The 68967-nt window shown below is 38.5% G+C and overlaps 10 protein-coding genes and 2 long non-coding RNA genes across 16 annotated transcripts in view; 5 read left to right on the plus strand and 7 right to left on the minus strand.

Moving 5' to 3' along the window:
* Nucleotides 1–13655: 13655 nt before the first annotated feature.
* LOC110228268 (receptor-like protein 12) lies at nt 13656–15107 on the minus strand. The gene has a single exon (XM_021025047.1). It carries the CDS (start codon nt 15105–15107, stop codon nt 13656–13658), a length of 1452 nt encoding a protein of 483 aa, XP_020880706.1.
* LOC110228636 lies at nt 14696–16669 on the plus strand. The gene is given in 1 exon segment (XM_021026502.1): nt 14696–16669. A coding segment is annotated over 1 exon segment (276 nt). The 5' UTR covers nt 14696–15459; the 3' UTR covers nt 15736–16669.
* A 1124-nt stretch (nt 16670–17793) lies between these two features.
* Nucleotides 17794–21465, minus strand: LOC9313093 (uridine kinase-like protein 2, chloroplastic). The gene is made up of 14 exons (XM_002876979.2): nt 21122–21465; nt 20761–20852; nt 20607–20676; nt 20394–20512; nt 20132–20228; nt 19921–20000; nt 19461–19655; nt 19288–19371; nt 19143–19203; nt 18857–18917; nt 18561–18654; nt 18396–18468; nt 18240–18322; nt 17794–18155 (listed from the first exon to the last, which is right to left on the minus strand). The coding sequence occupies exons 1-14, from the start codon at nt 21315–21317 to the stop codon at nt 18009–18011; spliced, it is 1452 nt and encodes a 483-aa protein (XP_002877025.1). The 5' UTR covers nt 21318–21465; the 3' UTR covers nt 17794–18008.
* A 599-nt stretch (nt 21466–22064) lies between these two features.
* On the minus strand, nt 22065–23025 carry LOC9313094 (mavicyanin). Its single transcript, XM_021023985.1, has 2 exons — nt 22649–23025; nt 22065–22571 (listed from the first exon to the last, which is right to left on the minus strand). The coding sequence occupies exons 1-2, from the start codon at nt 22812–22814 to the stop codon at nt 22222–22224; spliced, it is 516 nt and encodes a 171-aa protein (XP_020879644.1). The 5' UTR covers nt 22815–23025; the 3' UTR covers nt 22065–22221.
* Nucleotides 23026–37355: 14330 nt separating this feature from the next.
* On the plus strand, nt 37356–37857 carry LOC110228269 (uncharacterized protein At4g04775-like). The gene is made up of 2 exons (XM_021025048.1): nt 37356–37478; nt 37549–37857. The coding sequence occupies exons 1-2, from the start codon at nt 37356–37358 to the stop codon at nt 37855–37857; spliced, it is 432 nt and encodes a 143-aa protein (XP_020880707.1).
* A 3971-nt stretch (nt 37858–41828) lies between these two features.
* Nucleotides 41829–42537, plus strand: LOC110228613. Its single transcript, XR_002332082.1, has 2 exons — nt 41829–42139; nt 42222–42537. It is a non-coding gene; the product is annotated as an uncharacterized LOC110228613 (long non-coding RNA).
* Nucleotides 42538–44420: 1883 nt separating this feature from the next.
* On the minus strand, nt 44421–46750 carry LOC9313095 (uncharacterized protein At3g27210). Of its 2 annotated transcripts, XM_002876981.2 has the most exons (4): nt 46372–46750; nt 46143–46253; nt 45175–45255; nt 44421–45067 (listed from the first exon to the last, which is right to left on the minus strand). In XM_002876981.2, exons 1-4 carry the CDS (start codon nt 46505–46507, stop codon nt 44670–44672), a joined length of 726 nt encoding a protein of 241 aa, XP_002877027.1. In that variant the 5' UTR covers nt 46508–46750; the 3' UTR covers nt 44421–44669. The 2 variants fall into 2 exon arrangements, with proteins under 2 accessions (XP_002877027.1, XP_020881988.1); XM_021026329.1 differs by lacking the exon at nt 46143–46253 and having other exon boundaries at nt 46372–46633.
* Nucleotides 46751–50222: 3472 nt separating this feature from the next.
* Nucleotides 50223–52464, minus strand: LOC9311431 (kelch repeat-containing protein At3g27220). The gene is made up of 7 exons (XM_002876982.2): nt 52092–52464; nt 51773–51958; nt 51455–51684; nt 51203–51370; nt 51012–51117; nt 50655–50861; nt 50223–50576 (listed from the first exon to the last, which is right to left on the minus strand). The coding sequence occupies exons 1-7, from the start codon at nt 52302–52304 to the stop codon at nt 50412–50414; spliced, it is 1275 nt and encodes a 424-aa protein (XP_002877028.1). The 5' UTR covers nt 52305–52464; the 3' UTR covers nt 50223–50411.
* A 5525-nt stretch (nt 52465–57989) lies between these two features.
* On the minus strand, nt 57990–60174 carry LOC9311432. Of its 4 annotated transcripts, XR_002332169.1 has the most exons (5): nt 60019–60170; nt 59601–59681; nt 58634–59278; nt 58412–58500; nt 57990–58073 (listed from the first exon to the last, which is right to left on the minus strand). It is a non-coding gene; the product is annotated as an uncharacterized LOC9311432 (long non-coding RNA). The 4 variants fall into 4 exon arrangements; XR_002332167.1 differs by lacking the exon at nt 57990–58073 and having other exon boundaries at nt 58188–58500; XR_002332168.1 differs by lacking the exon at nt 57990–58073 and having other exon boundaries at nt 58188–59270; nt 60019–60174.
* A 3477-nt stretch (nt 60175–63651) lies between these two features.
* LOC9313100 (monoglyceride lipase) lies at nt 63652–64280 on the plus strand. The gene is made up of 3 exons (XM_002875318.2): nt 63652–63749; nt 63837–63875; nt 64011–64280. Exons 1-3 carry the CDS (start codon nt 63652–63654, stop codon nt 64132–64134), a joined length of 261 nt encoding a protein of 86 aa, XP_002875364.1. The 3' UTR covers nt 64135–64280.
* Nucleotides 64281–64704: 424 nt separating this feature from the next.
* Nucleotides 64705–66519, plus strand: LOC9311433. Its single transcript, XM_002875319.2, has 2 exons — nt 64705–64784; nt 64928–66519. The coding sequence occupies exon 2, from the start codon at nt 65023–65025 to the stop codon at nt 66253–66255; it is 1233 nt and encodes a 410-aa protein (XP_002875365.1). The 5' UTR covers nt 64705–64784; nt 64928–65022; the 3' UTR covers nt 66256–66519.
* A 96-nt stretch (nt 66520–66615) lies between these two features.
* The window catches only part of LOC9311434 (cytochrome c1 1, heme protein, mitochondrial), a 2821-nt gene continuing 469 nt past the window's right edge, over nt 66616–68967 (minus strand). Inside the window, exons 3-8 of the mRNA XM_021024664.1 lie at nt 68402–68613; nt 67931–68210; nt 67770–67841; nt 67571–67687; nt 67397–67462; nt 66616–67062 (exon numbers count right to left, since the gene is read on the minus strand). Coding sequence (XP_020880323.1) covers nt 66946–67062; nt 67397–67462; nt 67571–67687; nt 67770–67841; nt 67931–68210; nt 68402–68613 — 864 coding nt within the window. The 3' untranslated portion in view covers nt 66616–66945. The remainder of the gene's footprint in view (nt 67063–67396; nt 67463–67570; nt 67688–67769; nt 67842–67930; nt 68211–68401; nt 68614–68967) is intronic.

Below are 68967 nucleotides of genomic sequence, written 5' to 3' on the forward strand. Positions count from 1 at the left end.
AGAAGAGGGACAAGTCGTCCCGTGATGACTCGTCTCCGCGAAGGGAGAAATCAAGGGCCCGGACTGACCGTTCACCTCGATCATCCCCTCCTACTGAACCAATGGGTCCTCCCCGACCTGTTGACATGTCTTCTTCTTCCCAGCCCGTCAGCGAAAAGACTGCTCGGAGTGCATCCCCTAAAAGTGGAGATTCTGAATCTCGAGATGCTTCCTCGAGGTTGAAGCCTGCTCTTGTCCCTCAAGTCAAATCGCTTTCAGGTTTGGTGACTTACACATACTTAAACTTTTTGTCTCTATTAAAATTCCAATTTTTACAATTCTTCCTTCTTCGCAGCTATGGAGAAAGAAGGCAGCGTCTTCCGATGCTTCAAGACCCGATCGGGTTCGATCTTGCCAGACTTCGACAAATGGCGCCCTGCGATTCGTGAACGCTATTTGCTTCACGCGCATCACTCATCTCGGGTTAGTTCCGTTTTTTTTTTTTTTTTTTTTTTTGCATTGCTATTCTGCGAACTGACTCGCCATCCCGGGTTCATGTATAATGCCAGGCTCATAGCGAATTTAACGACATGATCGAACACTACGAAGGGTTGGTCATTGGACGGGAGAAGGAGATTGATATGTGGAAGAAGAAATTCTCAGCTCTTGAGGCTGAACTCAATTCTTCTGCTGGCTCCAAGCACGATCTGGAGGATAAGGTCGATAGGTTGACATCTGAGCTGGCGCAGGTAAAGGGGGAGCTGCAAGACTACTACGACCGGAATTACAAACTCCAGGACGAACTTTCTGGTGTTCAGGGTAGACTTCATGAATCCGAATCAACCGCCGATACCCTGAACAACCAACTTATCGAGCTTGACGCGAAGTACAAGGCGCTAGCCAAGTTGCGTGATTCTGAGTTGGCAAGGTCGGCATCGAAGGCCAGAAAGGAGGTTAAGGGACGCGGGATGGAATTGATCCAAGGGGCCATTCGCTTCATGCAAACCGAGAAAGCTAGGTCGGACTTGGAGTCAGACATCAAGGAGCACGAAAGCAACCTGATTCTGCTGGACCAAATCCATGAAGCAGATTTCTCCGAGGAGCAAGAAAGGACCGAGCTGTCGACTAACCTTTCTGAAAAACGGAGTCGCTTGGCAGCTCTTCCCACTTCGACCTTCAACCCGCTTGACTTCGAGGAATTCTTTACTGAATCACCTCCTATAAGTGAATCGGGTTTAGACTGGGCAGGTAACGCTTGGCTCCTGAGGCTTTACCTTTTCTTACCTTGTACCTTTGATTGACTGGAATTATTATTTCTAGGTTCAAGTGAGACGGAAGACGTTGTCCCGCCCGTAGCTCCTATGGTACCGGAGGTCACTCCGGAGATAGGTTGTACCGCGGAGGGTGGTCAGGGAGCTTCATCTGATCAAGCACCAGTCAAGGAGGTGAATGAAACTTTGGTTGCTGAGCCAGAGTCCGAGGTGGAGATCACTCCGTAGTGGCTGTGTCCACTTTAAATTGGGGATTGTCCCTTTAATTTTAAGACTTAATTTCAAACTTATCTTTGGCCTAAGGAGGCTTTATTGTTTCTTTTGAACAAGATGTTTGCCTGAGGAGGCTTTTAAACCTTTCTAGGTTGCGACCCAAGGGGGTTTGGTTAAAATTATATGCGGGTTTGCAAAGTCCGCTTTTAACCTTTTGTGGCCTTGTGGCTATGCTTTTGAGCTTTTTAGGCTGATCAGACCTTTCTCTTTAGAATGCGAGAACTGAGCTCGGCTTAAAGCAAGTTCCCCACTTCGGGTTTAGTCAACTCGATAAATTTGTTGGGCTTGGGCCATAGAAACTTTTGTAGTTAATGCGACGGTTGCGTTTTCCCTTCTTATAAGTAAGGAAAACGGCTCGTCTTTAATGCAAAAAGTGCTTTTTCTCGATTTCCAAAAATGGTTTAAACCACTCGGACACACTATCATTATTGGGTTTATGGTTCCAAGACAAACCCTAAATCATTATAAATAAAGGCTTACCTACTTCTAAGCTTTATTTACACATGACTTTAGAATCTTACTTGAGGAATATTTCGAGAATGGAAAACGGAGGAGTAGCCCCCATCGACCCCGGCAGCCCACTTTTCTTATCTGGCGACGGATTTGAACCGGCCGGCGTTCTCTTTCCTCACGCCGTCTTTCACTTCCCTTCAAAGGAGAAGAAAGAGGCTTGCGACTTCATTGACAAGGTAAATATTTAAAGTTTTTGACTTAAAAACATTTTGCTTCATCTTATTCACTCATCTTTATGCTAGGTCGCCGACAAGCACCGTCGCTTGTGTGAAGAGAGGCAGCGGCTGGGTCTCAAAAGGCAGACGCTCGAGGCTCGTATCGCTCGGGTGGAAAGGAAGATACGGGCCTTGGAGAGTGATCCCTTTCAATGGGAGTGGCGGAACTTTGACTCCGTTGCTGAGATCCCGAAGATGCTTCGGATGTATCTCCGCGCTAGAGGAGTCCCGGGTCCCGTGAACGCCCCTGTCTGCGCCGTTCCATCCGACAGTGAAGAGGAAGAGGACCTGGAAGAGGAGGCCAGCAACTGCCGGAAACGCGTTCGGGATCGTTCCGAAGTGGATGCCAAGAACAAGGCGTCCACTTCGAAGACTAAACCGGCGATGAAGGAGCCTGTTCCTGAGCCTCTCCCATAAATGTTCTTTAACTTCTTCACTTCTTTTTTTTTTTAAACTCGTAATGGGCTTCGGCCCCTTTTTATTTATGGAAATATTTGCAACTTTCCTTTCTTTCCAAATATTCTTGGAGATACGCCTTTTAATGCAGGATCCGTTCGAGGGCATAAATCTCTTCCGCGAATCACTCCATTCCTTGGATAGAATCCGCAACTTGCTAAGGATATGGGGTTCCTATAAATTCTAGGTTCAATTTCCCTTTACTCCTCACCACTCTTTTTATTTTAGCAGGTATGGAGTTCAATCTTCGCTGTTCAGAATCTATGCCCGACTTCTCCAGAATCGGAATGATGAGCAAGGATGTTCCAAATGAGCCAAACAGGCAGCCTCCTCCACTTCGCGGCTTCTTGGATCTCAGATCCGAGCCCCATGTGCCTTGATCAGGGATCTCCCAATCAGAGACCAAGGAACAGCGACGGCGTTCATAGAGACACTCGAGCTTCAACACCGGAAGCTTATGTCGGAAAAGAGGAGACTTCGGAAAAGGATTAACCGGATGCAACGCAGGCTTACAACGGTGTCAAGAGATCTTCACATCCTTGAATCTCACCCCGGAGAGTGGATTGAGCATGGAATTTCAGACTTTGCTCGAATTCCAGACTGTATGATGCCAATCCTCGATCTTGCTGGTCAAGGAGTTGAAGTGTTCTGTTCGTCAACAAGATTTCCATAGTCCGAAGTGTACGATGAGGGACGTTCCGTCTTCTAAATAATGCTCTATTTCCAATTCCTTGTATGTTCGCTTAGCCGAACCTTCTATTTGCTTCACTTGTTCGTACAGTCGAACTTTTCTCCTTTAATAAAGAAATAAAACAAATTTTATTAATAGCTGAACTCGTTTTCGAGCTGCCTACGTACCCATCTCGGGATCAAGCCACACCGTAGTTCATGTACATAAACAATGCATGTAGCTTTAAACATAAAATTTCTTTAGGTTGATCACATTCCAAGGTCGCTTGACTGGATTGTCTTCTAAGTCTTTCAACCTATAAACACCGTTCCGAACCACTTCGGTAATAATGTAAGGTCCTTCCCAATTAATACCGAGTTTACCGGCACCTTCTTCTTTTCTATTGTCAAAGACGCGCCTTAATACATAATCTCCCACGAAGAACGGCCTACTTTTAACCTTAGAATTGTAATACCGGGCTGCTGCCTGTTGGTAATTCTGGATCCGAATTAGAGCTTGATCACGCCTTTCATTTATGGTATCCAGTGAATCATTAAGCATTGCTGAATTTTCTTCCTCATTTAACGGTGCTTCTGTTCGACGAAGTCCGGGCACATTGAGTTCAGCTGGTACTACCGCCTCCATGCCATAAACCAAAGAGAATGGAGTTTCTCCTGTAGGTCGCCTAGGGGTTGTACGATAGGCCCACAGGACGGGTTGGAGTTCTTCATACCATCCTCCCTTTAGATGGCTTAAGCGTTTCTTGAGATTGCTTAATATTGTCTTGTTCGCGGCTTCGGCTTGACCGTTTCCTTGCGGATATCGTGGAGTAGAATAACTAACTTTGATTCCCCAGTCCGCACAAAAGGCATCAAACTCGTGTGAAATGAATTGCGGTCCATTATCAGTGACTATTTCGTATGGAACTCCATGTCGACATATAATGTTTTTCCAAATAAAGGTCTGCACCGCCGAATCCTTGATACCGACATACGCCTCAGCTTCAATCCATTTTGAAAAGTAGTCCGTAAGGACTAAAAGGTACTGTACACCTCGAGTTGATTTGTGCAATGGCCCAATGATGTCCATTGACCACCTCATAAACGGGTATGGGGCGGAAATGGAGGAGAATAATTCTGACGGTTGATGGATCAATGGTGCATGGAGTTGGCAGCGCTTGCATCTTTGGGCGAACTTAACACAATCTGTGATCATAGTGGGCCAAAAATACCCCATTTTTTTAACTTTAAAAGCCATAGCTCTTCCTGATGAATGACTCCCGCATAATCCTTCATGCACCTCGCTCATGACGATTTCAACTTCGGGCCCAAAAATGCATAATAGGTAAGGGTCACTGACACCTCGTCTATATAACGCATCCTTTGACAGACAAAATTTTGCGCTAACGACTTTCATTTTCCTGGCCTGCCATTTATTCTTTGGGAGCTCCCCTGTCCTGATGTAGTGCTTTATTGGCTCCCTCCAGTCAGCCCCCCAGTCTTTAGCCGGAATTTGGTCAACCTTGTGAAATACTCGTGGCTCTGGTTCGGGATGTTCATTTGGTTCAAGAATGTCCTCCTCGAATAACGGTTCGGTTTCTAATATTGTCTCCGGAACCACTTCTTCAGCTAAGACAACGGGTTCCTTGTTAGATGCATCTGATCCCCTTGACTTCCTCCGTTTGTTGGGTGGTGGTTCGATCTCTGGTTCGCCATGGTCACGTGCTGCTGCTCGAGACCTTGTAACGACGAGGGTTTCCTTGCTGTCTTGAATGCTTCGCTCCGAGATGCATTCTACTGGAATAACTCTCTTTAACTCAGGATCTGATGTTGACGCCAATGCGGCAAGTGCATCTGCAGTTGTATTCTCTCCCCGAGGTATGCGGATTAACTCAAATTTTGAGAAATTTTTGGATAGATCCTTCACCACTTCGAGGTACGCTTCCATTCTTGAATCTTTGGCCTCATAGTCTCTATTAAATTGGTTAACTACTAATTGCGAATCGCAATAAGCCAATATTTCCTTAGCTCCAACTCCTTGTGCTAGTCGAAGTCCGGCAATAAGGGCTTCGTATTCTGCTTCGTTGTTGGAGGCATTGAATAACAATCGGAATGATTGTTCTAGAATTTCTGATGTTGGAGATTCCAACCTAACTCCCACTCCGGATCCTTGCTTTGTTGAAGACCCATCTACGTGTAACTTCCAAGTTTGGTTCTCAGCTCTATCGTTCCAGGTATTGGTAGTTCGGTTAAGAAATCTGCTAAGACCTGAGCCTTCATACTGATTCGGCTTTTGAACTCTATGTCGTACTCGCTTAATTCCACCGCCCATTTCGCCAAACGTCCGGATTGACTTGGACTATGAAGTATTGTTCTGAGTGGTTGGTTAGTTAATACTTCAACCGGATGGGACTGAAAATATGGACGCAGCTTCCGAGCCGAAGTTACCACCGCGAGTGCAAGCTTTTCCATCATTGTGTATCTGGTTTCTGGATCCGTCATTGACTTGCTCACGTAGTAAATTGGCTTCTGCTCCCCACGGTCTTCCCGAACCAAGACTCCACTAACCGCGTGGTTTGAAACTGATACGTACAAGTATAGTTTTTCATCCACTTCCGGTTTGGAGAGTATAGGTGGAGTGGTTAAGTATGCCTTAAGCTGCCCAAAAGCTTCTTCACACTTCTCATCCCAAAGGAATCCTTTGTTCCCTTTTAGAATTTGGTAGAAAGGCAACGACTTATCTGTTGATCTCGAGATAAAACGACTCAAAGCCGCAATCCGCCCAGTCAACCGTTGTACTTCTTTGAAGTTTCTTGGAGATGGCATGTTTAGAAAGGCGTTAATTTGATTTGGATTGGCTTCAATCCCTCTTTCTGTCACGATATAGCCAAGAAATTCTCCGGATGGGACTCCAAATGTGCACTTCGCCGGGTTCAGCTTCATTTGATATTTATTAAGAATATCAAAACAGTCTTCCAAATGTTTAACATGATCTTCTTTCTTTAACGATTTAACCAACATATCATCTATGTAGACTTCCATAGTCTTTCCGAGGTGATTGTGAAACATTTTGTTCACCAACCGTTGGTAAGTTGATCCTGCATTTTTCAAACCAAAAGGCATTACCTTGTAACAATAGATACCTCTATCAGTAATGAATGACGTCTTTTCTTGATCTTCGGGGTTCATCATTATCTGATTGTAACCTGAGAAGGCGTCCATGAATGTTAACAGCTCATTTCCAGCGGTGGACTCTACAAGTCGATCTATATGCGGGAGCGGGAAACTATCTTTGGGACATGCTTTATTCAGGTCTGTAAAATCGATGCAAACCCTATCTTTCCCGTTCTTTTTCTTGACAACGACCGTGTTTGCTACCCACTCCGGATATTGCACTTCTCTTATGGACCCTATCTTCAAAAGTTTATCCACTTCGTCATTTACTATTTTTGCCCGCTCCACTCCAAGCTTTCTTCTTTTTTGTTTCACCGGTTTGAAGCTTGGATCCACGTTTAGTTCATGACAAATTATACTCGGATTTATGCCAGGCATGTCCGCTGCTGACCACGCAAATGATGCTTTGTTTTTCCTTAAGAGTTCGATCAAAGCTTCTTTTATTTGGCCAGTCAAAGTTGCTCCAATTCGAATTTTCCGATCTGGTTTGTCTTCTTCCAATACCACTTCTACTACCATATCCTCTTTTTCCTGCCCACTAGGAAATTTTTGCCTTAATCCTTCTTTTGCGGGCTTTGTTAATTGCTATTGGATCTTCAAACGGTGGCTAGCTAAGTAACACGTCCGTGAAGCTTCTTGATCTCCCCGAATTGTTTCCACCCCATTTGATGTTGGAAATTTGATACATTGATGGTATGTAGAGGGGACTGCTTTCATCCGATAAATCCAGGGAGTCCCAAGGATGATGTTGTAAGCTGCGGGCTTATCGAAGACAACGAAGTCCACGATCTTCGATACCTTCTTGGCAAGGACCGGTAGCTTGATTGTTCCGAGAGACATGGCTGACTCGCTTGTGAACGCAACTAACGGAGATGGGGGTCCTACTATGTCTCCTCGGCTGATTCCCATTTTTTCTAGAGTACTTAAAAAGATCAAGTCGACCGAACTGCCTGTATCTATAAGGATCCTTGATACTTCGAAGTTAGCGACATCAAGAGTAATGACTAGAGCATCATCATGCGGTCTTTCGAGATGCCGCATTTCTTCTTCGTTAAATGATATTGAGGCACCTTGAAAATCAATTTCTTCGCTCAAGCTTGCTTTGAGTAAGACATTTCGCCTATGCTTTTTGATGGAACTTATTGAATCTCCGCAAAATCTGGAACCTCCTAGAATCACATTGATCTTACCCTTCGAACTCCTTGGTTCTTCCTCGTTGGATAACCTTGGTCTTTTGGAATCTTGATCTTTGGAGTTTTCCTTTGCTTCGTGGTATTCCTTCACAAAATCTTTTATATCGAATTTAGAAAGATCGCCACTAGCCCAAAGCTCTGCGAGGTGCTTTTTAAGAACGCTGCAATCCTTGGTTAAATGTCCGGTCACTTTATGAATGTCACAATATAGACTTTCATCACGGACCCAAGTGTTTGATCTTCCTTTCCCTTGGAATTGCTTTCCGACGGTATTGTTGAAGGGTTGCGACCCAAATTTCCTTGGTCCTTTGCTCTCCCTAGGCTCGAACTTCTTGGTAGGGACGGTGATTGCCGGCTTTTCTTGCTTATTTCTTTTGGCAAAACTTTCTTTTTCGTCATCTACCTCCATCCAATTGTTTGCACGGAAGAGTGCATCCTGAATCGTATCTGGTTTATGAAGTATTAAGTCTTCTTTAAACCTTGAATCATGTCGCAATCCTTTTCGTAGGGCAGATAAAGTTGATTGCTGCGAGATTCTTGGGAGTTTTGACAGTACTCCTTTGAATTTGGTGATGAAAACTCGAAGTGACTCATTAGATCCTTGCGATAAGTTCCAAAGATCGGCATCTGAAACGCTTTTATCCATAAGGATAGAGTATTGCTTTAAGAATACGGCTGATAGTTCGTCGAAATTACTGATCGAACCCGGCTCTAATTGGGTGAACCACATTAGAGCTTGGCCACATAGATTCTCCGAAAACAGCTTGCAGTAGCCTGCGTCCTCATCAGCTTCATCCAATTCGACTCTTCCAGCAGCGATCAGAAAAGCTGCGAGATAGCTTTTTGGATCCTCCAATCCGCTGTAAGGATCCAATTTGAGTTTCCGGGAATCTTTGATCCTCAAACTCGCAATTCGCGAGATGAAAGGTGTTCGCCTAGCTTCTTCAATGACTCGATTGATGTCTGGCTCTGAACTTGTAGCTTGATGAAATTTTGATTTCATTTCTTTTAATTCCTGGCTAACCTTCCTCATGGTCTCGAACTGGTCGAGGTTCTCCTGCTCGTACTGAGCTGCAAGTTGTTCTTCATCTCCAAGCTGCGTCTCTTCTTCCAACGTCTGAGCTGCATTATTAGTAGCACCGGGAGTTGTTTGTCCGCTGGTTTCATTTCGTGCAGCGGAACTTGGCGAGTTGAATATCCCTCTTCGGATTCCCACCGGGTTTCCTGCACTTAAAGAGCGAACACGAGTTTGTATAGTATTGACGTTTTGACTAAGAGATACCTGGGATGTTTGCAACGTATCGACGGCCTTTTCCACATCCGAGAACTTTTGTGATATGTCCGACATGGTTTGCTGCATAGCTTTGAGGGTTTCGGCCAATGATGTCTCAGCAGCGTCTCCTCCGGACATTGTTGCTTATCTCAGAAGTGTGATAAAGAAAAAATCTGACCACTCAAGAATCTCTATCCCCACAGACGGCGCCAAAATGTGGATGTCGGATTCACACACTCAAGTATTTTATTAAGTAGGAAAGACTATTCTTGAGGGACAAAAATGAATATGTATAAACTTATAATTTGATACGAAAATTGCTATAGTATTTCTCTCTTGAGAGGAAGATCCCCTTTACATGGCCATTGGCCTTTATATTTATACATAGAGAAACGACATTAAAATGAATAATTAAGTACAATTATTTCTTCTTAAATGTGTCCGTTTTGATTCTTCGACTTTAATGCTCAACGTTTGAATTTGAGTTGACTCTGATCTTCATGGGCCTCGCCTCTTTTGGCCCAAGTGTCCTTGAACCGACTTACCCGTATCTTCTACACCGAACTCGTGTCACAGTGCAGTCACTTCGGATTCTCGAAATGGTGACAACCACTTCGACCGTCCCTTCGGCTCACGGGTCCAATGGGCTTCATCCTTTATGGGCCATTATCTTGATTACGTGGCAATCTTTGGTTGGTCTCGTACTTCTGGTGCGGGATCCGACACCAACAAAGGCCCTGACAAATTCTTCCTGCTCTATCCCCTCCCGCATGTGTCTCAAACAGAGCCAACACATCAATGTTTTTTTTTTCAGCATATAGCGAATTGCTCTCCTGAAATTAGGTTTGTTCGCCCCCCGGCAGTTCCACAATAAACAATCCATTAAAAAATGTTGGTATCTTCTCCAAACTGCCGGGGCAACTCGTTATGCCCTCTCCGATCTTCCTCCATCTGCTGCATTTTTCTGCAGCTCGCCATCATTCATCTCCATACTAGTCTCTGAAGTCCGGTGAAGCTGTTCAGTGTCTTGCGTGTCCAAAGCCAAACCCCTCTCCATCGGCTGAACCGCACGATCACTGAAAACCACTCCTCTTTGTCTTCCTGGACTCACTGTTTCAACCCGTAATCTTTTTCCATTAGCAATTAAAACTTCTTCTCCTTTTCTTGGGCCAAAAACCAGCCCACGTGAAGGTTTCGTCACAACCCATTGCTTTTGTGTTGGCCCATTAGCATCTGTTCCCTTAGGCCCACCTCCTCTCCTAGCCTTAGGGACATAACGACCCACGTTTTTATTTGTTTTCTCTGTTGGCAAATTAACATTTCCCTCCTTAACTTGCAGGATACGCCCTTCCATATACGATCGAGCCAGGACACTTTCATTCTCCTTATTCGGTCCACTAGACATGGCAACTTCCCTTAAATCACGAGATACCGAATTATCTTCCAACCTTCCAAATCTGTTTGATATCTCCAATTCCCGATTTCCCGTGATTTCCCGGAGATTTCTCCCTACATTCCCGTTAGATGTCCCTGCCGCAAACACCATATTGTTCACCGGTGGTTCCTGCCGTCTTCCTCCTCTTCTGACCACCGTGAACCCATCATCTTGACTTGCTTGTACCGCAATTTCCTTTCCTTTACTCGATTGTGCTGGGACCAAATCTCTATCCACAACAGCCTTGGGACACCCATGAACTAGATGACCATACATTCCACATTGAGAACATATTTTCAGTAGTCCCTCATAAGCAACATAGTACCTTTCTCCATTAATTAACACTGACCCCTTAAGAGGCTTCGCTAGATTCACCTCCACGCACACTCTAGCAAAACGAGCTCTTTCAAAGTTCAACGTCGTTAAATCCACCTTTAGAGGTTTTCCCAACCCTCGTGCAATGCCCATTAAGATCGACTTATGATAGTAATTCACCGGGATATTCGTTAAACGCACCCACACCGGCGTTGTAACAATGTCGTCCCATAACGGATCAAAAGACGATGACCAATCTTGCACCATTAAGTAATTCCCAAAAATTCTCCACGGACCTCCTGTCAATGCAAACATGTACTCTTCCTCCAACTCAAACCGAATCATGTAGAACTGGCGAGGTAAGTCCATAACATACATAGCTCCTGTTGGCTTCCACAACTCCCGCAGCTTTCGGCTCAACACCGAAATCGGAACCTGACTTCCCAACACTTTCACCACCATACACCGTTTCCATAGCCCATTCATCGCCTCTATGACCTCTGCACCGATTGTTATCACCGGCTCCCCATCCTCTCCATTAGGAAACTCCAACTGAAGCCTCGATCTCACAAACTCATCATCCAAAACACTCTCCGGCGTCGGCATACCACCCCCCAAACCTCCCCTGGCTTTCGCTACCCATGACTGGACACCATCAGGCGGATCCCCCGGAGGTCGAACCCTTTCCCCGATATCCATCATGGTAGCATCCTGCACTCCTGTCGCCGTCGTCTCCAAATCGCCCTCGCTCTCCATTCCAAAGGTATATTATTATGACGCTATTTATTAAGTTTCCTCCATGAATATGTTGCACATACTTTTAAGATTTTTCTTTCTTCTTAGGTAAACTCTCTATATTGCTTTAGGAAGAAGAATTAACTAGTATATATATTGAATGACGACTTAATATTTGCTATATTTTTACAAAAGGAAGTTTAACAATAACAGAGAGGTTTTCCTAAAATATGTTACTCTTTTGAAAGGTAAATGTAGTTAATTTCCAAACAAAACAAAAAAATGTTTTTTTTTTTACCTACTTTATAACTAGAAGAGAGTTATTTACATTTAACTCTGGAAGAGAGCCTTCCATATCTTGATTGCCATTTAAGTTAATTGTATATATAGTAGAAAATCAAAAGAAGACTGCTTGGAAATTTACCAATCAAGTTGAGAGAGGATAGGTTTGAGATATTTTGGGGAAACAAGACCTAGGTAAAGTTCCTCTAGATTTGTCAAATTCTGGACAAGTTTGCTAAGAAATGACTTTTGGGCTGATAAAGAATTAGAATAAAGATCAAGAGACACTAGCTAGCTTGGTTAGATGAAGAAGCTCTGTTGGAATTATACCCGATAACCAAGAATCAGAAAGATTGAGTCGTGATAACGCCATGAGTTTCTTGAATTGATTTGGTATCATAGAAGGCTCGAAATCGTTGTTAGCAAGATTGAGGAGTACACGAAGCTCTTATAGCTGAAAAAGGCTACTATTGGAATTGAGTTTGCCATGGAAGCAGCTGAAACGAAGGTCTAGCTCGATCACTTTGCCGGACTTGGCATCGCACACATGATACCGTCCCATGAACAACAATCACTACTCTTTGCCCATGATTTCGTTTTCGGTTAAGAAATACTAGAAAAAAAATCAGTATCAAGATTCTGAATCGTAAACTCGCTCTCGAATTCAAGAAGGGCATCTCTTTGGTCGGGGCGGCATAAGTGCCGTGTAGGAGAAGCAAACTATGATAATGAAGTAAGAAAAGGAAACAGATTGAACGAAGAAGAAATTGAAAATATGAGAGTGCAAAGTTTTCTAAGTAATGAAAAATCTATTGATGTAATATAGTGTTGTGGATCTCTCTCTAGTCTCTTTGCGTTATGTAATATATATTCACATACACACCTTAAACTCAATAAACGTTTTCCATGACATTAGCTGCATGAACCGTACAATTCATTTGAACCGAAATAATTGATTTTTTTCATTGATTTGAACAAAGCCTTTTTTTAAAAAAATGTTTTATTGTCCAAAATTACCATCAAAATGGCAAAATTAATCCTACAAATTGTAGGTAGGATTACTAAACATAAATTTTGGTTGTATTTTTGAAATTACATCTTAAATATCATATTTTGTTAAGTAAAACTTGTTTTGTGGTGTATATAGGTTTTATAGTCTTTTTTTTTTTTTTTGTGTTTTTGAGAAAATATAGGTTTCATAGTTCAAAAATATATGCACTTTGTAAACCAGAAGTCTGATTTTTGGACACTATAGTGTCAGTAATTATAGTATATGGATGCAGAATTACTGATCTTAAAATTGGAGGGATCCAAGACGATTTTCGCATTATAACACAATAGACACTAGTCTAGTCAAGATCTAATAATTGAGATGTGAAACGAAAAGGAGATGGAACCGTGTATGAAATCAATTAGACCCGACCCAGATTGACCCGTCCCGATCCTTTACCCGGTTGAGATTTACATATCCTTTTGGGCTTTGAGGGTTGAATCCTCTAGTCGACTATTCGCTATACGTTGATCACAAATATACTAAAGTGTCTAATAAAAAATAGATTAATTGAAAAACACATTCGTTAATTCATAATTGATCTCCATTACACTAACATTGTAATTTGGTTTTGAAATCAATAAATTTACTCAAAAAAATATTAATGCATCGATATTGAAAAAAAGAATTGCATATATAGAGAATAAATCTCTCTTATTAGTCTTCCTTGTTCCTTAGTTTGTTTTGTGTTAGCTTCTTCTCAAACTGTAAATCAAAAGAGAAAGGTAAATTAGTTACAAGATACAAGTTGCAACAATATTTTCATATCTATGCTTCAATTGTTGATTAAATACCTCACAATTTGAAATGACCTAACGTGATCATCGACGTCCGGTCACGAACCATTGAGGGTTTTGTGTAATGACAATGTGTCCAATTGTCAATCCAAAGATGACTCCAGGTGCTAACGCTATGGCAGCTGCAATCCAACTTATTACTTCTTCTTCTTCCTCTGATTCTTGCTCTTGTGGTTGCTCCATGTCAACGTTTCCACAACTTTTACTAAGAGGAAGACCACATAGTCCAAAGTTTTCTTCAAAAGACCAAGCATCTTGTGTTTGAAACTGTGCGCGTTGTGGTATTGGACCGACGAGCTGGTTGTGTGAAACCGTAATGTTAGATAGGCTAGTGAGGTCTCCGAGAGTAGGTGGGATATGACCTGAGAGCTTGTTATGTGATAAGTCTAGTGACTCAAGTTGAGTAAGATTCGCCAAAGATGAAGGGATGTTACCAGTGAAACCGTTACTTGACATATTAAGCACTATAAGATCCTTGAGCATACCAATGGATTGAGGGATCTTTCCTCGGAGTTTGTTTCCCGAAAAATCGATGGCTGTTGGGAGTGTAAAAATCCGTAGTTTCATCTCTAGTCCTTTACTCATCGAGTCGTAGTAATAACCTCCACCATATCCAATGTAGTCAAATCCTGAAAAATCTTTACGTGTTGTCATGTTCCAATCAGCAAAGTAGTATGATGGCAAGTTCCCGGTGAAGTGATTGTTGGCTATGTCAATGATTTGCAGCTTGGGGAACCCAAAAGTATGATGAAGATTGTATAAGAGTCCGTTGAATTTGTTGTTGCGGAGTACAAGTACTTGTAGCTTAGGCAAAGAATTCAACCAGAATGGAAAAGAGCCATTGATTTCGTTACTTCCCACGTTGAAAACTTCCAAGCTAGAGCAGCTTTTCAAAGACCTTGGAAGTGTTCCCACCAATTTGTTGTGGCTGACGTCAAGTGAAATTAACTTGGTAGCATTGGTAAATATTTCTGGAACGTTTCCACTGAGTTGATTATTGCGGAGGTTAAGCACTGAGAGATAGTTATTCAGTTTCTTTAAACACCGAGGTATTGAGCCGGTGAAGTTGTTGTTCGATAAATCAAGGACTTGTAGAGAGCTTAGCTGACAAATTGATCGCGGGATCTTTCCCGTGAAGTTGTTTTGGGAGACGAGCAGGGCTTCCATATAGACTGGTCGGATAACTAACGGTCCTTGGAACGCATTTAAACTCAAATCTAACAAAATAATCTTCGGTCTTGGGAAATCATTTGAGAATCTTTCGAGACCAGTAAAAGAGTTGGTGGAAAGATTAAGTATCATCAACTGTGGTAGTTTCCATACCCATTGCGGCACTTGACCTTTGATTTTGTTGTTGGAGAGGTCTAAGTCAGAAATATGTTGTAGGTTTCTTACGAACTCTGGAAACTCTGTGATACCACAGCCTGACAAGAGCAACTGGTTCATGCGTGATGGTAGCTTGGAAACTGAACCCATCTTTGTTGTTGAGACGTGCACCCCGGATAGATGCAATGAAGATAGGAGACTAAGATGTGAGAATATGATACTTAAATCAACAGTATTGGTGGTGTTCAAATAGCTTAGGTCCAGATCTATGAGCCCCTTGAGTTGCAAGAAGATACTAAAGTCGACTGTCATCCCCGCGTTAAAATGGGAAAGATCAAGCTGGTAGAGATTGACTAATCTTGAAATGGATTTTGGGATTGACCCTCTGAAATGGTTATGGCTGAGTGATAACCTTTCTAGTTTAGACGGTGAAGAGCTATTCCCAAATTCAAGAATATCGTTGAGTTGATTATTTTTCAAAACAATAGAAGTCAAAGAAGGAATGTTGAAGAGAGAAGATGGAAGAGTTCCATTGAAAGTGTTGTCACTCGCATCAAAAGTCTCCAAGTTAGAGAGTAAACTCATATTTGGAGGGAGTGAACCTTTGAAATGATTGTCAGCGAGTGATAAATCTGTCAACTTTGTAAGATTGAGTAGTGAAAGAGGAAAGTTACCACTAAGCATATTAGAACCAACGCGTAAAGTGGTTAGTTGCTCAAGATTGACAAACGAAGACGGAATTTGGCCATCAAATCTATTTGAAGAAAGGTCAAGGTAGGTGAGATTGAAAAGGTTTCCAAAGGAAGAAGGGATCGGACCACTAAAATAATTATCTGAAAGGTCGAGAACGGATAGATTAGTAAGATTTCCAAATGAAGATGGAATCTTTCCATGGAATTTGCAAAACTGAAGTTTCAAAGTGTTCAAATGCTTGAGGTTTTCGATAGAGTAAGGTATGTTACCTAAAAGTTTTATCCAAGAAAGATCCAACGAAACAAGAGAGTTCTTTACATTAAACTCTGGAAGAGTACCTTCCATATCTTGATTTCCGTTCAAGTTAATGGATTGTATAGTAGGAATCAAAAAAAGACTGCTTGGAAATTCACCAATCAAGTTGCAATCATCAAGAGAGAGTGATTTGAGAGATGATAGGTTTGAGATATTTTGAGGAATTTCGGAAGAAATGTTAACAAGACCTAGGTAAAGTTCCTCTAGGTTTGTCAAATTTTGGACGAGTTTGCTAAGAAATGACTTTTCAGCTGATAAAGAATTAGAATAAAGATCGAGAGACACTAACTTGGTTAGATGAAGAAGCTCTGTTGGAATTATACCCGAGAACCAAGAATCGGAAAGATTGAGTCTTGTTAACTCCATGAGTTTATTGAATTGAGTTGGTATCATAGAAGACTCGAAATCGTTGTTAGCAAGATTGAGGACACGAAGCTTTTGTAGCTTAAAAAGACTACTATTGGCATTGAGTATTCCGTGGAAGCAGCTACAACTAAGGTCTAGCTCGATCACTTCGCCGGACTTGGCATTGCACGTGATACCGTCCCATGAACAACAATCACTACTCTTTGCCCACGATTTCGTTTTTGGGTAAGAAATACTAGAAAAATAATCAGTATCAAGATTCCGAATCGTAAACTCGCTTTCGAAGTCAAGAAGGGCATCCCTTTGGTCGGGGCGGCATAAGTGCCGTGTAGGAGAAGCAAAGGTGTTTATAAAATTTAAAATGAAAAGGAAACAAATTGAACGAAGAAGAAAGCTCATTTTTTGAAAATATGAGAATGCAAAGTTTTCTAAGTAATGAAAAATCTGTTGATGAAATTTAGTTTTGTTGATCTCTAGTCTTAGTGTATGTATATATACACATACACACCTAAACTCAATAAACGTTTTCCATGACATGAGCTTCATCGACATCATTTGAAAAGTCTTCTGTTTGCACCGAAGTAATTGATTTGTTTACATTGATTTTGTGTGTGTATGTATTGTGTGTTTCCATTTATATTAATAGTTTGTAGTTTTAAGGTAGTGTGTGTTTTTATTGATATATGCACTTGTAATTAGAAGTCTGATTTTTGGACACTATAGTATAGTGTCAGTAATTATAGTAAATGGATGCGTAATTAATTGGAGGGATCCAAGACGATTTTCGCATTATAACACAATAGACACTAGTGTAGTCGAGATCTAAAATTCGAAATATATATGAAATGAAAAAGAGATGGAACCGTGTATGAAAGAAGCTCATGACTTATGAGTTTCTTCCTCTTTTATCTTTTGAGAGAAGACAAAAGTGGTGATGTGATGATGTAACTATGTGAATGTGTTATGTGTGTATAAAGATGTGAATCCTATAATGTCTTTGTATGTGCATGATTAATTATGTTCTTGTCGTTTATTCATCAAAAACGTTTTCCATGAGTTTTATCTTCTTATACAACATATAAATTAGATCGGTTGAATATGTTTTAATATTATTTGATGGTGTTTTTTAATATAATTTTTCCTATTAAGTTTCTTTTGTACTTGAATTCCCTGACCTATTGTTTAGCCCATAGTGTTAAAATTAGGAACGCGTCCAACCCGGTTTTCCAATTTGATGTGGTATGGTTGACAAAATAAACTAAAATAATGTCATTTATGTTAATTCAAAGGATATACTTTTTATATTACTAAACAATGGACAAAAATCAGTGTAAAATAAACATTTTTATGAAATCAATCTCATAGATCAAAACCAATGTAGTGAAATTTTATGAAATTCGAGGTTTCTTGTGGGAAAACTACTGGTTCTAATGAAAGTAGTTTTTTGACCAAAAAGTCAGAATTCGATCACGGAAAAAAATAAAAATAAAATATGAACTGCGTAAACCAAGAATCTTGAAATGAGTTTTTCGATCCTAGTAATTAATTAGTAAGCGAGAAGCTTCCCAATCCCAGCAGAGGGAAAAAAAAACAAAGCCCGTGAAGATTCTTTAGACAAAGAAAAACACTTCCATTCACACACAAGCACAATAAACATTGACAAACACTTTGGTGCTTCTACTCGTCGGTACCAAAGTAGCGATCACCAAACTCACCCAAGCCTGGTATAACCCGGAACTCTTCGTTCAGACACTGATCGATTTCTGACGTGACAATCTTCAACTTTGGAAACCGTTTGCAGACGCAATGGATTCCTTCTGGCGCCTGTACAATACAGAATCTTTTGTGAGTTTTATGACTGAGAGATAGAGAGAGACGGACCAAGTTACGGTCGGTTTTAAGACTCACTGAGATGAGATTGAGGAATATAATTTGGGCTTCAGGTACTCCTTTCTGTATGAGTAGTTCTATTGCCTGATTTGCAGAGTTACCTTCACCATGGAAAGATTCAGAGAATATACACTTCAAAGCAGAATATAGAGAAATAGAAGAAAGTGAAATTACCTGTGCCTAAAACGGGATCTAATAGCAGGACATGACGCTCGGAGATATCACTTGGAAGCTTCTCGTATATAAGCTGATTCAAATGCGAGAAAGTTTCTGAGTTTTAGAAAAGAGACAATATCTTTGTAAACTGTTGTTGGAACGAAGTAAAAAAAAAAAAAAAACCTGCATTCCATTGTCGCCGTCACGATGGATGAGAATCTTCCCTATCTTAATCCCTTTGCAACATGCGCGTAATGCGTTTTCCATGCTTTCACCACTAACAAACCGTACAAAACAGAAAATTTTAGGCAAGAGAAAAGAATTAAAAAAGGCACTCACTCAACACATGAGAAAACCTATGCTTCCACTGTTTGTTACCCATGTTCCATAGTTTGAACATATAAACAAATTGGAATATTAAAAAGCTCATGTGTCCATTATTAAGAACTCTAAAACACGTAATACCTTTTAACGCTCACCTTCGAATGACTGAGACCCCACAAAGTTTCTTGCAGAAATCAACACCGCTATACACAGATCCTGATTTGTAAAAAATAGAAATTATGATTGTGTGGATGAAATCAATCAGAAAATGCCAAAGCATGAGGTTTTCACTTTGATTTCCACAAGGCACATACAATCATTCTAGATCCATGTGACAGAGACGTTAAAGGATCTCACCAACTAGAATTTCAGACACCATGACTACCATTAAAATAAAAAATTATAAAGTCTAGGCACAGCTCAAGCCATCTCCTCTTATACCTGTTGGAGTAACTACTTGTTTCTCAGTGAAAGGCAAATGGCCAAGACCATGCTCCACAACCTGAAATAAAGGCATCAACAATTGAAATGACTAGGCTTGGAAGCTGAGTAACATTTAAAGGGATGACACCAGTTAAGAGAGTACCAAACGAATGAGGCGATCTGAGTAAAACACAAAGTCATGTTTTGATATGTCCTTCTCTCGAATGAGTGTGTGCATGCCTCTTATCTGAAATTATGATCTTAAAGTGAGAAGATGGTTTTAAGCCTTACTGTCTGAATCAAGAAAGTCAAACAGCTGAAAAAGGCAGAAATTACCTGAAATGTTGATTCAATAACAAAAACGTTTGGGTAGATTTTGCAGAGATCATGTTGCCCAAGTTTTGTGTGGATATGTTGCACAATCAAATCAACTGCAACGTGATTGTCACCTCCTCGGGGAATGATCACATCTGCGTATTTCTTTGAGGGGAGCACAAAATCATCGAACGCGGGCTTCACAAACTTTGCATACTGCAAATGAACATAACACCCTCAAAACAAGAAAAGTGGAAATATAAAGCTCAGAAAACAATAGTGTTTAATAGAAGAACAGTTCAAAGAGCGGATTTAAACCAGAGTCACACAAACAACAGGAGGGACATTGAATTGTTCAGTATTGGAAAAAAAAACCTATAAGTTGCTAATTCCTGGTCTCGTATTCACACATTAGAGCACTAACTTAGATAGGTGAACCTTAGTGACAAATTTGACACCAAAACCTGAAACAAAGACTAACCTGTTCAAGCACAGAATCAACATCCCTACCCCTCTCAACCGTGTCACGCCTGATTCTGCGAGCAAGCCTCACATCAGCATCTGGAACCAATAAATAGCTAAGATGAGGACTTTTTTAACTTCAAAGAGGATTATAGTTGTGCAGAACAGATAAGGTCAACTGAAAGAGAACAAAAAAAAGAAAGAGAGACAATACAGTGCAGCTAGTTAACCTGTGTCAACGAAGATCTTCATATTCATCAAGTCCCGAACTCTTGAGTCATGGAAAACTAGAATCCCTTCCAAAATTATGACATCACAAGCATTGACCTGACAAAAATTGATTTTAACAAGGGATAATTCGAAGATTCAGCCACATGAAGTTAGAAGCTAAACCCATAAAACCACAGAAAGGAACCATATAAGGAGGTCAAACAAATGAAGACACATCTTAGAAAACAGCCACATAAAAATCAACCACAGAAGATTATGCACCTGGCGAAAAGCATCTAATTTACGTTGATGGGTTTTGAAGTCGTAAATTGGAATTTGATAGGGTTGCCCACTCTTGAGTGTGTCAACGCAATGCAAAAGCTGCTCAGTGTCAAAGGCATCTGAGAAAAAAACGAGAAACAACAGACGGTCAAATTTCACCAAAATTTTCCTCAGCTGACTACCAGTATTCCCAAATCAGAAGAACCAACTTACCAGGATGATCAAAATTGTATTCTTGTACATGCTCCAGTTCTTCAGATGTCAGACCACGGTAAAAGGAATCCTAATCAAACAAACAGCATCAGAGTACCACAACAAAGAGGGAATCTCAAAAGAACTGAGAACAGGACTAGCTACAGAATCTAACCTGGTTAACTAGAACAATGCGATGATCATGAAGTTGCTGAATAATCATGTCACACACCGTGGTCTTACCAGAAGCAGTACCACCAGTTACTCCTACATAAAGTCAAAGGAAAACAAAATTCTCTAAACAAAGGATAACAAGATTAAACCCTAGAAACTGATATTGATCCAGATTACTCTAATCTTAGGAATCACAAATGCTACCGGAAATTTCGAAAAGCTAAAACCCTAAGATAAAACCCTATATAATGCAGTAGAAGCGCCAATTTAAAGAAATTGAGAGATAATACACGATGATCGGAATTAGAGAAAGTTCGATTGTTGACTAAAGCAAGAATCAAAGCGCGAGAATCGAAAATCACCGATAACGAAGGGCTGATGAGGAGCGGCGGGATCGTCGATAGCGGAAAAAGATGAATTACTCAAACGGAAGTGAGAAGGAGAAGAGACGGAGGATTTCGACGGAGAAGAGAGGAGACCGTCAAGGCGAAGACCGGAGAAGTGAGGCCCCGATGCCTTCTCCATGACATAGTCAATCGCATTAGAATCTTCCGGCATTGAATATTCCGGTGAATGTAAAGAGAGTGAAAATTCCGATTTGGTCTCCGGAGAAGAAAAAAAGGATTCGTAAGTGATCAGTGACGACGATTTCTGCACAATTTAGCAACCCACTTGTCCACTCTCTCGCTCCCTCCGTCTTTTTAAAATGTTTTTTGGGAGAAACTCGAACGTATTAAAATACTCCTTGAATTAAAGAAACTAACCATAATAACAATAAGGTGACAACGACCTTATTTAAATTAAAAAAAAAACTAGATAAATATAAATCAAAACCGCTAAATCTAAATCTAAATCTAATTTTTCAACATTTCATCGGCTTAATTTTTAGAGATATTTTTGTTTTTACTAATATATGTATGTAGTTTTGCTATTTTTAATAAAATTTACGATGACAAAAAAATGATTACTACGGATTTTGGAAGTTTTATTTCAATTATAAATGTTGTATTTAATAAATAAAAATTGTTTATTTGATGTGCTGAAATGTTATTTTTTATGTACTAAACTAAATTGTGTACAAAAAAACTTGATATTAACAAAACAAATCAATAATGTTGTTTTTTTTGGTCAACATAATGTTCTTATTTATATATATATATAAAGTTTATCCACCAATCCATAAAGAAAATAACAAATTAATTCAAATTAATAATGTTGATGGCAGAAAAAATAAAAGACGATTATATGAGAAAGCATAATAAAGAATATTCCAACCGAACCAATCAAGTGGACAATCGGTTGAGAAAACATGAAAAACAAGATATATATAATAGAATAAGATCATAATTTCAAATATCCGAACTATATAAAATACAACAACAAGTACGAATTAATAATTCCAAAAATATTTATTCTCTCCCCACAAATATATATTCGATACATTACAAAAGCCTAAAATTCCTCAGTAAGCCCAAAAAAGTCCAATAGCCAACGATCCAACAACGAAAATGTATCCAACGGAAGCACGAAACCCATGACCCGAACTAGATCCAGAACCCGACCCTGAATCCGAACCTGAACCCGGAGAGGAAGCGGATTTGGAGTCAGAAGAGACAACGTTGACTTTAATCTTCATGCCTTGTTCGCAATGCCCAACGGTTCCACAAGCGAAGTAACGAGTACCGGTTTTAGAAAGCTTAACGACGTCGTTTCCAGAGCTTAAGGAATTGACTGATGTTCCCAGGTCACAACTCTTGTATGCCGTTTCGCTTCCTAGCTCCACAACGCTATGTAGTCCGGAGTACTTAAAAACTACAAGAAACAAATGGGTTGGTTAGTATAAAACCGGTCGGTTTTGATTATGAAACTGAGATTAGAGGGAAACGTACCGATTTGGTCGCCGACTTTGAAAGATTGATCAGAAGACCAAGAATCAAAATCAACGGATTGTTCCCAGCCTTGGCTCCCGCCGATCACATGTTGTGCTGCTAGCGTTGTCTTAACCGAGATTAAACCGGAGAAAACCAGGATAACAAGAACTGCTTGCATTTTCATTGGTTTAGTAGATTGAACTTGGTTTTGATATACTCAAGTTAAGTTACTGCTAGTTGATGTTATATATAGGAGAATGCATGGATATTAGTTGCGTAAGAGATCAAAGTTAGGAAGAAAAGAGACAAAAAATAATAACAAAGCTTGGAGTTGAATAAAAGCTAAGATCTTTAGTGGTTGTAGAATCTTTAAATTTGTGATATGTTCTGTTTTTGTTTATTTTGTTATTTATGTGAGTTATAGTAAAATGTATGCATCAGAATTGCCGAATAAGTTAAGAAGACAAAAAGCCTTCAACAAGCAAGGATTTTTTAAAAACTAATTATTTTCGAAGATGAGCTTATTTATAAAGGGTTATATTAATTTATATGCTCAGTTGACCAATTAATTAAATTTGTAGCCATAATGATTTGAAAATTGGGTAAGTATGAAAGAAAAATAAAATGCAAACCAAAAGTATCCTTCTTTTATTTATTAATTACACAAGTGCCATTGATCAGAGGATATTAATGTGCAGACATCACTGTTCATTTTGATATCGACTGTTGGTGTCGGATCCCGCACCAGAAGTACGAGACCAACCAAAGATTGCCACGTAATCAAGATAATGGCCCATAAAGGATGAAGCCCATTGGACCCGTGGGCCGAAGGGACGGTCGAAGTGGTTGTCACCATCTCGAGAATCCGAAGTGACTGCACTGAGACACGAGTTCGGTGTAGAAGACACGGGTAAGTCGGTTCAAGGACACTTGGGCCAAAAGAGGCGAGGCCCATGAAGATCAGAGTCAACTCAAATTCAAACGTTGAGCATTAAAGTCGAAGAATCAAAACGGACACATTTAAGAAGGAATAATTGTACTTAATTGTTCATTTTAATGTCGTTTCTCTATGTATAAATATAAAGGCCAATGGCCATGTAAAGGGGATCTTCCTCACGAAAGAGAGAAATACTATAGCAATTTTCGTATCAATTTATAAGTTTTTACATATTCATTTTTGTCCTTCAAGAATAATCTTTCCTACTTATTAAAATACTTGAGTGTGTGAATCCGACATCCACATTTTGGCGCCGCCTGTGGGGAGATAGGATTCTTGAGTGGTCAGATTTTTTCTTTTCTACATTTCCGAGATAAGCAACAATGTCCGGAGGAGACGCTGCTGAGACATCATTGGCCGAAACCCTCAAAGCTATGCAGCAAACCATGGCGGACATATCACAAAAGTTCTCGGATGTAGAAAAGGCCGTCGATACGTTGCAAACGTCCCAGGTATCTCTTAGTCAAAACGTCAATACTATACAAACTCGTGTTCGCTCTTTAAGTGTAGGAAACCCGGTGGGAATCCGAAGAGGGATATTCAACTCGACAAGTTCCGCTGCACGAAATGAAACTAGCGGACAAACAACTCCCGGTGCTACTAATAATGTAGCTCAGACGTTGGAAGAAGAGACGCAGCTCAGGGATGAAGAACAACTCGCAGCTCAATACGAGCAGGAGAACCTCGACCAGTTCGAGACCATGAGGAAGGTTAGCCAGGAATTAAAGGAAATGAAATCAAAATTTCATCAAGCTACAAGTTCAGAGCCAGACATCAATCGAGTCATTGAAGAAGCTAGGCGAACACCTTTCATCTCGCGAATTGCGAGTTTGAGGATCAAAGATTCCCGGAAACTCAAATTGGATCCTTACAGCGGATTGGAGGATCCAAAAAGCTATCTCGCAGCTTTTCTGATCGCTGCTGGAAGAGTCGAATTGGATGAAGCTGATGAGGACGCAGGCTACTGCAAGCTGTTTTCAGAGAATCTATGTGGCCAAGCTCTAATGTGGTTCACCCAATTAGAGCCGGGTTCGATCAGTAATTTCGACGAACTATCAGCCGTATTCTTAAAGCAATACTCTATCCTTATGGATAAAAGCGTTTCAGATGCCGATCTTTGGAACTTATCGCAAGGATCTAATGAGTCACTTCGAGTTTTCATCACCAAATTCAAAGGAGTACTGTCAAAACTCCCAAGAATCTCGCAGCAATCAGCTTTATCTGCCCTACGAAAAGGATTGCGACATGATTCAAGGTTTAAAGAAGACTTAATACTTCATAAACCAGATACAATTCAGGATGCACTCTTCCGTGCAAACAATTGGATGGAGGTAGAGGACGAAAAAGAAAGTTTTGCCAAAATAAATAAGCAAGAAAAGCCGGCAATCACCGTCCCTACCAAGAAGTTCGAGCCTAGGGAGAGCAAAGGACCAAGGAAATTTGGATCGCAACCCTTCAACAATACCGTCGGAAAGCAATTCCAAGGGAAAGGAAGATCAAACACTTGGGTCCGTGATGAAAGTCTATATTGTGACATTCATAAAGTGACCGGACATTTAACCAAGGATTGCAACGTTCTTAAAAAGCACCTCGCAGAGCTTTGGGCTAGTGGCGATCTTTCTAAATTCGATATAAAAGATTTTGTGAAGGAATACCACGAAGCAAAGGAAAACTCCAAAGATCAAGACTCCAAAAGACCAAGGTTATCCAACGAGGAAGAACCAAGGAGTTCGAAGGGTAAGATCAATGTGATTCTAGGAGGTTCCAGATTTTGCGGAGATTCAATAAGTTCCATCAAAAAGCATAGGCGAAATGTCTTACTCAAAGCAAGCTTGAGCGAAGAAATTGATTTTCAAGGTGCCTCAATATCATTTAACGAAGAAGAAACGCGGCATCTCGAAAGACCGCATGATGATGCTCTAGTCATTACTCTTGATGTCGCTAACTTCGAAGTATCAAGGATCCTTATAGATACAGGCAGTTCGGTCGACTTGATCTTTTTAAGTACTCTAGAAAAAATGGGAATCAGCCGAGGAGAGATAGTAGGACCCCCATCTCCGTTAGTTGCGTTCACAAGCGAGTCAGCCATGTCTCTCGGAACAATCAAGCTACCGGTCCTTGTCAAGAAGGTATCGAAGATCGTGGACTTCGTTGTCTTCGATAAGCCCGCAGCTTACAACATCATCCTCGGGACTCCCTGGATTTATCGGATGAAAGCAGTCCCCTCTACATACCATCAATGTATCAAATTTCCAACATCAAATGGGGTGGAAACAATTCGGGGAGATCAAGAAGCTTCACGGACGTGTTACTTAGCTAGCCACCGTTTGAAGATCCAATAGCAATTAACAAAGCCCGCAAAAAAAGGACTAAGGCAAAAATTTCCTAGTGGGTAGGAAAAAGAGGATGTGGTAGTAGAAGTGGTATTGGAAGAAGACAAACCAGATCGGAAAATTCGAATTGGAGCAACTTTGACTGGCCAAATAAAAGAAGCTTTGATCGAACTCTTAAGGAAAAACAAAGCATCATTTGCGTGGTCAGCAGTGGACATGCCTGGCATAAATCCGAGTATAATTTGTCATGAACTAAACGTGGATCCAAGCTTCAAACCGGTGAAACAAAAAAGAAGAAAGCTTGGAGTGGAGCGGGCAAAAATAGTAAATGACGAAGTGGATAAACTTTTGAAGATAGGGTCCATAAGAGAAGTGCAATATCCGGAGTGGGTAGCAAACACGGTCGTTGTCAAGAAAAAGAACGGGAAAGATAGGGTTTGCATCGATTTTACAGACCTGAATAAAGCATGTCCCAAAGATAGTTTCCCGCTCCCGCATATAGATCGACTTGTAGAGTCCACCGCTGGAAATGAGCTGTTAACGTTCATGGACGCCTTCTCGGGTTATAATAAGATAATGATGAACCCCGATGATCAAGAAAAGACGTCATTCATTACTGATAGAGGTATCTATTGTTACAAGGTAATGCCTTTTGGTTTGAAAAATGCAGGAGCAACTTACCAACGGTTGGTGAACAAAATGTTTCACAATCACCTCGGAAAGACTATGGAAGTCTACATAGATGATATGTTGGTTAAATCGTTAAAGAAAGAAGATCATGTTAAACATTTGGAAGACTGTTTTGATATTCTTAATAAATATCAAATGAAGCTGAACCCGGCGAAGTGCACATTTGGAGTCCCATCCGGAGAATTTCTTGGCTATATCGTGACAGAAAGAGGGATTGAAGCCAATCCAAATCAAATTAACGCCTTTCTAAACATGCCATCTCCAAGAAACTTCAAAGAAGTACAACGGTTGACTGGGCGGATTGCGGCTTTGAATCGTTTTATCTCGAGATCAACAGATAAGTCGTTGCTTTTCTACCAAATTCTAAAAGGGAACAAAGGATTCCTTTGGGATGAGAAGTGTGAAGAAGCTTTTGGGCAGCTTAAGGCATACTTAACCACTCTACCTATACTCTCCAAACCGGAAGTGGATGAAAAACTTTACTTGTACGTATCAGTTTCAAACCACGCGGTTAGTGGAGTCTTGGTCCGGGAAGACCGTGGGGAGCAGACACCAATTTACTACGTGAGCAAGTCAATGACGGATCCGGAAACCAGATACACAATGATGGAAAAACTTGCACTCGCGGTGGTAACTTCGGCTCGGAAGCTGCGTCCATATTTCCAATCCCATACGGTTGAAGTATTAACTAACCAGCCGCTTCAAACAATACTTCATAGTCCAAGTCAGTCCGGACGTTTGGCGAAATGGGCGGTGGAATTAAGCGAGTACGACATAGAGTTCAAAAGCCGAATCAGTATGAAGGCTCAGGTCTTAGCAGACTTCCTGACCGAACTACCAATACCTGGAACGATAGAGCAACCGGAGAACCAAACTTGGAAATTACACGTAGACGGGTCTTCAACAAAACAAGGATTCGGAGTGGGAATCAAGTTGGAATCTCCAACATCAGAAATTCTAGAACAATCATTCCGATTGTTATTCAATGCCTCCAACAACGAAGCAGAATACGAAGCCCTTATTGCCGGACTTCGACTAGCACAAGGAGTTGGAACTAAGAAAATATTGGCTTATTGCGATTCGCAATTAGTAGTTAACAAATTTAATGGAGACTATGAGGCCAAAGATTCAAGAATGGAAGCGTACCTCGAAGTGGTGAAGGATCTATCCAAAAATTTCTCGAAATTTGAGTTAATCCGTATACCTCGGGGAGAGAATACAACTGCAGATGCACTTGCCGCATTGGCGTCAACATAAGATCCTGAGTTAAAGAGAGTTATTCCAGTAGAATGCATCTCGGAGCGAAGCATTCAAGACAGCAAGGAAACCCTCGTCGTTACAAGATCTCGAGCAGCGGCACGCGACCGTGGCGAACCAGAGATCGAACCGCCACCCAACAAACGGAGGAAGTCAAGGGGATCAAATGCATCTAACAAGGAACCCGTTGTCTTAGCTGAAGATGTGATTCCAGAAACAATATTAGAAACCGAACCATTAGTCGAGGAGGATATCCTTGAACCAAATGAACATCCCGAACCAGAGCCACGAGTATTTCACAAGGTTGACCAAATTCCGGCTAAAGACTGGGGGGCTGACTGGAGGGAGCCAATAAAGCACTACATCAGGACAGGGGAGCTCCCAAAGAATAAATGGCAGGCCAGGAAAATGAAAGTCGTTAGCGCGAAATTTTGTCTGTCAAAGGATGCGTTATATAGACGAGGTGTCAGTGACCCTTACCTATTATGCATTTTTGGGCCCGAAGTTGAAATCGTCATGAGCGAGATGCATGAAGGATTATGTGGGAGTCATTCATCAGGAAGAGCTATGGCTTTTAAAGTTAAAAGAATGGGGTATTTTTGGCCCACTATGATCACAGATTGTGTTAAGTTCGCCCAAAGATGCAAGCGCTGCCAACTCCATGCACCATTGATCCATCAACCGTCGGAATTATTCTCCTCCATTGCCGCCCTATACCCGTTTATGAGGTGGTCAATGGACATCATTGGGCCATTGCACAAATCAACTCGAGGTGTACAGTACCTTTTAGTCCTTACGGACTACTTTTCAAAATGGATTGAAGCTGAGGCGTATGTCGGTATCAAGGATTCGGTGGTGCAGACCTTTATTTGGAAAAACATTATATGTCGACATGGAGTTCCATACGAAATAGTCACTGATAATGGACCGCAATTCATTTCACACGAGTTTGATGCCTTTTGTGCGGACTGGGGAATCAAAGTTAGTTATTCTACTCCACGATATCCGCAAGGAAACGGTCAAGCCGAAGCCGCGAACAAGACAATATTAAGCAATCTCAAGAAACGCTTAAGCCATCTAAAGGGAGGATGGTATGAAGAACTCCAACCCGTCCTGTGGGCCTATCGTACAACCCCTAGGCGACCTACAGGAGAAACTCCATTCTCTTTGGTTTATGGCATGGAGGCGGTAGTACCAGCTGAACTCAATGTGCCCGGACTTCGTCGAACAGAAGCACCGTTAAATGAGGAAGAAAATTCAGCAATGCTTAATGATTCACTGGATACCATAAATGAAAGGCGTGATCAAGCTCTAATTCGGATCCAGAATTACCAACAGGCAGCAGCCCGGTATTACAATTCTAAGGTTAAAAGTAGGCCGTTCTTCGTAAGAGATTATGTATTAAGGCGCGTCTTTGACAATAGAAAAGAAGAAGGTGCCGGTAAACTCGGTATTAATTGGGAAGGACCTTACATTATTACCGAAGTGGTTCGGAACGGTGTTTATAGGTTGAAAGACTTAGAAGACAATCCAGTCAAGCGACCTTGGAATGTGATCAACCTAAAGAAATTTTATGTTTAAAGCTACATGCATTGTTTATGTACATGAACTACGGTGTGGCTTGATCCCGAGATGGGTACGTAGGCAGCTCGAAAACGAGTTCAGCTATTAATAAAAATTTGTTTTATTTCTTTATTAAAGGAGAAAGGTTCGACTGTGCGAACAAGTGAAGCAAATAGAAGGTTCAGCTAAGCGAACATACAAGGAATTGGAAATAGAGCATTATTTAGAAGACGGAACGTCCCTCATCGTACACTTCGGACTACGGAAATCTTGTTGACGAACAGAACACTTCAACTCCTTGACCAGCAAGATCGAGGATTGGCATCATGCAGTCCGGAATTCGAGCAAAGTCTGAAATTCCAAGTTCAATCCCCTCTCCGGGGTGAGATTCAAGGATGTGAAGATCTCTTGACACCGTAGTAAGCCTGCGTTGCATCCGGTTAATCCTCTTCCGAAGTCTCCTCTTTTCCGACATAAGCTTCCGGTGTTGAAGCTCGAGTGCCTCTATGAACGCTGTCGCTGTTCCTTGGTCTCTGATTGAGAGATCCCTGATCAAAGCACATGGGGCTCGGATCTGAGATCTCAAGAAGCCGCGAAGTGGAGGAGGCTGCCTGTCTGGCTCATTTGGAACATCCATGCTCATCATTCCGATTCTGGAGAAGTCGGGCATAGATTCTGAACAGCGAAGATTGAACTCCATACCTGCTAAAATAAAAAGAGTGGTGAGGAGTAAAGGGAAATCGAACCTAGAATTTATAGGAACCCCATATCCTTAGCAAGCTGCGGATTCTATCCAAGGAATGGAGTGATTCGCGGAAGAGATTTATGCCCTCGAACGGATCCTGCATTAAAAGGCGTATCTCCAAGAATATTTGGAAAGAAAGGAAAGTTGCAAATATTTCCATAAATAAAAAGGGGCCGAAGCCCATTACGAGTTTAAAAAAAAAAGAAAAAAAGTGAAGAAGTTAAAGAACATTTATGGGAGAGGCTCAGGAACAGGCTCCTTCATCGCCGGTTTAGTCTTCGAAGTGGACGCCTTGTTCTTGGCATCCACTTCGGAACGATCCCGAACGCGTTTCCGGCAGTTGCTGGCCTCCTCTTCCAGGTCCTCTTCCTCTTCACTGTCGGATGGAACGGCGCAGACAGGGGCGTTCACGGGACTCGGGACTCTTCTAGCGCGGAGATACATCCGAAGCATCTTCGGGATCTCAGCAACGGAGTCGAAGTTCCGCCACTCCCATTGAAAGGGATCACTCTCCAAGGCCCGTATCTTCCTTTCCACCCGAGCGATACGAGCCTCGAGCGTCTGCCTTTTGAGTCCCAGCCGCTGCCTCTCTTCACACAAGCGACGGTGCTTGTCGGCGACCTAGCATAAAGATGAGTGAATTAGACGAAACAAGAAGTTTTAAATCAAAAGCTTTAACATTTACCTTGTCAATAAAGTCGCAAGCCTCTTTCTTCTCCTTCGGAGGAAAGTGAAAGACGGCGTGAGGGAAGAGAGAGCCGGCCGGTTCAAAGCCGTCGCCGGACAAGAAGAGTGGGCTGCCGGGATCAACGGGGGCTACTGTTTCGTTTTCCATTCTTAAAATATTTCTCAAGTAAGATTCTAAAGTCATGCTTAAATAAAGCTTAGAAGTAGGTAAGCCTTTATTTATAATGATTTAGGGTTTGTCTTGGAACCATAAACCCAATAATGATAGTGTGTCCGAGTGGTTTAAACCATTTTTGGAAATCGAGAAAAAGCACTTTTTGCATTAAAGACGAGCCGTTTTCCTTACTTATAAGAAGGGAAAGCGCAACCGTCGCATTAACTACAAAAGTTTCTATGGCCCAAGCCCAACAAATTTATCGAGTTGACTAAACCCGAAGTGGGGAACTCGCTTTAAGCCGAGCTCAGTTCTCGCATTCTAAAGAGAAAGGTCTGATCAGCCTAAAAATCTCAAAAGCATAGCCACAAGGCCACAAAAGGTTAAAAGCGGACTTTGCAAACCCGCATATAATTTTAACCAAACCCCCTTGGGTCGCAACCTAGAAAGGTTTAAAAGCCTCCTCAGGCAAACATCTTGTTCAAAAGAAACAATAAAGCCTCCTTAGGCCAAAGATAAGTTTGAAATTAAGTCTTAAAATTAAAGGGACAATCCCCAATTTAAAGTGGACACAGCCACTACGGAGTGATCTCCACCTCGGACTCCGGTTCAGCAACCAAAGTTTCATTCACCTCCTTGACTGGTGCTTGATCAGATGAAGCTCCCTGACCACCCTCCGCGGTACAACTAACCTCCGGAGTGACCTCCGGTACCACAGGAGCTACGGGCGGGACAATGCCTTCCGTCTCACTTGAACCTGGAAATAATAATTCCAGTCAATCAAAGGTACAAGGTAAGAAAAGGTAAGCCTCAGGAGCCAAGCGTTACCTGCCCAGTCTAAACCCGATTCACTTATAGGAGGTGATTCAGTAAAGAATTCCTCGAAGTCAAGCGGGTTGAAGGTCGAGGTGGGAAGAGCTGCCAAGCGACTCCGTTTTTCAGAAAGGTTAGTCGACAGCTCGGTCCTTTCTTGCTCCTCGGAGAAATCTGCTTCATGGATTTGGTCCAGCAGAATCAGGTTGCTTTCGTGGTCCTTGATGTCTGACTCCAAGTCCGACCTAGCTTTCTCGGTTTGCATGAAGCGAATGGCCCCTTGGATCAATTCCATCCCGCGTCCCTTAACCTCCTTTCTGGCCTTCGATGCCGACCTTGCCAACTCAGAATCACGCAACTTGGCTAGCGCCTTGTACTTCGCGTCAAGCTCGATAAGTTGGTTGTTCAGGGTATCGGCGGTTGATTCGGATTCATGAAGTCTACCCTGAACACCAGAAAGTTCGTCCTGGAGTTTGTAACTCCGGTCGTAGTAGTCTTGCAGCTTCCCCTTTACCTGCGCCAGCTCAGATGTCAACCTATCGACCTTATCCTCCAGATCGTGCTTGGAGCCAGCAGAAGAATTGAGTTCAGCCTCAAGAGCTGAGAATTTCTTCTTCCACATATCAATCTCCTTCTCCCGTCCAATGACCAACCCTTCGTAGTGTTCGATCATGTCGTTAAATTCGCTATGAGCCTGGCATTATACATGAACCCGGGATGGCGAGTCAGTTCGCAGAATGGCAACGCAAAAAAAAAAAAAAAAAAAAAAAAACGGAACTAACCCGAGATGAGTGATGCGCGTGAAGCAAATAGCGTTCACGAATCGCAGGGCGCCATTTGTCGAAGTCTAGCAAGATCGAACCCGATCGGGTCTTGAAGCATCGGAAGACGCTGCCTTCTTTCTCCATAGCTGCGAAGAAGGAAGAATTGTAAAAATTGGAATTTTAATAGAGACAAAAAGTTTAAGTATGTGTAAGTCACCAAACCTGAAAGCGATTTGACTTGAGGGACAAGAGCAGGCTTCAACCTCGAGGAAGCATCTCGAGATTCAGAATCTCCACTTTTAGGGGATGCACTCCGAGCAGTCTTTTGGCTAACGGGCTGGGAAGAAGAAGACGTGTCAACAGGTCGGGGAGGACCCATTGGTTCAGTAGAAGGGGATGATCGAGGTGAACGGTCAGTCCGGGCCCTTGATTTCTCCCTTCGCGGAGACGAGTCATCACGGGACGACTTGTCCCTCTTTTTACGAACCAAATTCTTAAGTGGTTCATTGCTGAAATCGTCTCGGGGAGGACGAGGAGAATCACGACGGGGAGACCGCTCCCTCCGAGGAGAACGCTCGTCGCGGCGCTCGCGACGAGGCGTTAACCTATAAGCAGCAACGGATCTGGCTCCCTCGGAGCTGTTATCATCAACCAGCAGGGTCCTGCTGTAATCTTTTTTGTCAATGGCGGTCGCAAGGAACGCCTTGTTTTCATCACAGGCCTCTGCTATCGGTTTGGAGAGCTTCTTACGCTGGGCAGCGAGGGCCCGAGCTGACATTCCCTGAGTTGAGGGAGGAGGCGGAAGACGATGAAGTAGATTGGGAGGACTCATCCTGAGTTTCCGGTTGGCCTCGACAAATCGGTCGAGGGTAAAAGAATTCCAAAGGGTTTCCCCTTCAAGGATTGTTTTGAAGAACTTGACAAATTCTTCAGTCGGGAGAGTTGAAGCGATGAAAGCTGCGAAATGAAACAACGAATTTGGTCAGTAAAAAATAATGATAAACAATAAAGGAATATACGACCTAGTCTCTACCAGGTTTCGCAGACCACTTCGATGGGAGTACATCGGAAAGATTCCCAATCAAAGCAGGAGTTTTCTTAATCAGAAACCAAGGATGGTGCCAGTATTCATCCTTGTTCGGGAGGTGCGAGATGACGTTCCTATTGGCATTTGGATACGCCGAGAAGTACCCAGTTTTCTTTGATGAACTCCTTACGCTTAGGAGTTCATTCAGCTCGGGAACTCCAATGACATAGCCAGCCTCCGCCGCAATGGTTATAATCCCGAGGATAGTTCGGAGGAGATTGGGGGTTAATTAGGGCAAAGCGATCTCAAGAGCCGCCAAGAATCGAACTAGGGCTTCGGGAAGGGGGAAGGTCAATCCGCAGCCCTTGAAGAAAATTTCGTAAACACAAAAGTAGCCGGCACGGTGGTTCTCAGGAGATTCCGTAGGGTCGGCTATTTGCGCCTCCGCTATAATTCCAGGAGGAATTTGACAAAGCCCCTTCAATCGCTCAAGGGATTGAAGAGTACAGGTGGATTTGTAATGAGGACCGGCGATGTCGTTAGGACGAGTGCATTCGTCATTACTAGAACGCCTCTCGTCGTAAGACGGAGATTCAGGTCTTTCAGAATCAGAAGTCATCGAATAAAAATGAAAAATTCAAGATCCGGCGGAGAGAGGTTTTTCGTGAAGAAGAAAAGAGAGAGTTTTTGATTAAAGTACAAAAGTAAAAGAAGAGAGTAATGGTGAAAAGAAGTTATCTCAAGCTAATGATGAAACCGCCTCGGAAGTTGTGTGGGAAGTGGGAAGGTTTTTCCCGTTTTAATAGTAATTAATCAATATACGGTCATAATGATGACAGATGTCACTCGGTTAAAAATGGATAGTGCCGAAATTAAAGGAGTGATGAGATTTTCGGCGGGAAATCAGAAAGATTCTCGAGCGCAATCTTTGGCCACTTGAGCATTTAAAGTCCTCCGAATTGGAATAGCACTTCGAAGAACTTGGGGGGCTAATTGTTGGTGTCGGATCCCGCAACAGAAGTACGAGACCAATCAAAGATTGCCACGTAATCAAGATAATGGCCCATAAAGGATGAAGCCCATTGGACCCGTGGGCCGAAGGGACGGTCGAAGTGGTTGTCACCATCTCGAGAATCCGAAGTGACTGCACTGAGACACGAGTTCGGTGTAGAAGACACGGGTAAGTCGGTTCAAGGACACTTGGGCCAAAAGAGGCGAGGTCCATGAAGATCAGAGTCAACTCAAATTCAAACGTTGAGCATTAAAGTCGAAGAATCAAAACAGACACATTTAAGAAGGAATAATTGTACTTAATTGTTCATTTTAATGTCGTTTCTCTATGTATAAATATAAAGGCCAATGGCCATGTAAAGGGGATCTTCCTCACGAAAGAGAGAAATACTATAGCAATTTTCGTATCAATTTATAAGTTTTTACATATTCATTTTTGTCCCTCAAGAATAATCTTTCCTACTTATTAAAATACTTGAGTGTGTGAATCCGACATCCACATCGACGACACTGTTCATCCGACATAAAAAAATACTCTCCATTGCTAGAGAAGATAACAAAACAATGATTTTTGTCGTTAATAATTTTATTAGCAGTATAAATTGTATTATATCTGGATAAGTTTACAAATTATATGATAAACTCATATTGATCGTGTTAAATTATTTATTATATCATACAAAATATAACAAAATTACATATAATGTGTTAAATGAGAGACAAGAAATAATAGAGAGAAGAAAATTAAATGAGAAACAAGAAATAATAAAAGACCGATAACATAATACTATTAGGTTAGCATGATAACATAATATATATCGATAAGTTTATAAATATATCGTATTAAATCATATTTTATCGCGATAAGTTTATAATTTATATAATAAATTTATATTAATCGTGGCAACTCATTTGTTATCATATATAAATAACGAGTTACATATATTATAATGTTTGTGTGGATAACTATTCGATTAACATATTAACAAGTATTTTATCCAAATCAGAAATCAAATAAGAGAAAGAAAAACCTGAAATAATCTACTGGGTTTTTTAATTTCCTCGTCACAACTCTCTTTACCGTCTTTGGGATGCTTCAACTCTCTTGTTAATCGTTAAGTTATAACTTATCTTCCCCATTGATATTTCTCTTGACGTGATATTACACATATCATCTTCACCACCATCATCATTAATATCTTCCCCGCCACTGTTACGAGCTCACCCTGAAATTGGAAACACCACCACTTACAAACTACTTTTACCAGTAATTGAGATGTTTTGTTACCAGAATATTTTGGTTGAATCGATTTCAAAACTTTGAAAATCCCATTTATATCAATTGCGATGTTTTGTTACCAGAAAATTGTAAGTGAAGCCGTGGATGAAAATAAGCTACGTAACGGCCGGAGCTCCAATCATCTTCGTCGTCATCGCCTCTGTATTTAGTAAACCACCACCGTCAAAAGTGAATCAGACAATTCACCAATTTGCTTTTCCAGCAAGCTTTGATTTCAATATCTTTTATTCGATTTGATTTGATTTCTATGTTGTCAGTGTTATTCTCGTGATCTAGTGTCGTCGGAAAAGTAAAATACCATCGGAAAAATAAATGAAAGAAGAAAAGAGAGGAGAGAAGTGGTAGGGGTAAAAGAGTCAAAACGATGTTGATAGTGACATTTGCACAGTGAACAATTGGTCCAACTAATTATCTAGTCGTCTGGGCATACAGAATGATAATACCCATTTATAAACTAACTTTCTCAACTTTCACCTAAAGCTTCTACTTCCTCTTTTGTTTTGCTTTGCATATTTAAACCGAAACTCGAGCTACAAAATTGATTTCGATTCGATTGTGGAATCGTGACAAAATGAAACTAAAGATGCATAATGAAGTTGATGGATACATTGCAGAATGAACATAAAAGAAAATTTGTGTGATTTGATCAATTTTGGGGAATTCCGGAATATACTACAAACTTCTAAACATGTGTTTAGTATCTAAAACATTTAATATGAATTCTTTTACTCACATAACTAAATTTATTAGAAAGACTAGTATGCAGTTCCGTACTACGTACGGGAAAACAAATGAAAGTTTATTATAACTACAACAAAATTATTATACAATTACCATGCTAATTAAGATTAAATCTCCAAAGTTGTTCATTTCTTAGATTAAAAAGAGAAATAGATGTGTTTCTGAGCTAGAAGAGAAATATATAATGTTTTTAAGATAACGAAATCTCTTAAAATATGATATATGTACCATAGTCTTGACTTGGCACTTCATAGATCAGGGAGAACGGCCTATTCCCCCCTGAACTATGTTGCTTTATCGCTTACATACACAAAACTTTAGTCTGTGCCTAAACCATCATGAACTTCAATATAATTTGAATTTTCAACACAAACTTTAAAAATCCGGTGGAAACCCTCAAATTGCTAGACGGTGTTACTGTTCCGTTAACGGATGCTGACGAGGACGACACGTGAGCGTTTAAAACGACTGCGTTTTGTCATACGTGGACTCTCATTAGACACAGAGACAAAACGGCGTCGTTTTGATTTGAGCAAAACGACGTCGTTTTGTAATTTGGGGCTTTTAGTCGACTTAGGGTTCATCTTCTTCCCTTTCTCGAGCCAAAATCAGAAATTGAGAGGAAAGACAGAGTGAGACGAAGATGGGTGATAAAGGAAGAGGGATTCCAAGTCGATGTAGATGTGGAGAGGATGTAGTTTTGAGGACATCAAAGACTATTAAAAATCCAGGGAGGCTCTTTTATGCTTGTCGATATGGAGAGGAGGTAATGCTATTGTAGTGTAAGTGAGCTTAAATTATAAGAAATGTCTGAATTGTGTTTTTGTATGTTGCAGAATGGTCATGGTCACTTGTTTAAGTGGACAGATGAAACAATGGTTGAAGAGATGGAAGACATAATTCCAAAGATTGATGAACTTGAAAGAGCTTCCTTGACATTACAAAAAGGTTTACAAGCTTTAGAATCTGAGATGGAAACTCTTGCAATGGAGACTCGTTCATGTGAAGCTGTTGTATGCGGTTTTGAGAAGGAGCTGCGGGGTTTAGAGAAGGAGATTCAAGGCTGCAAGATGGAATTGCGTGGTTTGAAGAACATTCTTGTGTGTGTAGTGTTGATGGTTCTTGTTTATGTGTTTGTGTGTTAGTGATTATGATTCTGGTTCTTCTTTATGTGTTAGTGATTATGATTCTGGCTCTTCTTTATGTGTTAGTCAGACATTGTTTTATGTAATGGAAAATTATGCACTAACAATGCTCAAAAGAAATTGACTTAACCATAATTTGAAAACAGGATTATCATTTGGTTACAAAAACCTTAATCCATAAGTCAACATAACATTAATCCTAAAGATACAATGATACATAACCAAAATATTATCCGAATCCCCTAAATGCTCTTATAAAAACTTTCAGAGCACCTTCACTACCAAAAACCTTCCTTCAAAAAGACCCTGCAAACCGTTTTAACAACCTGCAACAAGAAGGAAATAACTTGAAATCTGAATCTCATATACTGAATCTATATTATAGAGCATCATCTACAAACCTGAGAGTTTAGTCAATGACTTGGCTTTGTGTTGGCTGACTTGATGATCCAACTGTTGCACTCTCTGTAACCTTCTTTGGACGTCTATAAGGAGCAGGTCCTAAGAATTGGCACTTCCTTGTGTTATGCCCTTCTCCACCACATATTCCACAATGAATTATTCTCTTCTTTCTAGAAAGTTTAAGCTCCTTCTCTTTGCCTTTGCTCTTCTTCTTCTGTGGTGATTCATTCCTCTCCTTGATTCTTTTTGGGATTCTCTTTCTACCTTCTGGTTTTGGTGGTAACAAAAGCTCAGTCTCACCGGATTTCCTCCAGAAGTTGCAGCCTCTTACCGCATCTATATATGCATTGTACTCATTTCTCCACCTAGAAGTCAAATACCAAGATGAAATGTAGTTTTCCGGATTCAATTTCTTGTCTGTAATCACCATCAAAGCATGACGGCAAGGAATGCCTGACATGTCCCACTTCCTGCAACTGCAAGAATACTTTCCCAAGTATAACTGGAATGATGATTTCTTCTCCTTAACCTCATACTCACCTGGACCAGCAGGCCATGCCTTACAGTTTACAATCTTCTTCATCTCCAATTGCAGCCTCTCCATCGCATTTATACTATACTTGCCTTTGTGATTTTTTGCCTTCTTCCTTCTGAGATCTATTCGGATCATTGCTCTTCTCCGGATAGTTTCCAACATTTCCACCATTGGCATCTCTCTTGTAGCGTTAATGGCATTATTAAATGACTCAGAGATGTTATTACTTACATCATCAGAACCAGATGTTGTTTTGAAAAAGCAGAGGCTGCAGTTTTTTGGATTCTTCTGCATCACTGAATGGTAGACACTCATGTCATACATCTTCAACGCTTCTATACTCTTATCATATTGTGCGGTGTTGTAGCTCTTTGCAACCTTCCAAAATAACTTCTTCATCTCTGCTCTATGTGGATGGTTACTCTTAAGGTTAGCATATATGTGTCTTGCACACATCCGATGCTCAGAATGTGGTAATAGCTGAGAAACCGCATTTAGTAAACCCTGAAATGACAGAATAAGAATCAAGAGACTTACCTTTTGTCTATCAAAATAAATAAGAAGATTGAGATTTACCTTTTGTCTATCAGAAATGACAGTAAAACCAGAACCATCACCTAGGCTGAAATCACTCTGCAGCTTTCCAATGAACCACTTCCAGTTGTCTTCATTCTCTTTCTCCACCACAGCCCACGCAAGAGGATACATCTGGTTGTTGGAATCTCTTCCAACTGCAGCCAATAACTGACCCTCTGTAAAGTACTTGAGAAAGCACCCATCAATACCAAATATTGGCCGAGAATAGCTCCTCCATGCTCTCTTTATCCTACCAAAGCAGACATAAAATCTGAAGAAGACATCAAGTCCACCATCTTGCTGGAATGTATCTAGTTCCACAGTTGAACCTGCATTTGTACTAGCAAAACAAAGAAAACATTAATGCAAACCATGTTAATTTAAACAAAAAATCAGAACAATGTAAGAATCAGTGATTGATCTTACCTTAATAGCTCAAGGCGGTAATCTTTGAGTCTTGAGTATTGCTCATCATGCTCCTCTTGAATCATCTCCAAAGCTCTTGCTTTTGCCTTTCTGCACTGATCAGTAGATGCAATTAAGCTCCAACGCTTCTGGATTTCTTGTATGATGTTTTTAGGCATCAACTGCGGATTATCTCTCACATCATTCACAAACAGCCTAGCAATAACTTCTTGAGTAAGTATCTTGCTATACCCAGTATTCACACAATTGTGGTCATCATTGAATGTTTTAACCACATACTTCTCCACTGTTGTCTCATAAGCACAATAGATCCTCCATAAATATGGCTGATGCTCTTCTTCCTCCTCCGCTGGATTTTTTTTTGCAGTTTCTGGACTCTCTCTTCCAGTCTCTAAATTCTCTCTTTCAGTGTCTGGTTTATCTTTTGCAGTCTCCTCATTTTCTTCTTCTTCAGCTCCTTTCTCAGAATGACATCCACTAGCACATCTAAGTTCTGATTTTGTGCTCTCCCATCTCGTATACTTGATATTCCTTCCTGACTTCAACACATACTCCACAACTGCTTTTTTGAAGTCATCTATACTATCGAAGACTTGTTTATACTTCAGCTCACCACTACCTTTGATGTATCTCTTAAAACCATCATCACCATCAACTTCACAATCTGACTCCACGGGTGTCGCATACTCATCATACTCATCATCTACATCAACAAAGGCAGCCACATTTCTTTCCACTCTTATTTCTTCATCAAACTGTCCACATTCATCTCTTGCTTCTTCGTGGACTTCTTGCTCTTCTCTGTTAGCATTATCCTCTTCATCACCTTCAAGCTCCACACGTTCAGGCTCCACATCTTCAGGCTCCAAAAAGATATCAACAGCTTTCGTCCACATTGCAGCCAAACACATTCTCTTAAAATTTTCATCACCATTAGAGATTGATTTCCTCTCCTCAAATCTATCATAAGGCAGTTTATACCAAACTTTATGCCCATACAAACTCACCGGAAGCTGATTCATTAACTGTGTAAACAACTCACTTGGCTTTGATTCAACGAACCGAACACCACCACCTTCGTAAAAAATCTGTCCTGAAACATTTTCAAATTTTCCACTGTGGTAGCAAGCAAAACTTGCAACAATCTCCTCTTCAGAACTGCATCAAATGTCCAAAAAAAAAAAACATAAGAACTCGTTTAAGCATTTCGTCGAACACATGGAGGACAATAAATAAATTTACTAGCTAATCAATTTAATCTTCAAATTGACACAATGTTTATGTAAATCTAAGAATGTATAACGCAATCCATCCAATTTCGTAACCTAAAGGAAGTGAATATGAAAGATCTGGGATTGAAAGATATGGAAACTCGACTAACCTCATTATCGGAGAAAAATCTTGTTTTTTGTTCTCAGATTTCTCGAATCGAAGCACCCATATACCGTATCTTCAATCTCAAATCTTCTTTCGTCTCAATCTTCGTCTCACTCTTCGTCTCACTCTGTCTTTCCTCTCAATTTCTGATTTTGGCTCGAGAAAGGGAAGAAGATGAACCCTAAGTCGACTAAAAGCCCCAAATTACAAAACGACGTCGTTTTGCTCAAATCAAAACGACGCCGTTTTGTCTCTGTGTCTAATGAGAGTCCACGTATGACAAAACGCAGTCGTTTTAAACGCTCACGTGTCGTCCTCGTCAGCATCCGTTAACGGAACAATAACACCGTCTAGCAATTTGAGGGTTTCCACCGGATTTTTAAAGTTTGTGTTGAAAATTCAAATTATATTGAAGTTCATGATGGTTTAGGCACAGACTAAAGTTTTGTGTATGTAAGCGATAAAGCAACATAGTTCAGGAGGGAATAGGCCGTTCTCCCTCATAGATCACAACATTATATTTACAAAATCAACAGTCACTTTATCAAAAACTGCAGCATTCTCCAATTTGACACGTGGCATAAATCTTATTTTTTGCTGTTTCACTTTGTTGTAAACCAACTCTATTATTGTGTCGACAAAAAAAATACAAAAAAAAAAAAAAAAAAACTTACTCCTTCGGCAACTGCTTCTTCCCCACAAAACCACGATTTGACTTTTTACTTTCCTCTCCTCTTCCAAACTCTCTCTTACTTTAATCCATTACAACTACTACAGAGATACAAAAAAGAAAATTTATAGCAATAATCTAAAAACTCTCTGATTTGATTTTCTCTTCTATGCAATGAGTAAGGCTCTATCTTTTACTCTTCACGAAACATTTCTTTTCCTTCTTTATACTCTTCTTATGTGATGGTTCATCATTGATGGATGATCTTAGATTCCCATATGAAGGATCTTCACACGGTGAGTTTAGTCCTACTAAATTTTTGGTTCCGCTTTCCAGATTTGTTACATTTTACATTCTCACCCTATTTACGCACACCAGGTGTTCGACAAATTGACCATGGGAATTTTTGGAAATCGTCTAGGAATCAAAATGGAGGTAACTTAAGAAAAGAGGAATCAATTGTTACATTTTAAGAGGACTTGAACTCTGCAAAAAGGAGAGATGTTGTACATGAGGAACCAACTGAATTGTATTTATAATGTTAATCCATTAGGACCATTATGGTTAAATATGGAAGTTGTGTAACCTTAAGACGTAGATAAACTCTAAACTATGTGTGTGTCCGTGTCGATGACTTGATATGTTTTCATGCTCATGTTAATAAAAACATAAAAAGGAAAACAAACTCAAATAACAATTAACTGTATTGAGTAAACATTATATTTACTGTTTTTATTGTCCTTGATTTTATAAAAAAGCTGCAAAACAATATGTCAGTAAGACCAAAACGTCGTAGATGTGCAAAAAATAGAGAATGGTCAAATCTGTTTTAACTCCATAATTCATAACTCACGTGCTAGTACTTACCATGTGCTTTCATTTGGCCTTCGTTGTTCTTCCTTTTTATCTTCTTTTCGAGTGAATCGATAAAAATAACATTCAAAGCAAACCTTCTTTTGTAGCACCACAATCCAACACTGATGAAGCATCTGACAAATGGTTGTGAATTGGTGTTAATTAGGTATTTATAAAAAAAAGGGAGACTCACAAAAATGCCCTTTTTTCAATACCCCTTTTCAAAAATGGACCCCTTTTCAAAAATGCCCCCTTTGGCTGTCCATTTTTAAAAATACCCCTTTTTATGTACAAAATGACTAAATTACTTTTCTTTTAATAAAAGATATCACAAATATATAAGGAAAACATGAGAATGTGCACACATCAAAATTACAAATTTGATTTTGTAAAAACTTGTAAACCCTTTAAAATACCTTGTAAAATTTTCCCGTAAAAAGTTTTTCCGCCAAAAAATTTTCCCGCCAAAAAAATTCTTTTGCGGGAAAAGTGATTCCGCAATTTTTTTGGCGTTAAATTTTTGGCGGGAAAAATTTACAAGGTATTTTAAAGGTTTTTTACAGGGTATTTATAAGGTTTTACAATGTATTTTTAAAAAGTTTTACAACGTATTTATAAGGTATTTATAAGATATTATAAAATTTTACAAGCTATTTTATAAGGTTTTACAAGTTATAAGGTTTTACAAGTTTTTTATAAGGTTTTACAAGTTATAAATACTTTATAAAACCTTATAAGTACCTTGTAAAACCTTTTAAAATACATTGTAAAACCTTACAAAACACTTGTAAATACTCTGTAAAAACCTTTAAAATACCTTGTAAACTTTTTTGCCAAAAGTTTTCCCGCCAAAAAAATTTCGCCAAAAAAATTGCGGAATCACTTTCCCCGCAAAAAAAAATTTTTGGCGGGAAAAAATTTTACGGGAAAATTTTACAAGGTATTTTAAAGGTTTTACAAGTGTTTTGGCGGGAAAATTACGGGATCACTTTTCCCGCCAAAAAATATTTTGTATTTTGTGGACCTAATTTTGTTTCAAATAAGGGTAAAATGGTCATTAAAAATTAAAAGAGAGCAAACTTAAAAATGGACTTTCAAAGGAGGCATTTTTGAAAAGGGATATTGAAAAATAGGCATTTTTAACAATTTCTTCAAAAAAAATGATAGGAAATCGTGGAGCATAAATATTTTTTTTAGTAAAAAATTAATCTATTTTTCTATTTTTGTTTAAGAAAGGCTGAAAAAAAGAAGAAGCATGTTCCTATAAATATGGCTAGTAACCGTAGATTGTGGAGATCGTGGAGAAACTTGTTTTATTTATTTTTTAAAATAATTTTGAATTGACACATGTCACAGTATTATTGGTATAGTGACTTGTGATTTATTAGATAAAGGATGTGATATACTATTTTTTTTAATCCTACACAATTTTAACTTGTAAAAGTTGAATGTATTTATTTATGTGTGTGATTTATTGATTAATTACCGTATAAAGTATCAAAATTGATTGTTTTAGTAATAAATTGTGGATTATTAACTAATTAAAGTATTGTGTTGACTACTGAAGCCTGAAAAATACTTTAGTGCACGAATTAGTAAGTATTGTATAGATGTAGCTGTACATTGAATTTTTTTTTTCTTTTTTAAGCAAATGAATAAAAGAAACCACTATCAGCTATTTAATGCATGATTAAACAACAAAATACATGTTTAGTGGTGTAATACGATTCAAGAAAGACAAATTTCATAAGCCAAGATCCAAAAATTCATCAACAAAAAGCAGCTCATTTTCTTCTTTTTTACATTATCTCTTCATCTATTGATTGATTCTCTTCTCATCATAGCAAGAAGAGTACTCTGTAAAATTTACCAGAGCTTTTTTACTCCGAGAGCTCTGTATCTCTTTCCCTCTCTCTTCTTTATCATTCTTTCATATACAAAACATTTCCAAATTTCAAGATTCTCTACATTTCATTTCACAGCAACAACCGGAGTTTCAGAGCTCATCTTCTTCCTCCTCTCCATGAAACTTCCACCACATGAAGAGAATCCAGGAAGACAACGATGATGCTGCCAATTAGACTTCTTCTTCTCTTCCTTTTCGATGGCGTTGTCGTTGAATTCGCCTGAGTTAGCACCTGAGAGATAAGGAGTGCTTATAGCTGACGATGAACCGCCTTCAAAGCTTTCTTCTCGTTCTTCTCTTATACTGTCTCTGAATAGCTCACCAAGCTTCTTCCTTCTTGGAAGTGGCGCTGGAGAAGAAGAGCCTCGGGAAGACTTCCTCTCGTGGAATACAAGGTTGTGGAAACGTGGTGGCCTATCTGAGAAGCTGCTCTTAGGAGTGTTTCCGAGTGATGGAGTGAAATCTGAAGTATATAAGTAAAAACAATATATCAAGATTTTGAATTTTTAGTAGTAATGAAACTGTAGCATTTACTCAAACAAGAAACTAAAAAAAGATCAAAGATTTTACCGCCATTTACGCTGTGGAAATCATCGTCGGAATCAGATTGTAGCCATGGCTGCGAATCGAAAAAGGTTTCATCTTTGCTTCCTGTGACATAAAAATATGCATTTCAAAACATTAGAGCAAGAATGGTAGACAAAACACACACAAACACACAATGAAACTAATCAAAAAATGTGTATATATCAAAACCTTTTGATTCAATCACCATCATAAGATAGAATAGAACAATAGACCTCAAAAAAGAGAGGAGATAGAATCAGAGGAAGTGACAACGCAATGCCTGAAAAGAGATTAACTTGAAATTTAAAATCAATTCTCCAAAGTTCCCGGGTAAAAATTTTGAATTTTTGCCAAACCCTTCAAATTAAAGCGTGAAAAACAATGGAACCCAGATCAAGAAGACTGATTAGTAGTAATACTTTTTCATATTTTGTCAGATCTTCTGGGTCACAGTTAAAGTAGACAACTTTTCAAATCATAATTCACCAAAATAGCTCACTCTCACTTTAAAATTTACTTTTTCCTGTTGTAAGAAAAATCTCAATATGGTTACGGAAAAGTAACTGTTTTAGCATAAAATCTTTTTTTTGTCAACAGCATAAAATCTATTAATGGAAGAAATCAAATTCGATATCTGATCTTATCAGATAAGAAAAAAAGAAGAGGAACCTATAACTAAAAGTCTCTCTCTATGTTGACAGGAAGAGAAATCAAATCAAATTGATTTAGAAGAACCATTTATGGAATAACATTTTTGCCGGTCACCGAATCTCCACATGCTAATATTCATAAACACATAAAACAACAAATATTTATGCAACAAGAAAAGTGTGTAAATTAGATCAAATCATCAAACCAATAACTTAAACTAAAATATCAGAAAAAAACAATCCAAAAAGGTGGAACAGTGAAAGAACCCAAATCAAGAATTAAATTCAAAAAGAGAATTTTTTTTTTTTTGGAATAAATACCAAAACTTTTCTTGGAAGAAGAAAAAGACCACCGAGATTTGACCGGAGTGAGATTATTATTCGCCGTCGTCGGAGAAACCGCCGGAATCGAAGTACTCTTCCTTGGCGATTCTGAAAATTCAATGAAAACATATATAATCATTTAGAAACAAATATTATAATATAGATCAAACACAGAGATGATGAATGATCTCTCTCGATTATAAGAAGAAGTTTTGGAAAAAAATACCAAAACTTTTCTTGGAAGGAGACATGATCGAAACGTTGTCGTTTTTCTTATCCTTCATAGTCATCGGAGATTCTGGAGTTACCATACTATCAGCTCTAATCGGAGAATTATTAAGCGACGACGAAGACGAACCCATTCATAGGCAAAGATTATATAAATAATCAAAACAAAGTTAAAAAGAGAAAAACCTTTTAGAGATAGAGAGAGAGTTTTGATTGAGCAATTATGATCAACGAGATCGAGAGAGGTAGAGAGAGAGAGACTAATCTCTTGCTTCTCTTTTTGTTTTTTGTTTTTATGTTTCGTCGGAGAAGGAGAAGTGGGTCCTACACGTACACGGTGCCCACTCAGTTTTCATGTTGGAAGAGAGTGAGACGGTGTCGTTTTGGTGATCTCTCTCTCCACGTAGTTATCGTGCGACATATCATGGTGGGACCCCGTGAGTGACTTTTTTTGGTGTTACGTGGCACTCTTTATGTAAATATCCTTTGGTTTTGTGATGTATTAAAGATAACCGAACATTCAAATCCGGTTAAACCAACCAAATCACCGGTTTTAATTTGATTTTAGTCGGCATGTCAGCCAGGTGATCGGAACACGTAATACCGGATAACGATGTGGTATGGTTAATTCGAAATCCCATATTCAATTTCAAAAAGTTGGGATACCAAATAATTTACTAACCAAATTTTCACTACTTTAGATAAATTTCAAATTTGGAATCATATATGTCAATATTAGTATTCAATGATACGTATTTTCTTTATTGTGATTCGTATAGTAACTTTGACCGTCATGTTTTTTTAGTTTTGGTAAAATACTAAAATTATTGACCGTTATATCGAGGTCGTAATCGTAACAACTATAGTTCTCACTAATTCAAGAAAGTGATGTATATGAAAGGATGTCGAAATCAATCTTGAATTTTCTTGCCACAAAATCTCAATGTTTTAGTTGGGAGATTAATTTGAAAGAAACTAAAATCATCCCAAATCATTAGATTTAATACGTTCCCTAAGAGTCTAAGAGATAACACAACCGAGCAATAGATTTTTGTTTGAGAAAAATGTCGAAAAATTCGCGAACTTTCAAATTTGGGATGAAAAAAGCATGAACTATCGAAATATCTTTTAAATCATAATGTTTAGGTTGACTTTTTGACAAAATAGTGAAGTTTAGTTTGACTTGGCCATTTCGGGCATGCCGTTAAATTTCCGTTAATCAGGCGATAACGGTGTTAAATTTCCGTTAGATTTCTCCGTTGAGTCAAAACGACGTCGTTTCAGAACAGTTTAAAATATATATTTATGGAAGTATATTTAATATTTGTATATGTTTGGTTATTGTTTTTTAGTTTTGTTATTGTTAATAAATTGTATATTTTTTTAATTAATTGTACATAGTTATTTGCTAGTATATATATGTTCGGTTTGGTACAATACCAAAATGTTATCGTAGCGCAACGGTTGAGCACCTCTCATTAGTCCAGTAGGTCCCAAATTTGAAAGTTCGCGAATTTTTTTGACATTTTTCCCATTTTTGTTTGCATGTGTAGTTTTTACACATGAAATATCTTTGCTTGCTTAAAATTTTATCATTTAGTTATTGTGTTAAGTAGTATATTAAGATAATGTTTGATCCTGAATGCATATAGCCATATAGTGACATGATCTTTAATTTCCTATTAAATCTATAAGCAGTTTTCAACTTTTTCTATCTATTACATTAATTACACGTAATAAAGATTGGCATAATTAGGTGACCGAAAATAAACTACTCTTTGACTATTCACAGTTTAAACTTTTTATTATGTTTCAGAGATCAATAAAGATTTCAAAACGTTAATACTTTATAATCTCCAAAAGGCATATGCCTCTTTAGAATATTTATTGGATAGCTATAAAAGCGGCTCCATATTATTTAGTTATTATACTTTATATGGTTTATGGTTAATTATTTTCAGATAAAGTTAGTGAATTACATTGGATTGTCGATGAATTGGGTTATCATTGGAGTTTGTATGTGGTGGTCACTGGATGCCAAATTTTGTTCTAAAATTTCAAATTTAGCACATAAAATAATAATTACCAACGATTGACAATACATAGAATCATAAATTGATTAATACTTACGCCAAATTTTGTTTTGTTTTGCCGACTCTAGCGTTAAGCAAACTTGTAATTATTGTCATTTGTGATGCTTATGAATCCAATAATATTGTCATCAGATTTCTCTTTCCGTGACCACTAACAAAATCAAGGGATAATGAGTAATACAATAAACAATATATAATGTAATCTTTATGGAATTCTCAACTTTCTATTACACACGCACACTAAACACCAAATTTCTAAGGTTTGTGTTTTCTTTATTGTTTTTTTTTGTGGATAAAAATGTTTTCTTTACTTATTTGGTGACAAGTTTGTACTTATTGGGAAAATATCTCAAGAAGGATATGCCATTGAAATGTTGTAACCATATTATCTAGAATATTACCTTTCTAATATTATTGTGATAGTTTTTCTTTTTGCTTAGTAGTATTTTGTGTTTAAGGTTTAGATCAAAGTTTATCTGCAATACTTGAGATAGTTTTCGATAAAACGAAAATAACGTAATTATTTATTATATAGTTAATCGTGAAACCAATATCCAATGTTAAATAGATAGTAAGATAGTAAGATAGTATATATGTGCTCCAAAACTCGATTTAAACAAAATAAATGAAACAAAAGTTTTAGAAAAATGAAAATTTAATAACAATAACAAATGGAATCTTTAGGGAAAACAATGATGGCATGGGTTATGTGTGTTTTCGGTTCAATAGTCAAGACAATGCACAAGGATCCAAAGAAAGGACTGAAACAAAAAACAAAAGAGAAATAGTAAAAGTGGAAGTTGTGTCATGTATGATGTGTGATTCCCACTTATAATGGTTCACAAAACAATTTGTTATAATCATCGAGGTAATTAATATTGTTTAGCTAATTAAACCAAGCTGGAATCAATTTGAAAATTGAAACATTTTAGATTGTTCCCGATTTTAATTCTCTATGTACGAAAAAATGACTACCTGTAACTAGAGATGTCATGGACTCATGGTGGATGAAGAAAACATGCGGACCAGAACTATACATTTTGTATTTGACGAAAAAATACAGATCAAGAAGTGATCTATTAATCGGTTTTGTTTGCCACAATACGCCTGTCTCGACAGTTGTTTCTATCGAATCACCCTTTCCGCCTTCCGATAAGATAGGGATCACATCGATTCAGAGAGCAGCGGAAGAAATCATTCCAATGAAGGAGATGAAAATGGATTGGGTTTCTTACATACCCTTTGAAGAAAGATCAAGACAATATGATAGGATGAAGTTTCAAATCTTTATTTTTTGTCTGTACACAGAGGAGAGCTGCTCTAAGACATCTCAAAGACGAGCGGGTTAGGAAGTTCGAATATTGCCTTCCTTATTTCTATGACCCATTCAAAGAAGATGAACTTGAACAGAGTAGTGAGGTCCAAATATTGTACCCATCTGAACCGCCAGTTGTATGTGAATTCGACTGGAGGTTTGATAGACTTGAGGTGTTTGTTGATAAACTGATTGAAGACCAAGAATTATCCGCGGAACAAAAGGAAGAATTCAAAGAATTCGTCAAATAGAATGTTCGAGCTGAAAAGAAAGCGAGGCTAGATGCAAAGTAATAGAAGAAGTGAGCCAAGATGATAGGCAAGCCTTTCAAAGCATCAAGTTTTACAAACTCTACCCTCAGCCTCCACCAGACATCTCAGGACTCAAGAAGTTGCCCATCATTAACCGATACTACGGGAATGCTCATCAAGTCTTTTAATATACCAATCTTCATTTATATAATTCTGTCTTTTTCTTAATTTGCCATGGACTTGTAAGTTGATGATGAATGCACGTAGGAGAGATTTTTCATTGTTTCTATATCTCATGTTTGTACTCGTAGACTAATAAAAGTTTGTCATGTCTTTAAAAAAAATGATTCTTCTATAAAAAAACAAACTTATTTAACATTCAAAACTTCAACTTGGCTCTCCACATTTCTCCAATAACTTTCCCGGGCAGTGGATTATCCGGTCCTCTATCCCGCTGCCCCGATGTGAAGTACAAATAACCGTTCCAGAATCCGGCCATCGCTGTTTTGACACGGTATGGTAACCGTCCAATCACAGACCAAGTCTGCAAAATATTTCAGATTCAGTCTAAGAAACAAAAGAAGAGAGCTATGATTGAGATGATGATGATAGTACCACTGACCAAAGTATCTAACTGAAACCGGAAAATCTCTCCAACAAGAACAAGCCTTTTCGTCACTGGATGCCAATCCGTGGTACCACCAACGATAACAATTGAGTTATTGACAATGATCCATGCAGATTCAATGTGGGAATTGTTCTTTGGCATTGGTGGCAACATTTTCCACTTCATCTCCTCGTCCATCATATACACCTCACCATTAAAGATCTGAAATGCGACCAACATTAGAAAATAGAGGAGGGTTTTTTAGTTTATTCAATTATGACTAAAGCCGGAAAATTTGGTTCATTCCTATCAGTATACGTCGAAAATGAATCATTGGAAATCAGAAAATAAGGATTGAAGAGGAATGTAAACCTCGCGTCTACGTGAGCACTTGAAGATGGGTGAGTTAGGTTTGGCCATGAAGTCACCTTCTTGGCCACCGATCACAAGTAGTTTATCATTAGCAACTACACAAGCCCTACACACCGTAAACCGCAATGTTAGCAACCTAAGGGACTCAAACCAAATCGCAAAACAGGCAGTGACTAAAAAAAACATAAAACCTGTGTGGTCCACCTCGAGGGATTGGAACCTCTTCCCGCCATTCGTCAAGTGCTTTGCCATCTTTTACAGCTATGCTCCAATGGTCAAAAGCAACTGCATTGCGATTCTCTTTGCTTCCACCCATCACATGAAGCCTCCCTCTCCATATCTGAGTCGCAGGAGCATACCTGAGTCAAACAAAACAGAGCTCGATGATCACAGTTGATTAAACGTACGAAAACATGACTCATCATCTGATCTAAAGTCTTTACCTTGGAGCTGGTAGTGAAGGAAACTCGAGCCAAGTCTTTGTGATTGAATCTAAAACAAAGGAACGAGAAGTGGGTCCTCTACATTGTGGACCAAGCTGCCCTGAAACCACATACACATACCGTCCATCTGTCACAATCCCAAGGTGCGAATTCGCCATCTCTTTAGGAGTGTTGAATCTCTCACACCACTTATTGTCTGTGAAATTGAACACATCCACATGAGAATGAACCTGAGGCAAAATAATCAACTGATCATTCAAATCTATTATAAAACACACTCTCAAGGAATTCGTATAATATCAAGAAGCAAGCTCTTACATAGTCAAGACTGCCGTAACCGGAGAAGACATACAAAAGGTTATTGATTTGAACTGAGTATCCGTCAAGACGAGGAACTGGAGCTGATTGCATTTGCTCCCATTGTAATTCCGGCGCCGGTATATCGGCAAATGTTGCCGATAAAAATCGGAGATGATCTTTTGTATCATTCGATTGTTTGCTTCTCTGCAAGTGAAATCTGAGAATGAAATTCATCGTTTTTTTCCACAAGATTGCTCCATGAATAAACCCTAAATAGCAGATAAACCCTAAAAACACAATTCATCAATTCCCTTCTCTGCAAATATGAAAAGATTACCTTTTGAACAATTTTGGAATCGATGTTCGGAATCTGAATCTCCGGCCGGTTTACGGGAACCGAGATTGAAGAAAGGGTGGAGAATGAGAGAATTGAAGAAGACAGACAAAGAAAAGCCGCAACGAATCCAATCCCAAGAACGCTGGTGAAGTACAATACAAGCATCAATCTCCTTGAAGATTGGTGGTGATGATGATCAGGTTTATTCGCCATTTGTGTTTAAGCAGGTCCCGAGAAAGAGAAATCTCATCCATATTGAGATATATAGATCTGAAGCAACAAAAAAACACGTCGGTGAAAGAATCTCTGATTGCCGGAAAAAGATGTGCGCCGGTGGTTTTCCCCAACAAGATATCACGCCGGTGGTTTCCAATTTTGTATTTTTTTTTTTTGTAATTTCCCCTAATTTGAACCTTCTTAACGAGCCAGAAGGTTTGTTTGATTATATGGGCTGGATTAAAAACTAAGCCCAATGTAAGAAAAGCCCATGATAGAGCACAAAACATGAGAAGATGTATATGAATATATCTGGTCTGTGTACAAGAATCAAATTAAGACTATTGTTAACATGTCAAATAACAAAAGTGAAACTAGATGCACAAATAGATTTACCAAATGGAAACAAAGACTCCCAAGGATTGAGTAAAAGTGATAAAAAGCAAGATTGTTGCAAAATATAGTACTCTTTAGAAAAAAAAGAATCTATACTAGTTTTTTTAAAATATATTTTCAAAAGTAACATTTATTATGCTAGATTATTAAAAAGAATAGAGAGTGTCATTACTTATATTTATGTATCCAAACAATTTTATAATTAATTTTCTACTACCCATATGACCAAACATGATCAAAGATTTTAACATTAATTATAAAATTACAAATATTCATATAATGTTCTTTAATTAATAATATAGATATTTGAAAGATTTTGTTCAGATTTTAAAATTATGATTCTCCTATCATCTTTGTTTGATTTTATTTATTTAATCATATAATACATAAAGTTAATTAAAATATGCATATATTGTAATTCAAATTTTAAAAACGAACATATAATACTTAATTAAAGAAAAAAAAAAGAGAGACTCACAAAATTGCCCCTTTTTCAATACCCATTTTCAAAAATGCCCCATTTAGCTGTCCATTTTTAAAAATACCTTTTTTTATGTACAAAATGACTAAATTACCCTTCTTTTAGTAAAAGACATCACAAATATATAAGAAAAATACGAGAATGTGCACACATCAAAATTAAAAATTTAATTTTGTAAAAACTTGTAAAACCTTTAAAATACCTTGTAAAATGTTTCCGCAAAAAATTTTCCCGCCAAAAAATTTTTTTTGCGGGAAAAGTGATTCGGCAATAATTTTTGGCGGAACATTTTACTAGGTATTTTAAAGGTTTTAAAGGGTATTTATAAGGTTTTACAATGTATTTTAAAAGGTTTTACAACGTATTTATAAGATATTATAAGATTTTACAAGCTATTTTATAAGGTTTTACAAGTTATAAGGTTTTACAAGTTTTTTATAAGGTTTTACAAGTTATAAATACCTTATAAAACCTAATAAGTACCTTGTAAAATCTTTTAAAATACATTGTAAAAACCTTACAAAAACTTGTAAATACTCTGTAAAACTTTTAAAATACCTTGTAAATTTTTCCCGCCAAAAAAATTTCGCCAAAAAAATTTGGCGGGAAAATTGTGGGATCACGTTTCCCGCCAAAAATTTGCGGGATCACTTTTCCCGCCAAAAAATATTTTGTATTTTGTGGACCTAATTTTGCTTCAAATAAAGGTAAAATGGTCATTAAAAACTAAAAGAGGGCAAACTTAAAAATGGACTCTCAAAAGGGGTATTTTTGAAAAGGGGTATCTCAAAGGGGTATTATTAACAATTTTTCAAGAAAAAATGTATCAACGTCCGAATGAGCATGAAGTTTAATTTAACAAGTATTCAATTTTGAAAGTTTGTATATGGTTAACTATGTTTTTTTAGTTGTATTGCTTAATTTTTCCAAATATAGTAAATTTTAAGCTTTTAAATTTTTTAAAAATATTATAATTGATATATTTAAACTTAATAAAAAAGTTTAAAATATTATAAATATTTAAACATATAAAAAGTTTAAAATATCATAAATATTTAGTCATAAAATAAAAAAAACTAAGAAAAATCAAAAAAGAAAAATAGAACACAACATTACTTCAAATAAAATTTTCTAATTAGGGTCGTCCACAATGAGCACATGGAGGCGGAACAGGGACATCATCTATCCAAAGTGTGGGCACAAACTGCCAATACAAATATATATCAGTACAAACCATTACAGTGGGACATTTAAAGAAATTTATATTGCAATCGTCATGACTATAATCTTCTGAATCTTTGTGGAGCATAGACTTCTGCGTCCGCAAATTAATCGACATCATACACTTTTTCTCAAGGCTCATCAAATAGAGAATATCGGTATCAAAGGGATGCATCGCTAGTGGACTAGAAGTAATACCAAACTCGATATGTCTTAAATTGATTTCCCATGACAAGTCCCATCTCAACAAACCATTAAGCTTCCAAACCTTTAGCCTATGATCTTCGTATATAGTAGTCGCTTCAATGTACATGATAAATCCTCCCGAAGTAGTACATGCACTCCTAGACCATTTTTCTGGGTAGCGTTTGTCGAATGACGTAATTATTGCTTTTGTTGGAAATGATATAGCATGACAACGATTAGCTCTTTCATTGTAAAAGTCAAGGACTATCATGTATCCAGTACGATTACTATCTATGACCCAATGAACCATTCCGTTCAAACTAATGGGATAAGGACTACAACAATCGGTCCAAGATATGGGATAAACATATGGATAATGAATGTTCTAGCGAGTCCATTTCCCTGTCTCAGATGAATATACTTGAAAACTAAGATTTGATGCTTCTTGAAACTTTTCCGTACAGAGTAGAATTACCTTGTAGCCCAAAACAGCGTCGTTTTCTACACGTGTGGCAAGACCACAAATATTAGAATAATAATAAGTTTCTAAAGAGAGAGTACAAGGACGAATTTTAACCCATTTACGTAACAGTGGATTCCCAACGTAATATATGTTGTCTAATAGTCTGATCAAAAGTAATCCACTAGCGGAAGCTCTAATCTGAAATGATTTGAGATCAAATTCCGTGTCGAGTATGGGAGGAGACAAGATATAAGAGCTCAGAGATCGTGGAAGTCCCCATCTCTTGCAGTTGTTCAAGGCTATATGTTCTTGAAATGGATACTCATCGGTTAGGAGCGACCATGAGCATGATGATTTTTTATGTAGAGACATGAATAAACTGCGAAAAGTTGCAGATTCTACCAACAATTTCCATCGTTTGCACACCGACTTGAATTTGGCGATGCTTCTTATCGGCAATCTTAATAATATTTCCTTCAATGGAAAATCATTATTCTTGTCCTTGCCTGATTCCATGAGACTTGCTTATACTTGGTTGATTAGTGTTTCAGAAGTTCGAAAGTTTGGTAGCAAGGATTGACTTGTTTTGATTTCATCTTATTTACAACCCAAGTTTGTGTATATATATAGGGTATATATTTACATACCTTTACACATGTTTCCGAGAAAAATATTTAGTCATAAATAAATACCAGTGTTGGCAACGAGTTTTATAGTAATACGATACATATATGTTACATAGATGTTAGCAAATCATATATGTATAAATGGCATAGTATTGTATGTAAATAATTATATATTTTTAGTTAATTGAAAAGATAATAATTTGATGTGTGTATATTATCCCACATTTGTTTTTAGACAACACTCATAAGTTTGACATTTTTTGTATCTTGTTAATGAAAAAGAATCAATCAAAATTTAAGAACAGTTATTTTGAATTAAAATTTGAATTAAATTATATTATAACTTAAATTCATTTGGATTCCCAATGAATAATGTTCTTATGTAACAAAAAAAAAGATAGAGACAAATCTATTTTTGCTAATTAATTATAAATATTATTCATATTTTTTATAATGTTTATAATTTATCTTCCACAAATGCTACTTGATTTTCTCCTTTTTTTCCTTCACTTTAAATTCATTTATGTATATGTGATTATTAGAAGATATCTTCACATGTAAGATGATATTATGCCATTTGACATATATCATAATTCTTAAAACTTTAAACTAATATGGAAGGAAAACTTGTGCCAGCAAAATGGTACAACAAAAGAGGATATTGTAGATATTTTTCATGTGTGAATTTATCTTACATGTGAAGATAAATGGTACAACATATATATATATATATATATGTTTGTTTTATTGAAAAATAAAATACAAAGAAAAATTCAAGTCATCTTTCTCTTAAACAAACTCTAAACTAAAAAGCAAGTCCAATGGAAGCTAACAAAAATATCATCGATAATCTTCCAGACATGATGTTAGCAGAAATATTGGTGAAAATTCCCCTAAAGAGCAATACCATAGTCAAGTTGGTGTGCAAAAGATGGAAATCATTGGTAGAATCTACAATTTTCCGTAATCACTTTTTGTCCCTGCACCAAAAAAAATCATGTTCTTGGTCGGTTTTACATAAGCATCACATCCGTGTCAATACAACACATGAACTTATAGGTTTTTACGGATGCGAGAAATGGGGTCTTCCGCGATCATTGGGCTCTTACATCTCGTCACCTTTCTCGGATGCGGGAATAGAAATCGTATCCTTTATTATTAAAGCTATCTCTAATGGACTGCTTTTGATTTTAACACAAGATTACATGATTTATGTTGGAAATCCAGTGTTACGTGAATGGGTTAAAATCCGTCCTTGCACCCTTTCTCTAAAAAGTTATTTTCAAACTATAAAGTTTGGCCTAGCCACACGTGTTGATGAGAACGGTGTCGTTTTAGGGTATAAGGTGGTTCTAGTCAATACACGTTTCGAAAACGCAACAAATCTTACTTTACAAATATACTCTTCTGAGACTGGAGAATGGACTTGCGAGAACGTTTGTTGCCCTTGCCCTATTCCTTGGGATAGTTCGCCTTATCCTGAACCCATTAGTGTAAACGGAGTGCTTCATTGGTTCGGGCATGGAACAATTAATGCTGGAGGCATTATAGCTATTGATTTATACAATACGAGTCCTCTTAGAGAAAACCATTGTTGGTTTATACCATTTCCAAACGAAAACCTTTTTGTTGTTGATGGAAAAAAAAGCTATAAGATATGGTGTAGGAGAGCTTGCACTACCTCAGAAGGATTCATTATGTACATTAACATGGTTTCAGAAAGCAAGATGAAGGTTTGGAGACTGAACAAGAACTACTACGAAATTGAATCAAGGGAATATTGGCAATTGTCTTCGGAAATCGATCTAGCACATGTTGATTATGGTATTGGTTCTATTCCAATCGTAATGCATCCATTTGATAGAAATGTTGTCTATCTATGGAGCGTGGAGAAGAGTTGTTTGGTATCAATTAACATGCGGGATCAAAACTCTATGCTCCACAAAGAATCGGAAAACTATAGTGATGGTTGCACCATAAGTAGTTTGGAAAAGTGTAAAAGCTATATGGAACTTCGTATGGACTGTTTTTATAAGTACTTGTTAATCTCACCGCAATTTTCCTCTTCAGTTTGGATGGATTCGGTCCCTCGTCCACCTATTCCTCTGTGTGTTTGTTGTGGACGATAGATGAAGAAAAATCAAATATGTTATGAATAAATTGACCAAATTTTATATTATATAATTCGGATAGTGATTTCGGTTTAACGGTTGCTTCCATAATTGATTTAAGAAATAAAATAACTAAACACTATTAATGAGCCTTGCCCTAAATGTTTGCTCTTTCAAAAAAATATGTTGATACCAAGTAAATGACAATGCCTTACAGAATTGTGATTTTCATTCATTCCTCCATATCGCTCCATCAATGGGGTGAACTTTGATCAGAAGAACCTATGTTTCCCAATAACACAAAAAACAAACAAACAAAATTGAAGTAAGAGAACAAGTATAGTAGTCCAAAGTCAATGCTTTTGTTGGTGCACCCAAGATTATATTAATCCTCAAATTGTTTGGGCATACAAGTTTAAAGCCAGTTTTGCCAGATTAGCAGCCAATACATTAGCTGATCTGGGAAAGAAACGACGAGGTAGAAAAATTCAAAATGCTAAGGAATACATCAGATAAGACTCTATGAACTTCTGCGAGTAAAGCTGTGGAGTTTATTGCTTGAACAAGTTGTAGGCAATCTGAGTTTAGCAGGAAGTGCTTCACACCAGCTCGTAATGCACCTGAAACAACACACCAATCTGGGGTGTTGGAGGGAGTGCAAGCTGGGCATTTTGCCATTCTTTTGCATCCTTTAATGCTTTGACCATATCTGGACAGTGAGACCAAAAAAAAGACAACTAAAGCGTTAAGTTCTGTAGAGCGACACATCAAGTCAATTAGATCCTGATATGTCCTTAACCAAGAAAACAAAATCTGCCACACTAAAGTTAGAAACAAAATACCAGTTACTGCTTCAGTGTCAGCAGTGGTTCCTGCACCACAGCAATATATGTTTGGTGCCATATAGTGAATCTTCTCACGATTTTTGTCAGCACCAATTGGCCTCTAGCCTCAACTACTCGGGTATCCGCCCATAGTATTGAAATCAGTCTTATATAGCTTCCACAGTGAGAGCACAAGAACATACACATCTTTACACGTTTGAATGATGTACTCTAAACTATATGGAGAGGCGGAGAGCTGATCATACGCACCACCATGTGAAAAGGAAAATGCTTGTGAACAAAGACCCAATAATTTTTTTACAGGATACAAATATAAACAATCACATTAAGTAGCGCTATCCCTGCAATGCTGAAAGGGGTGAGTCTTAGGCCTCAACTTCTTGACTAATCCAATTCTACGGACATCTGTAATAAACGAGAAACTAAGAGAGAAAACAAGCAAACCAACGATGGTTGTTCCCGGAGATTAAGACCTTTTTCTCTTATACAGATAATCTCTATGAGTTTTGTAGATAATCAATCAAAGCAGGGTGAAGACAAACCTTTGTGATCACGCAGATGTCCACGCAGCTACCAAAACACGAACATATGGCATCAGCGACCAGCTCAGTTTCAACTTCCACAATATAAAAATCTGGGCAACTTAAGACAGTATCACTAAGTTAGGGATCATATAATGCGAAGACTAATAAGCAAAAGAGTTTCCATGACTAGTTAAAGATAACATAACATCTCATATCAAACAATTACTCTATGCAATCTGTAGACATGAACATAAAAGCGATCAACGCGACTGAGGCTAAGCAACAAGCCTGTAATAAACGAGAAACTAAGAGAGCAAACCAACGATGGTTGTTCCCGGAGATTAAGACCCTTTTACTATACTACAAGCATATCATTTCTTTTATACAGCTAATCTCTAGGAGTTTTGTAGATAATTAATCAAAGCAGGGTGAAGACAAACCTTTGTGATCACGCAGATGTCCACGCAGCTACCAAAACACGAGCATATGGCATCAGCGACCAGCTCAATTACTCCATCCATCTACAGGATTTTGTAACAAGAATGAACGTTGGATGAAAAAGCAAAAAAAATAATTCAATCTGGAAGCGTATTGATTTTCCCCAAATCAGTTTCCCAGTACGAACTAGGTTAAAGATGATGAGAACACAAAAACCGTATGCAATTGCCCATTCATTTACCCAAACTCTCAAATCAAACCATGTAGAAGAATCTGAAAAAGCAATTGAAAAGAAAAAGAATTTCCGTTTGAGGGACTCAAAAATTCCTAAAAGGCATCAAAATCGACACGAATCTTGATCTAAGAATCCGATATCTGTAAAATCATGTACATGCTTCTATCGAGACAAAGAAACAAAACCTCGCAGCCGTGATTAAGCAACTGAAGGAGATAATCGATGAACAAATTTGATGCTTCCACGGATACCGAAGCGGATTGTCTGCACACATTTTGCTCGAATCGGGAAAAAAATTGATCGAGGAAGAAGAGTACGTACGGAGGGTTTTCTTTTCCCAAATTAACCTTAGTTACTAGTTAGATACATTTAGCAGGGGTAGTGTCGTCATTTGATATTAGAGATTTTTATTTTATTTTTTATTTGTCTGCTAATCATATTAGGGATTAATGACACCAATCTTTTAAAAGGAGAAATTATATTGCATATATGTACGTATATATATATATATATATATATTTACTACATGTAAGCCCTGTTCTAAAAATCCCCGCCTAGCCCCGATTACTCCCCGTTTAATCGTTAGGCCCACCCTATCCGCCTCGATTAATGATTAATCCCCTAAAATATCAGTAACCCGATTATTCTCCGCCTAATCTGATTACTTTCCGCCTAATCTTATATACCCCGATTATTTTTTAGATTGAAAGTATAAAATTTTTTTTATTTTTGTTATTCAATCATTTGAATGGAGAGTTTGTGATGTTTTACAATAACTTGTGTTCAAATTTTAATAAAAATCATAAATTTGTAATAAAAATCATAAATTTTTACAATATTGGATTAATATATTTTAAAAATATTAAAATAACCCTAAAACTAATCCCCGATTAATCCCCGATTTTAATCCGATTTTCCGATTAATCGCTAGGCCTATACCGAGCGCCCGACTAGCGCCTAGCGGTTTTTCAAACAAGGCATGTAAGTATACTAGACAATTACTACACATATAAGTATACTACATATATGTACGTATATATATATTTACTACATGTAAGTATACTATATGGGAAAAAATGAACGACAATTGGCGCAAGAGCTATTTACTTCTAACCACGTCTTGATGCAGGGCTTATGGAAGCCATGGTTGCAGAGCGGCAAGCGCACGCATTCATCCTCCCCAACCCCATACGCGAGGAGTCTCATACATATGCTGCAATATTCGGCTTTTTCAATACTAGTAGGCGGTTCCGCCGGAGACAATAGATATTTGATCGCGTTAGCATTCCCCGGTGGCATATCCTTCGGGATTTTTGCCGGCACAAAAAATCTCCTTGTTCTAGGGCGCCTATTATCGGGAACTCACCCATTATTGGGACTTCAAAATGTACCACCATTCTGATGCAGTCGTGATTAACACGTCCATGTCCGACCGCGTACGTGCTCTTCAATCTATATATACGTGAGGACAAAATGATAGGTGTTAGTTATATTGTTGTTACGTACGATTATTTGAAGAAGAGTTAATTAACCAGTAATTAAAACGAAATAATACTAACTTTTTCTTGAAACCTTTCACCAATTGACGGTAACATGGAACGCCGATCGTTTTTAAGAGTTCGCAAATGTCAACCGTCGCTTGGACCCCTCCACCGATTAGACCGTCACGTTCACACTCTCTTGTTACTTTTATATAGCGTACGTGGACGCTGCCATCGACATTGTGCCTTACGAAATTAATGTGGAACGAGAAATAAAATAGTGGTCGAGGAAAATTTAGGTTTGTATAAACAATCGAACGGATATTACCATCCTCGATGATATCCATTTTTCAGAGAGTGTTTGATTAGAGAAACGATATAGGGATTTGAGACAAACGAAAGCTATTGAATTCTCTTGCTCTGTTTTTCTTGTAGTGATATTTTGTGTTGTGACACCCTCTGTTTTTATAGCCGAGAGATTCTCTCTGTTATGCTTTTTTCTTAAGTTCTTCTTGTTCTTCTTCTTCCAACTACCTCACGCGCTGAAGAGCTTCTTTATCCATTTTTGGTTATAGCTTTTGCTGTTTTCTGTAACCATCATACTCTTTCCTCCATTCAGTAACCTGGAGCCGTGTCTATGTGATGCAATTTACTTTTACAAAGATATGCAAAACGAAAAAGGTAGCTTCTAGTAGCATAAATGTGCTAAGTAAAATGGAAGATACAGAGTCTCAACATTTTCAAAACTTTTCCACTTTTGCTCTACAGCTCTTTTGCTGACTGAGTAAAGGAGGAGTCATGTGTATGTGGAATAATTCAGAATTTCTTTTACTAATCTGAGACAAAGTGAAACGAAGACGTTAAACAATTTCACACCAAGGAAATGATGAGGTGGCAACTAGGGACATTTTTATAGGTTGTGTGATTGATTTTCTATGTTCATCAGGATCATCAACATTGCTTTAGTCATATAACAAGATCAAAATGTCAATTTAATCCTGGAGGATTCGATTCGGTTTGCTCCTCGATGATCCGGTTCGATTTGGATTTGTAAATTTTGCTAGGATTTCTGATTTTAACAGTGTTCGGTCACGACCAAAAAAAAAAAAACAGTGTTCGGTTTGGGCTTGGGTAAAATTTTCGATCAATATTCTAACCGACTAAACATTTTGTTAGTCGTATGTGACTCACAACATCGATCATGTTTTTGCGTGATTTCTCTTCACATTCTGTTTCTTGACGCCCAAGAAACAATACTCAAATCGACATTAATACTTTCTTTGTTGTTGTAACGTGAAAAAAAACATCAAATGTTTCATTGAAGTTTCCCCCGAGTACTGTAGATGGCTAGAATTTCAAAACTTCTTCATTTAGATATCAGCTTTTTCTTCATTTGGTAAAAAAGTAGAGTTACTTTTGTAAACAGACTCTAAACATTCTGATTTACATCCTACTATGTTTTCAAATCTCTCTTCGAACGCGGAATCTGTGTAAGTGTCAGACACACGTCGATTTTTTTGTTTGGTGGTTAAAGATAGTTTTATAAATTTTAAAAAGGGTGAATTAGCTCAATAACCAATTTTGTACCCAAAATTAAACTTATACCCATCTAATATCCATAATTCAGCAAGTAACTATGTTAATTGGGTTTGGACCAAAATGCCCTTGTATTTACGTTTGCAAAATTGAGAAGATAGAGAAGCCAGTGGACATCAGGGAGGAGGAGGGTCGGTGATAAGGCGAAATAGAAAGGGAGATCCACAGACGGATATCGGGAGAGAGATACACCGGAGGGGGAGAAGAAAGTAGAGATTCACCAGTGAGAGAGAAGTAGAGAAGAGATCCTTTCATAATAAGGAAGAGATTTGGCGGTGGTTACGACGAAGATCCGTCGGTGGTTGTGACGTAGATCCGGTGGCGGCTGTGACAAAATTCCGGTGCCGGCTGTGACGGAGAGATGCAACATTTGCAGCAGAGATGGGAAAACTGAGAAGAGCGTCAATCACAATAAGGGGTAAAATTGTCCCATATACATAAAATACAACATATATCAACTCGTTTTTTGGAAAACTGCTGGTTACTTAATTTATGTTTTTTTGTGCGTCAGTTTTGCAAATTTTCCTTTTAATAATCTTTCTTTACTTTCTTTTATTTAAATGTACCCCTAGTAAATTGCTAATATTAACCTTTTTAATTTGAGTAATTACACTGCATACCCTAAGACTGGAAAATAATTAAGTCAAAGGAGAAGGGGTGGTTTCGTAAATAAATGGTGTTTTGGTTTAATGACCAAATTACCAAATTACCCATACAATCTTCATCCTTCATGTTCTTGAGATGGCCGGAGATGGAGAGATCTCTTGTTCGTTGTTTTATGGCCGTCGTGGTAACGCTTTATTCTCTCGGTCGTGGTTGCCTATTTCCGGCGAACTTAGGTAAGCCTTTCGATTTTTGCATGCAGGAATTAGAATTCTCCGATTAATTTGTTTATTTATCAATTTTGAATTTGTCTGTCTCTTCAGGGGGATTTTGATTATTATCCATGGATTGAATGAACACAGGTGAAAAAAACCAATCCTTTTTTTTCTTTTTCTTGTCTCTGTTTTTCGATGAATCCCTAAATGAATTTGTGAATTGTTATTAAATTGCAGTGGATGAATCCCTAAATGAATTTGTGAATTGTTATTAAATTGCAGTGGAAGATATTCTCAATTCGCTAAGCAGTTAAACTCGAGTAATTTGGGTGTATACACAATGGACTGGATTGATATGAAGACGAAATATTGTTCTTTTCATTATTCATATTGGATCGATTGTTGAAGCTTCGGGATGGTGGCGAGACGAAGATCGGAGAAAGGGCAGTGAATGGTGGTGATGTGCCATTTTCTCTCTTTTGGAGGGTATTTTTGTCCGAAAGTTTATGGTGTGCCAGTTTCTCTCTCTTGTTTTGCAAAGAAAAAAACTTGTGTATGCCACACCTAATTATTTCTCAAATAATTAGCATGCAGCTAATTGACTCTTTTAATTTCTTCTTGGTGTTATTCTCACTATATTTCGTAATCATGTTTACTGTATCCACTTAGTTATCAATTATTTTTAATTAACTTTATTATGACTTAATAATAATATATCCTGATTTATTTTTAAAACACCTTAATGAGATTTTTTTCTTTCAATTTATTTATTTCTTTGGCTAATTTTATACAAATACATTATTTAATTTACATATTTTTTAATATGTAACTTTATTTTTATTTTATTTTTGTCTGGGCCTAGATTCTTGTTGTAACTTGTAAGGGAGGAAAGAAGGTTTGTTTGATCATATTGGCAGGATTAAAACTAAGCCCAATTTATAAAAAAAGCCCATGAAAAGAGAATTACAAAGTCACTCACGTGTTGACTCTCGAGTCATGTCGGCGATTCCATTCACTCTCCAGTAAACTTCATCAAGTCTCTCTACTGAAATCACGGTAATGCTCTCTCTATCTTCTCCTTAACCTCCTCATGAATCTTGATCTTTGTTTGTGTTCTTCGCAATTTCTCTTGTTGAATCTTTCTGGTAGATCTGAATGTGAAGTTTTATCACAGATGAATCTGAATTTTCTTTGTGCAGATCCAATCACAGATTCAACAATGAAGATTCAAGCTATATTGAGACCTTAACTTGAGCTCTTCTTCTTCTTCTTCTTCTCTCTCACTGCATTGAAGATGGGATCTGTATCTTTAAAGATCGGTGATGGAACAGCCAGATTCCGACGAACATCAATTTGTTCCTCCGCCGTGAACCTCCTCATGCTCTTCTCCGTCGTCACTACAAATCTCTTCGCCTTATACGCATTCTCCTCTCATTCCCAAGCTAATTCGCCACTTCTTCACAATTCAAACAATATCTCACTCGTTTCTCAACATCTCTCTTTGATTCTCCGAGAGATCGATTCGTCTCAACGTAAGCTTGCTCAGATGGAGAAACAGATGCTTGGTTACGAATCTATTGATCTCTCTCGACCTAATATTGTCCCTGAGCTCAAATTGTTCCTCCAACGTCATCAGCTTCCGTTGGGGAAAGACTCGCGTACTGGGATTACTGAAATGGTGTCGTCTGTTGGACATTCTTGCGAAAAATCTGCGGATTTGCTTTCTCAGTATATGTCATATAAAGTGTTTGATAGATGTCCTGATGATTGGAGTCTTGGCCAGAAGTTGATTCTTCGTGCTTGTGAGCCGTTGCCGCGGAGGCGGTGTTTGGCGAAAACGGTGCAGAAGCAAGATCTGAGTCGGTGGCCTGATTCGTTGTGGAGATCTGTTAGTAACAAGAGTGTTAATTGGAGTGGACTTGGTTGCAAAAGTTTTGATTGCTTGAAAGGTAAGAAACTTAGCCGGGAATGTGTTGGTTGTTTCGATTTAGGTAATGAGAAAGATAGGTTTGTGAAGGTTAAGGGGAAGAATGATTTCTTGATTGATGATGTTTTGGGTTTAGGAAGTGGGAAAATCCGAATCGGGTTTGATGTTAGTGGTGGATCAGGGACTTTCGCAGCGAGAATGGCTGAGAAGAATGTGACTATAATCACTAACACGTTGAATAATGGTGCTCCGTTTAGTGAGTTTATAGCTGCGAGAGGGCTTTTTCCGTTGTTTTTGAGTTTAGACCATAGATTCCCTTTCCTTGACAATGTGTTTGATCTTATCCATGCTTCTAGCGGATTAGATGTTGAGGGTAAAGCGGAGAAGTTAGAGTTTGTGATGTTCGATCTTGATCGGGTTTTAAAACCCGGTGGACTGTTCTGGTTGGATAACTTCTACTGCGCTAATGATGAAAAGAAGAAAGACCTTACACGTTTGATTGAGAGGTTTGGGTATAAGAAGCTAAAATGGGTTATTGGAGAGAAGGCTGATGCGCAAGTGTATCTCTCAGCTGTTCTTCAAAAGCCAGTGAGAGCTTGATCGGAAGGCAAAAGCAAGATCGTAATGGTAAGAGTAATAATACTCTTATTATAGTTTACATTTGATCATAGGTTACAAATTTGGAGGTCATTAGGTGAAATTTATTCCAGAGAAGAATAAGCAAATTATTTACCAGGGTAATTGGAGAAATCATTTTGTAAAAGTTTTTCAGTATAATGTGTTGTAATTTTGTCGATTATTAATACTACTTTTATGCGATTATATCCATATTAATTATATAGCATACAAATAAAAAAGAGTAAACTACATTGTGCATTTGGCATTAATTATTATTGTTATACTGTAATAATAATTATTGTTTTGAGACAGATGCAAGAAATGCCGAAAATAGACCACAAATATCAGAGTACAAAGTTATTCTTTATTGAGACGAGCGAAAAAACATAACAAATGATATGATCTCAAAATCATGTGTGATTATTATGAGGCGAAAAAAACAAGTTTTCGTGATTATCCTCATAAAACTCTCTAAGTAATAATCGAAGGAAAAAGAAGAACGACGAGGTCTTTTCACCCGTCAGGTGAGAACTGGTCTCATCAAAGATTTTTATGACACATAAAAATGATGATACGTTATTACCCAGAGAAAGGCTCTTCTCTATTTAACATGCATTGTTGAAAATACGACTGTGTGTGGCCAGGCCAATGCAAAAGCTTTTCAGCTGCACTTTAGTTAACCACGTCAAGAACCAGCTTGCGGGACTTGAGAACCGACCATTTCAGTCGCCTGTAATAGGCTGCTTGGAGCAGAGCAAGAGATAGTAGGAATATCCATTTGAAACCCATCTGCAAAGAGTGAAACCGGCATTAACCGCCATGTAAATGTTAACACATGAGCTAATTATCAGTTTTAGCTGGTTCTTTGGATCAGTCGGGAAGCTAAGTTTAAAGGTTTCTGCAAAACGAGTCAGGCCGCGTTCACAGCATATCTAAATGTAAATGTCTTAGTAGGAGACCAATATTAGCACAGTACACTTGGTACAACAATTGGTTCTCTAAGTCGCCTAGTTTGATCATACACCAAAAATCTAGTAACTTGGACTGAAACTTTGTCACTTTAACCGCAAAGTCTAGGAAGAAAATGCAATATTCACCAGAGAACAGAGAAAGATAAACCTACCAATTTCCTCTCTTCCATTTCTGGTTCAGCTGCCCAGGCCAAGAATGATACAATATCTTTACCCATCTGCGCCGTAGTCGGAAAAGTAATGTTAATATCATGACACGGAGAAAGGGCAGATCCATAAGGCCTAAAGATTCGTGTTTCTTATATTTTAAGTGGAGGAAAACTAACCTGTGCCTCTGTGGCGGGGACACCATCCTCATACTCAACAGCTTCATCATTGAGCATTTTCGGCATAGCAATTGCTCCCCCAGGGAAATAAGGATTGTAGTGTAACCCTTCTCTAATCTGTACAATTATCATCGGATTTTTCATAACCAGCACTTTGAATTCGAAGAAGTCCAATGTGGAAAATGAGAGAGAAACTTACCGAAATGCCAGCAGGAGGATCACGGTAACCAGTCAGAAGAGCAAAGACATAATTAGGACCGTTGTGACGTGCCTGGAAGGCAGAACATTAAGACTATTTAGAACACAGAACACATGTTTGCTACAGATGTTTAGTTTAAGTGTGAAGTAGGAGCAGCAGACCTTAGTTATAAGACTTAGATCAGGAGGATATGCTCCACCATTAGCAAACCTTGCAGCTGATTCATTCGAATATGGCTGAGGAAACCGGTCACTGACTTTACCAGGACGGGTGAACATCTCACCCTCATCATTAGGTCCATCTACTACCTCGATTTCAGCTGCCATTGCCTTTGCCTCTTCCTCAGTGTAGGCGACACCCACCAAATCTCGGTATGAGATCAGAGACATTGAATGGCAAGATGCACAGACTTGCTGATAAACTTGATGTCCACGACGGATCCTGCTCATACAACATCAAACTCAATGATTAATACAGTATAAATCTTCTAGCTTAAATTTCACAGTCTAACTATAGTAGGCAGCAGGATAATCACCTTAACTTATAAAAGCAAAAATAATCTATAAAATACTAGAACAATGCTATCCTCAAGAAGAAAAGAGAGAGGTGACAATATGTAGATAAACACTCACGAAGCATGGTCATATGAGCTGAGAATGCCATCATGAGGCCAAGGGTAATCTGGACACTCCAATCCATGTTCAGCTTCATCAGCAGACGCAACTGTAGAAAAACTCAACAGGCCTGTAACACCAGCACCAAATAGGGCAAGTGCTCTTACACCAGAAGAGCCAGCATCCTCATGAGCTTTCTTCGAAGAAAACCAAGACAAAACCGGAGTTGCCTGCAGATAAAACAAAACCAATGCTCAATCAAAACAAAATGGACTGTCAAAAGATTGCTGCATTCTACTAAGGTTTCACATTGAAGCAGAAGCTAAACATAAATTACAGGACCCTGTCATGGTAAAAAGTTCAATTTTTTCTTCTTAACCAGTAGACAAATCACACAAATTATTCTCTCCTGTTATGTTCCAAAAATGGAAAATTGCACTAACAATTCAAGAGCTGATTCTCTATCACTCATTAGCTAATGCAAATCTCCCAAAACACAAAGCTTTACCCACAGAACCAAAACAAATAACAACGAAATCTCTTCAAACAGATCCCAAGCTGAAAATCGTAAATCAAAATAGAAA

This window comes from Arabidopsis lyrata (genome assembly GCF_000004255.2).
Source record: "Arabidopsis lyrata subsp. lyrata unplaced genomic scaffold ARALYscaffold_5, whole genome shotgun sequence".
NCBI classification, from domain to species: Eukaryota; Viridiplantae; Streptophyta; class Magnoliopsida; order Brassicales; family Brassicaceae; genus Arabidopsis; species Arabidopsis lyrata.

Coding starts and splice junctions, on each gene's coding strand:
- LOC9311431 (XM_002876982.2), bottom strand. CDS start 52,304: ATGGCGAATAAACCTGATCATCATCACCACCAATCTTCAAGGAGATTG. Junction 51,371..51,454: donor CCTTCACTACCAGCTCCAAG/GTAAAGACTTTA, acceptor TGTTTGACTCAG/GTATGCTCCTGCGACTCAGA. Junction 51,118..51,202: donor CCTCGAGGTGGACCACACAG/GTTTTATGTTTT, acceptor TACGGTGTGTAG/GGCTTGTGTAGTTGCTAATG.
- LOC9313094 (XM_021023985.1), bottom strand. CDS start 22,814: ATGAAAATGCAAGCAGTTCTTGTTATCCTGGTTTTCTCCGGTTTAATC. Junction 22,572..22,648: donor CAAAGTCGGCGACCAAATCG/GTACGTTTCCCT, acceptor TGTTTCTTGTAG/TTTTTAAGTACTCCGGACTA.
- LOC110228269 (XM_021025048.1), top strand. CDS start 37,356: ATGGGTGATAAAGGAAGAGGGATTCCAAGTCGATGTAGATGTGGAGAG. Junction 37,479..37,548: donor CTTGTCGATATGGAGAGGAG/GTAATGCTATTG, acceptor TGTATGTTGCAG/AATGGTCATGGTCACTTGTT.
- LOC110228268 (XM_021025047.1), bottom strand. CDS start 15,107: ATGGGTTCAGTTTCCAAGCTACCATCACGCATGAACCAGTTGCTCTTG.
- LOC9311433 (XM_002875319.2), top strand. CDS start 65,023: ATGGGATCTGTATCTTTAAAGATCGGTGATGGAACAGCCAGATTCCGA.
- LOC9313100 (XM_002875318.2), top strand. CDS start 63,652: ATGGCCGGAGATGGAGAGATCTCTTGTTCGTTGTTTTATGGCCGTCGT. Junction 63,750..63,836: donor CCTATTTCCGGCGAACTTAG/GTAAGCCTTTCG, acceptor CTGTCTCTTCAG/GGGGATTTTGATTATTATCC. Junction 63,876..64,010: donor CATGGATTGAATGAACACAG/GTGAAAAAAACC, acceptor ATTAAATTGCAG/TGGAAGATATTCTCAATTCG.
- LOC9313093 (XM_002876979.2), bottom strand. CDS start 21,317: ATGCCGGAAGATTCTAATGCGATTGACTATGTCATGGAGAAGGCATCG. Junction 20,853..21,121: donor TCATCAGCCCTTCGTTATCG/GTGATTTTCGAT, acceptor GACTTTATGTAG/GAGTAACTGGTGGTACTGCT. Junction 19,372..19,460: donor TTATTGAATCAACATTTCAG/GTAATTTCTGCC, acceptor TCATAATTTCAG/ATAAGAGGCATGCACACACT.
- LOC9313095 (XM_002876981.2), bottom strand. CDS start 46,507: ATGGGTTCGTCTTCGTCGTCGCTTAATAATTCTCCGATTAGAGCTGAT. Junction 45,256..46,142: donor TTCTTCCAAGAAAAGTTTTG/GTATTTATTCCA, acceptor TTTATGTCACAG/GAAGCAAAGATGAAACCTTT. Junction 45,068..45,174: donor TTTCCACAGCGTAAATGGCG/GTAAAATCTTTG, acceptor TATATACTTCAG/ATTTCACTCCATCACTCGGA.